The sequence below is a fragment of the Oryza sativa genome, chromosome 5, assembly GCF_034140825.1.
Source record: "Oryza sativa Japonica Group chromosome 5, ASM3414082v1".
Taxonomy (NCBI): Eukaryota; Viridiplantae; Streptophyta; class Magnoliopsida; order Poales; family Poaceae; genus Oryza; species Oryza sativa.
Window position 1 is genome coordinate 24,783,382 of NC_089039.1, and position 66,899 is coordinate 24,850,280.

Consider the following 66,899-nt stretch of genomic DNA (forward strand, 5'->3'; position numbering starts at 1 on the left):
CCAAACCTTTTTCTGCATTTCTTTGGTGCCGGCTCGGTGTATTCCCCTGCAGAGTGATTTAGGGGGCGTAAACTTAACCTTTGACCATGCGAGCTACGGTTGAATCTGTCCTTTTTGTTGCAACAATATGTAAAATTAAATTTGACCTTGTATTTTGTTAAGTGATATGTATCACATATAATCTATCTTGTTATTTTTCTAAAAGAAAAGTTATAACCGTTTGAGTGACATGAAAATAACAGTGAGGCTGCAGAACCTCCTTTTTAATTTCCTGGCTTGTGTTACGCAGTAGCTATCAGTATAGGCGGCAACACTTTGGGCCGTAAAGCTACGGGTTGGGCATTTGGGCTCAGAAATGTTCAGGATGCAGTTAGGCCTAGATGGGCCTGTGATCACAACGCCCAAACCATCATCAAACCACCGTGAAAGAGAAAAAAAAAAAGCAGATTCCAAGAAAACTATAGGATATGTGAATATCGATTTTGCTATCCATCTCCCGTGTGATTTTTTTGCTGGCATTTGACACTTTTTTGGCCTCCATGCAGCTTGCGATGCGAGCGGCAATTTGCAAGGTCGACGTTCCATGCAGCTCGCCGGCCGGCTGGCACGTCGGCCTGTGTTACCTAGCTACCCCGCGCGCGCGTGATGATGGAGAAGCACGGTGCCAAGGTGGCCTCTGATTGAGCTGGCCGCCGGCAGTACGGCCACTCTCATCGTTGTCGTCGTCGTGAAATATATAGTTACAGCAGTATATAACTAAAATTACATTTGTAAATTCAGTTGATATAGCATGTAAGTGCACTGTAATTTTGATAAAAATAATGTGTAAGCAAATATATATTTGTTAGTTTCTTTAAAATATAAAATTACAATCATATATAACTAAAATTACATTTGTAAATTCAGTTGATATGGCATCTAAGTGCACAGTAATTTTGATAAAAATAATGTGTAAGTAAATATATATTTTTTATTTTCTTTAAAATATAAAATTACAGTCATATATAACTAAAATTACATTTGTAAATTCAGTTGATATGGCATGTAAGTGCCCTGTAATTTTGATAAAAATGATGTGTAAGTAAATATATATTTGTTATTTTCTTTAAAATATAAAATTACAGTCCTATATAACTAAAATTACATTTGTAAATTCAGTTGATAAGACACGTAAGTGCACTATAATTTTGATAAAAATAATGTGTAAGTAAATATGTATTTGTTATATTCTTTTGTAGTCCGTTGGATGTAAATTTAAGAGTAGAAAAAATCTGGGTGATTTTTTTTTTTTGTTAGAAATCACCCGACAAATGGATAGACAGTCCCGTGAATATAGATTATATGATGGTATAATATCGATGGGAGTGCACAATCAACTTAACAAGTTTATACAAGCACAGTACGTAGAATCAAACCCACAACCAAATCCAACCAAATCTTTGTGTAACGAATCGGTAAAGATTAATTCCGGCATATGAACACGGATCAAATCAGCACAGGCAGCCAATGCGAATGATCTCTGTAACAATTCTGTATATGATTCAGGCGGAGGAGGCGCCCTTGAGCTTCTTGGCGATGCCAGCGAAGTACTTGCCCTGGTGGAAGGCGTGCTCCAGCTCCGCCTCCGACGGCCACCTCGACCCGTCGCCGGCGAACGTGCCGGCGCCGTACGGGCTGCCGCCGTGCACCGCCGCCATGTCGAACATCTTGGCGCCGAACGTGTAGCCGACCGGGACGAACACCATGCCGTGGTGCGCCAGCTGCGTCACCGCCGTGAGCGGCGTCGTCTCCTGGCCGCCGCCCTGGGTGCCGGTGCTGAAGAAGACGCCCGCGGGCTTGCCGGCGAGGCTCTGCTCGCGCCACAGGCCGCCGGTGGCGTCGAAGAACGCCTTCATCTGCGCCGCCATCATGCCGAACCTCGTCGGGAACCCGAACAGGACGCCGTCGGCCTCCGCGAGCTCCTGCGGCGCGATCACCGGCGCGTCGCTCCTCGGCGGCGCGCCCATCTTGCCCAGCACCTCCTCTGAGAGGGTTTCAGGGACCTTCTCACACAGTAAGCAAGAGATGTAGATTGTGATTATTTTCTTTTTTTTTTTTTGGGTACGGATCGGAGCAAACATCAAGAAGAACATACCATCGTTACCATCTCCACAGTTTTAAAATGTATAACGTTGTTAACTTCTGGACATGATATTTAATCATTCATTTTATTAAAAAAAATTAAGTATAATTTATTTTGTTGTAACTTATTTTATTATTAAAGTTACTTTAAGCATAATTTATATTTTCACATTAGGATTTCGAAAATACCAGGTCATATTTGCAATAAATTTTTTAATAAAACGAATAATCAAATATCAAATTAAAAGTCAACAGCATCGTACATTTAAAAATATATACAGTAGCATAATAGTTCTTGGCTGATCCTTTTTTTTTTTTGAAATAAGAGGTAGTTCTTGGATGATCAATTTTTCAGGAAAAAAAATTGAATGATTCTGAATCCTGACGACCATAACAGTGATGGATTACATTGCGATATCGTCGTCAGCTGAGCATTGTTCAGTACAAAAATGAAGTTTGACACTTGAGAGTTGAAACTGACCTGCCATATTTTAACTTCCACGCCTTCGACAGATGAAGCACCTTTCTTGATCTCCTCAGCTAGTTTGGCGACATGACCATACATAGAGTAATACCTGTTGAAAATTCATTAGTTTTAGAATGCTTTTGTATTGTCACTAGAAAAGCACTAACACAAATAATCAGGGAAATAATTACAACATGGTCTAAATTGTATTAGGCAGAAATGAACAAAGGATAAAAGCTATCTCCACAGATATTCAACTACTTCAGTTGTGAACTTAGCATATGCATGTCAGCAGGTTCATCAGTGAAGTGGTAAGTGACTTTGCTGCAACCAATCAGGTGAAAACAGAATAACCAAATGTAGGCTTGCATCAGAAAAAGAATAATCATATGCATCAATAAGTAAGCTTGATAATGAGGTTAAAATTTTGCTAAATGATTTGATGTCAAGTGCTAAATGGGTGTAAAGGTGTGTTAAAATTGCCAAAGTGCTCCCCATCTTTTATTTAAAGGCTTCTAGATGGTCACTTTTCGGTAGTTGGACAATACCATTCTGCCAGCAAAATTTAGATAATATATGTTAGAATATATGTTAGACAACTGTAGGGTGGTTATCTCTCTTCTTAAGCTTAGATGTGACTTAAACGATAAAGATGTGACGTCCATTGTCAGATAAATTTGTTTGCCAATAGCAGGTTCATTGCTCAAAATACTGAACAGTCAAGATATTCTTGAGGACACTAGCAATTTGTGCTGTTCAAGAGTGACATCCTATCAACTAACATCCATGAAAAATTATCATTCTTTCAAGAATCAAGACCAACCGTATTTTTTTTCTCAAACATAAATTAGCCAAGTAAACATTTGATAAATTACCTGTTCATGCTGTCTGGATATTGATAACACATTTGTTAGTCTTATGCAACGAATTAGCTTGTTCAGAACAAACATCATTATAAGAAAAGTAAAGGTCCATGTCGTTGGTGTGACACTGGAAGCAACAATAGCTAGCAAACATGCATGTCCAATACATGACACAGTGAAGCTGTAGTGGGAAATCCACATTAACAAAAGGCACCAGTAGAAATCATAGTTTCCAGAAAGAAAGTTTAATCAACTAAAACATACTTTATTTTTTAAAACAAAAACCTACAGATTAATTTTGGCAGGATAAAATGGAAGAACTACAATTTACTGGTAAGCTGTAACTTCAGGCCGTTTTCAGTTTTCACCACAGTTTTCGCTTCATTTGCAAGTTTCATACTCTTCTCAAAATTAGAACAAATTGCTTTAAATTGTATTACTCTAAAACTTACAAGTTTTCATTGCCAAATGGCCAAATTGCTCTTTCCTTAGCAATTTAAGCAGTAAGCACCATGTGTAACCATCACTAGTCTGTCCTTAATACCCGGAGGGGACAGGGGAGTTGGTGAAGATGCCCTATATTCGTATTATTCTCTTTCCAAACGCAACTGAACATGTGACGGTAGCCTAAGCAACTGCAATTTGAACTTAAACCTACTCGTAACTGTAAACACCATGAAATTGTACAAAACTATTGCAAAACTACTTGCAAAGTTGCCGATGTAGGAAAGGTTTCAGGTAAATTGAACAGCGACACAACTAGTGCAGGATCAGCTGCCACCACTGTCTGGGTTGGCCCCATCGCAGCATCAGTTTCATCAAGAACTAAACCCACTACCTTGATTGATCCCAACTAACAATTAATCATGCAAAGGTTCTCTTTTGCGTGTCCAAATCATCCCCCACTTCTGGTCCTAGAAACAGACGCGGTGATCAAAGCTAAAAACATTTCCAGATCGCAACAAAATTAACACTGGAATAGTGGAATGGTTTCTCTGAAATGTCTGAACTGTTCTTGCCAGGTTACAAGCTACCTCATTTTCCTAAAGACCTTAACAAAAATTCAGAACCGCGTGTGACAACAAGTAATATCAAGAACTGAACTTTTTTAGGACGCAGAAACAAGAACAGGGCAGGGTGCAAATGTAACAGGAGATAAATAAAAATATATCAGTTCGAAGAACTGAAAGCGGGGTGCAAGGTGTGTGGATGCTTACACGACGTAGACCTTGACCGCCATTGGAGACGAGGTGGTGGAGCTCGAGCTCGGTCGGTCCACGGATCTTAGATCTGGGAGGAGGAAGAACACGGTGGGAGTTTGTTTACTGAGCACGAGGAGGGCAAATCGAGCAGGAGAGGACGAGAGTATTTATAGACCCGGGCTTGCATTGCAGGCTTCAACTTCGGTTTGACTTTGACCTGACAAGGCCCAAGGGTGGTAGCCAAGCTAGCTGGTTCGCCACGTGGCGCTCATCCGGGCCTCCTTGATTTTATTCTCCGGCCAAGAATCAACGGCCCAGATTTATCCAACACATCGCTGCTGCTTCTGGGCTCTCGGTTGCTTCAGAAATTCAGAATTCGGAGATAGAATAATCGAAGCGTTTGTCAGCGATGAGAATCACGTACACTGAACAAATATTCTGTACAACTGCTTTGGTAGTTGGCACTTGGCAGAAGATCTCGATTAAGATTATGAACTCTTTCTTTTCAAAAAAAAAAAAGATTATGAACTCTGATTTGCTTCCATCTCGTTGTCGCCACCAACTCTGATTGGCACTGGTGTTGCCTTGGATGCCGCCAGAAGGATTTCATCCTCTCCAAGGATGAATTAGCTGCATTTCCAGATTCCAAGTTTCCAACCACCAAGCAATAGCAACTAGTCTGTATGATAGAAAAATTTCGTCAGAAATTAATTAGGGCAATAGATGATCAGTTTATAGGTAAAGCTGAGCGTCTCCCCTCTCCCTCGCCTTCTTGCATCTGTTTAGAAGAAAATGTCGTCAGGAATTCAGTATCCTACTATCATCAGATTGGTGAATATCTCACCATTTTATTTACCTTAATGACTGTGCAACTTCAGACAACAACATTATGTTCTGAAATGTCACCTTTTGATCTGGAGATGAACTACCTGGCAACACAGATTAGACAAGATTTTTTTATCTTTTGTTTTGTGGGGAAGACAAGATTTTTATCTGCAAGGCTCTCTGCATCATTGTAGGATGGATCAGGCGTGCACACAGACCGGAAAGCTCATTTCCTTTCACCTGCGAGACAGCCAGAGCACACACATAATCCCCATTCACCAAACGTAATCTTCGTTGTAAAGCAAGCAGATTAATGATGGTGTGCTCGAGGCAACGATGAACTCGTAGTACGTGCCTCTGACGGATTGGCGCCATGCTCTGTGTACATGTTACTTGTCGAACACTTGACACTGTCTGTCTGATTGACTGACTGTCGGTTCTGAAAAAAATGACTTTAAACCGAACAAAAAATTTGGTTTCTTTCAAGCTGGGTTGTCTCACAATCATGCGTGCTAGCTCCAAGAAAATGATACGGTATGATCGATCTAGGGGGTGTTTGGGAACAAGGGACTAAAGTTTAGTCCCTCTCTCAAAACCATAAGTCTTTAAGGGAAGCACTTATATATTTATGAGATGGACTAAAGTTTAGTCCCTCCTTCCCAAACACCCCCCCTAATAGCTAGCCAGCTCGTGACATTGTCATCTCAATCCAGCTGCAACTGCATGTAGTACTGTAGTAATCATGGCTTCTACTGTACAACTTCCACAGCTCTGATGTCTGAACTTGCACTACATGCATCCATGATTCACTCGCCCATGTCAGGGCAGAGTAGAAACAAGAAAACATGTCACTGTGCAACCAGCAAGCTGAATTTCAAGCAGCAGCAGATTCTGATTTCCAATCGGTCAGAAAAAGAAGCCCAGTCCAGTAAGGAATAAGTTCATCTGAGGTCCCTTAATTTTACACCAAATCCAATTTTCGTCCTTGAACCCCAAAACCAGATACAACCGGTCCCCGAACTGTCAAAACCGGTGCAAACAAGGTCCCTCAGCGGTTTTGAAAGCGGTTTTGGCTGACGTTGCGCCTAAATGGCTGGTTTGACTAGGTTCTCCGTCCCACGTGGCATTGACGTGGCGATGATGTGGCAATTATATCTGGGAAAAATAATAAAAAACATGGGCCCACATGTCAGCCAAAAATAATAATCTAAAAATGGCGGGGCCCACATGTCAGCCAAAAATAATAATCTAAAAATGGCGGGGCCCACATGTCATCTGGTTGTCGCTGTCGAGCTTGTCGATGTCCTCGACGACTTCTTTTGGCTTCAGTAATGCCACACGCGTGCTGCCATTAATAACATCAAATTCAGATTCAGCTACAATGCGATTATGCTGAAATAAGCAGGCAAGCACAGGTGTTTGATCGATCACTCACCTTGGAACGAGCAGTAAGCACAGTTGTTAAGCGTGTTCACGACCTTCTTCCTGGAGTACTTGTGGGCTGAACCGCCGCCGCTGCCGCTGCTGCCGGCGCCCTCCGACTCCGAAGGCTTCTTGTTCTCGTTGACGCCGGCGCCGGTGCTGGCCTTGGCGGCATTCTCCAGACGGGGTACGACCTTCTTGGCCGGCTTCGGAGCTGGTTCCTTCCTGACCGGGATCTGCACGACAATTTGATAGCAAAATCAAAATTGGGGATCAAATCAAACACTCTGAATTCGCAAGAAGAACACGAGGAACGGAAGGGGTGTCTCACCCGTACCTTGTTCGCCCCAACGGCGTTCTCCTGAGCTTTCTTTAGAAGCTGGGCGCCGAAGCTCCTGGTGATGGGGCGATTGATCCCCTCCGGCAGCTGGATCTTGCTGTTGCAAGAAGAATACGAGGTTTCAGAGAGGGAAACGGGAGGAAGAACGAATCGGGAAAGGTTCGCGATGATGATGTCGTGCTGCTCCTTACCCGTCGACCACATGGGCGTTCAGGACGTTGCCGATATCACCGAGGGCTTGCCTGTTTCTCGAACCAGGTCGGCCGGCGGCGGCGGTAGCGGCCTTCTGCTTCCCCGTTGCGACAGCAGCACCTGCCCATTCGCCGGAGCAGAAAATTAGCAACAGGGGTTGCGTTTACACGGGGACAAATCGAAACAAGCAGATCAAGAAAACCGAATCAAACAGGAAGGGCAGCGTCAAAATCTCTTCTTTGATGCATGAATCGGGCAAGAAAGGCTCAGAAACTCGGCGGCGACCTCCTCCTCCTCCGGCCACCTCCGCCGCCCGCGCCCTGCCGCCGCCGCCTCTCCGCCCGCCCCTCCGCTCCTCGTGGATCCCTTCGCCCACGGCCTGCCGCAGCCGCCGCTCCGCCGGCATGCTTCGGCCGCCGTCGTCGTCGGCATGCAGCGGCGTGCTGAGGAAGAAGAGGGAGAGCCGAGTGGGGAGAGGGAGATGACATGTGGGGCCCACGTGGGCCCCACCATATTTATTTTTTGTGTAGCTTGCATGTGGGCCCCACCATTTTTATATTATTTTTTGTGTGGCTGACATGTGGACCCATGATTTTTATTGTTTTTTCGAGATATTATTGCCACGTCAATACCATGTGGGACGGAGACCTAGTCAAACCAGCCACATAGGCGCCACATCAGTCAAAACCGCCTTCAAAACCGCTAAGGGACCTCGTTTGCACCGGTTTCGACAGTTCGGAGACCGGTTGTATCTGGTTTTGGGGTTCAGAGACGAAAATCGGATTTGGTGTAAAATTAAGGGACCTCAGATGAACTTATTCCGTCCAGTAACCCACATAAAATTGCATGTAGCCCAAGCCCATGCGATGCATCCGACTCCTGCTACTTGGGCTGAGCGGGCCGTGGCCAGAAATGCGGCCCAATTTCGTTGGGACCGACAAGGCGACGCCCCGCACTGCATCGTATAACGGATTAACGGCAATATCCTCGTGCCCTCACAGCGAACGCGTCACTCGCGCGCACCGCGACGAATCGACCATATGGCCATCCATCAGCTCAGCTTCGTGCTCCTCCTCATGCTGCTCGCGCCGGCGACGTCGCGTGCCCGCGACAGCATCGCGCCGGGCGAGCCGCTCGCGGGCCACGACACGCTCGTCTCTGCCGGCGCCGGCGACGGCGGCGGCTTCGCGCTCGGGTTCTTCACCCCGCCGGGATCCAACGACACCTACGTCGGGGTGTGGTACGCGCGGGTGTCCCCCCGCACCGTCGTCTGGGTCGCCAACCGCGCCGACCCCGTCCCGGGCCCCGTCGACGGCAACGCCGGCGCCACGTTGTCCGTGTCCCGCGCCTGCGAGCTCGCCGTCGCCGACGCCAACTCCACCGTCGTGTGGTCGGTCACGCCGGCGACGACAGGGCCCTGCACGGCGAGGATACGGGACGACGGCAACCTGGTCGTCACCGACGAGCGCGGCCGGGTGGCGTGGCAGGGGTTCGACCACCCCACCGACACGCTGCTCCCCGGGATGAGGATTGGGGTGGACTTCGCCGCCGGCAACAACATGACGCTGACGGCGTGGAAGAGCCCCTCCGACCCGTCGCCGAGCTCTGTGGTCGTGGCCATGGACACCTCCGGCGATCCGGAGGTGTTCCTCTGGAACGGGCCGAACAAGGTGTGGCGCTCCGGCCCCTGGGACGGCATGCAGTTCACCGGCGTCCCGGACACCATCACCTACAAGAACTTCAGCTTCAGCTTCGTGAACAGCGCCCGGGAGGTCACCTACAGCTTCCAGGTGCCCGACGCGAGCATCATGTCGCGGCTGGTGCTGAACAGCAGCGGCGGCGGGCTGGTGCAGCGGTGGACGTGGGTGGAGGCGGCGGGGGCGTGGAACCTGTACTGGTACGCGCCCAAGGACCAGTGCGACGCCGTGTCGCCGTGCGGCGCCAACGGGGTGTGCGACACCAACAGCCTCCCCGTGTGCTCCTGCCTCCGCGGGTTCGCGCCGCGGTCGCCGGCGGCGTGGGCGCTGCGGGACGGCCGCGACGGGTGCGCGCGGGAGACGCCGCTCGGTTGCGCCAACGGCACCGACGGGTTCGCCGTGGTGCGGCACGCCAAGGCGCCCGACACGACCGCCGCGACGGTGGACTACGACGCCGGCCTCCAGCTGTGCCGGCGGAGGTGCCTGGGCAACTGCTCGTGCACGGCGTACGCCAACGCCAACCTCAGCGCGCCGCCCGGGCGCCGCGGCTGCGTCATGTGGACCGGCGAGCTGGAAGACCTTCGAGTGTACCCGGCCTTCGGCCAGGACCTCTACGTCCGCCTCGCCGCCGCCGATCTCGGTATGTTTCACTTCACCGTCTGATACAGTTGTTTTTCTGGTCCTTCCTGCAATTATTTCTCGATCCATGATTGCACACTGGTTAGTGAGTTTTTTTTTTTTGGTGATGTCATAGGACGTTTTACCTCATGAGATGTTTAAAGTTACTCCTAATACCATAGGAATAGTTACACAAATTATGACAAACTATAACAAAAACGGGTATAATCTGAATTTATTATCCGACATGTTTCAAGTTTAAAATTTTAACCCGAACACACACAGAGAGAGAGAGAGAGAGAGAGAGAGACTAGGTACACAATGCAGTATGCACTAATCACAAGTGAATTAGTCCTTTTTTCCCCACGCCATGTAGATTGAGTTTAGCTATGAATTTCCTTTTTGCCATTTAGTATCTGTAGATTACTACTAGATTGTCATGATCAAAGTAGCAAAGGAACCAAGGTAGACCGCTTTTTATTGCGGAAAAGCAGTCAGATGTATGCATTCATATGTTTCTAAGTCAGTACTAGTTCAGTCAGTGAGAGGGCACTATTTCTTCTGCTCAAGTTAGCTGTGAACTTTACTGTAGCATTCAAGTCGAACTTGCTTCACGTAACTTGTTTTTAAAAAAAATAAAGAAAAAGAAAACTACTTCATGGATAAACTGGACCTTACCTAACCTGTGCCTTTGTAGCCTGTAAGTCCCATCTCCACGAAGTAGAAAACATTCCTGTATTGTGCCTTTCAGTTTCAGATGCTCTGCCGGTCTGCCCAACCCACATACTCCTATGATCCTATCCCTCTATTTATCTGATGCTGTACTGCAATCCAATGAAAGCGAGATTAGAAAAAAAAAGGTTACCTGACAATGTATGAATAGATTCATTTCCAAGTAACCCCAGAATTATTGGGAAGACTTTTTGTGCCCGTCCAATCATTCATCCACAGTTCATAGCTGTTATAGCTGCACATGATAAACCGGTACCTTACCCGGCAACTTAGCGTGTTTCACTTCGCTTCGGCCCTGCTTCTGCATAGCTCCAGTCCTAATCTTATCTGCCTGACGGCACTGCTAAGCAAAATGGACACGACTGTTTTCTTCCCTTACCTGAGACATGAACACGTTATTTTCGTGTTGCATCAGTACAAGTCGCCATCGCTGATAAGTAAGGTCCATGTTACCATCTAGTCCAAATTTTAGCCTGCAGACAGAATCACAGAATAGAATGAGTAATACTACGTAGTTAGCAATGACTCAGGCATGCATGAATCAATATGAGTTTATTGCATGTGTTGTGTTTTTGACATGTGGTTAATGTGCATGAGCCATGAGGTCCAACCCTACGATGTTGCATCCACAAAATTCAACTGGAAGCCTGGAAGCGACCAAAAAGTTTGTTAGTTTCACATGTTAGGTGGTCAAAATGAATATGCGTTACATTGGTAAATGGGAAAACATACCAATTTGCCTTCTAATGGAGCTCAGCAGATGATGTTAGATAGCCTACCTCAATAACATGAGTAAAACTTACGGAACAGTAGCACCATATCCATATATATGTTCCATTTTCAAAGGATCATCAAGCCAAAAGCAAGTAAACAAAATCAGCGTACCCTGACTTGCTGGTGCCTGGTGCCATCACAAATTTGTGTTGTCACCTTCATGGCTAGCAACACGCGACTGAACTATCTGCAGTGAATCGATGTGCACTGCAACTCCAGGCTATTGCTGATGGGGTTAAGGTGGCACCCCCTTTCCAGCACTGCAACATGATCTAAACGCTTTAAACAAGGTAAAATCCCATGTTTCCTTCATCGTCCAGATATTTTGGTTGGACAAGAGACAAGATGGAGAAATTCCATCCTCTTTACGCTGCAATATTATTGAAGGCGTGCATGGACCCTCTGCGTTGCATGTTTGTGTTCAGAGTTTCCACGGAACAGGACCACCGATGGTACCAAGGCATCCAGTTAACACAAGTTAATGTGATATGCAATAATGCAATTCATTTGGTGCATTAGAACATTATTATTCAATCTGTGGGGAGAATGTTCAGCATGAACTAGGGAGCTCCCACGAACCATCTCCTGCAAAATATCACACATCATGTTTTACATCCAGAATTTCTTCATTAGATAGCACTACAAAAGGTAGTACTAAAATGGACCAACCTAGAAAATGGATGCCTGAGTTTACCTGATGCATTTGACCATGCTTGCAGGTAGACTTCTGAAGTGAAAATCCAATATAAATTTACGATTCTAAGGCCAATGGTTTGCAATCTTTCTGATATGTTTTCTTGGCAATACTCATTATTTGGCAACCTTCTGAGTTTATACATCATCAGAAGGAATGCTCATGTACAAAAAACTAGACAAGAAAGTTGTAGGTACAGACAATCATGCAGAACTAATAGTTGTTATTCTTGCACAGATTCAACAAGCAAGTCTAAGAAGAAGACGCACATTATAATTGCAGTAGTTGTCAGCATCTGTGCGCTGGCAATTATTTTAGCCCTTACTGGGATGTACATTTGGAGAACAAAGAAGACAAAAGCAAGGCGACAAGGTAACACCTCTGATCCTAAACATATATAGACAAAAATTACCTCTTAAATCCAAATGTAAAAAAGGGGACAAAAATCGATCTTTGTTTGCTTGTGTTTCTTAACTTTGATAAATTTTCAAATAGGACCAAGTAACTGGAGTGGTGGTTTACACAGTAGAGAGCTCCACAGTGAAGGAAATAGCCATGGGGATGACCTGGATCTGCCTCTATTTGATTTGGAGACAATAGCATCAGCCACAAATGGTTTCTCAGCAGACAACAAACTTGGAGAAGGTGGCTTTGGGCCAGTATACAAGGTATGCACAGATATCTAACTAATTCATATATCAGAAGTTGATTACCATAATCAAGGTTCATCTAAGATTTCACAAACAGTTCCTTGACTCAAACACATCATGATAGCTAATGTTAGCAACGGAAGCATCGGTAAATCAAAATTTTATGTCTTGCAGGACACAAGTAATAGTTGAAATAACCAGCAAAGATGGCATTCTAACTTTTCACATACTATGAAATGTCAGTACACACCTGATTGAAAGTACTTGACTTCAAAATTACAGGGTACACTAGAGGATGGGCAAGAAATAGCAGTTAAAACACTTTCAAAGACGTCAGTACAGGGTCTTGATGAGTTCAGGAATGAGGTTATGTTGATAGCTAAACTCCAGCATCGAAATCTTGTTCAACTTATTGGCTACAGCGTTTGTGGACAAGAAAAGATGCTTCTATACGAATTTATGGAAAACAAAAGCCTGGACTGTTTCCTGTTTGGTATGCCTTTAACCTTTGTGAGCATGAAAAATTCCATATCTATCAAGGAACAAACAGAAATCTTCCTATGTTCTCAGACAAATCCAAGAGCAAGCTACTTGACTGGCAAACAAGATACCACATAATCGAGGGGATTGCCCGAGGTTTGCTGTATCTTCACCAGGACTCAAGATATAGAATCATCCACAGAGACCTGAAGACAAGCAACATTCTTCTGGATAAGGAGATGACTCCTAAAATTTCAGACTTTGGTATGGCAAGAATGTTTGGCAGTGACGACACGGAAATAAATACAGTTAGAGTGGTTGGCACATAGTAAGGACCGAATAACAAACACGTTTTAATACACAATTTATTAATCTCCTAGTGTTGACTTTGTCATTTAATCTCCTAAAATTGACTATCTTTTCATGGTTTTCTACAGCGGCTATATGGCCCCCGAGTACGCAATGGATGGAGTATTTTCAGTGAAATCAGATGTATTCAGTTTCGGCGTCATAGTGCTAGAAATCATTTCTGGTAAAAGGAACAGGGGTGTCTACAGCTACTCCAGCCACCTAAACCTTCTAGCACGTGTAAGCATGAATCTGACTCATTTACTCTACGACAATTGATGTTGATTTGATTAATTGAAACCACAACCAAGAAAATATCTCTGAACCTTTTTTTGCCGACTAAATCCTCTAAGCTTTTACCAGGCATGGAGCTCATGGAGTGAAGGGAACAGCCTCGATCTCGTCGACAAAACACTGAACGGCTCATTCAACCAAGAGGAAGTGCTAAAATGCCTCAAAGTGGGGCTCCTATGTGTCCAGGAGAACCCGGACGACCGTCCTCTCATGTCCCAGGTGCTCCTGATGCTGGCCAGCGCCGATGCCACCTCATTGCCAGATCCCAGGAAGCCTGGGTTCGTCGCAAGAAGAGCTGCAACGGAGGACACGTCGTCGAGCAGACCAGACTGCAGCTTCGTGGACAGCATGACCATCACCATGATCGAGGGCAGGTAGGAATATAGGATCGGAGTCGGAGCGCGACATTGTACTGAAGATTACTAGAACGCCTTTGCCTTTGCATTTTACTAGGTATTCTGTGTAGAATCATATATAGTCTTGTGATTGATTAACCCTAGCACTGAGTTGCGAATTCAATCCCACCCAAATAACCAGAAATCGAGATGCTACAACCATGGTAAGGACCAAGGATGGGTAATGGGTTTAAAATGCAGAGGAAAAAAAAATCAATGGGGGAGATCACCTTGCAGGCGGCGCCGAGAGCCTTCTCCGAAACGTCACGACGCATCCCTCCCACCCTCCTCCTCCTCCATCGCCGGCTCCTCGACCACGGCGACCACCACCGACCACCTCCGCTTCCCATGCGTCCGCATCGTCGGCCCCCTCGCTGCCAAACCCAAACCCCCCACCAAAGTACCAAACCAAATTCAACCAACCGGAGCACCGTGGGGAATCACTGAACGGTGCGCCGCACACCAGGCCGCCGCCGCCGCCGACGGCGAGCGAACTAGCCGGCGGCGCGGTGGCGATACTCCGCGTCGCCGTCGCCGTCGCCGTCGCAGCCGTTAGGGACGGGCCGTGTGCCGCACTGAGGGCCCATCATGCTGCAGGCTTCAGCGTCAGCAAGGCCCATTACGCCGCACCTCCCGCACGTCGACGAGGCCCGTTTCATTCGATACCTGGAAGAGGCCCAAATTCGTAGTAGAATATGTCACGTTCCATTCTACTCCCTCCCTTTCACAATGTAAGTCGCTTTAGCATTTCTCATATTCATATAGTCTAGATTCATTAACATCTATATGAATGTGGAAAATGTTAGAATGACTTACATTATGAAACGGAGGGAATATATTTTTATAATAGAACAGATTGAGTAGTTGACATGATTATATATTTTGTTTTATATGATGTCAATGCAACGAATGGATATAAAACATATAATTATGTTTGATTGTACTAGCTCGACTAGTCAGCTGTTCAAGATATGCTAAGATAGGATGCTGGGATAATTTATTAGAAGTCCATTGGAATTTCCTCTTTGACTCAAGCATTTCTTAATCAGAGTTTCTTATGTCATCTGATCGTTCAAGCTACAACTGATAAAACATCAGAAAATGAACAAAACAGTAAAAAATAAACTTATAGGGAAAATTTTCCACATGTGTTATTAATGATTTAAAAGTTAGTGTTAAAAAAATACACTACGATATATAAGAAAAACAATAAATTCTAAAAATAAAATTTAGTTGTGGGCTTGTAGCTGATAAAACAAGAAGTAGACTACGGAGAGGATAAAGCTAGATCACTCTACTGTAAAGCCTATTGAAACAATAGAAACAAGTGACATAAATATGTGCAATCGATCCATAGAAACAAGTGACAGTAGAAAATATATCTTATGCACAGATCCTTTATGATCAGTCGATTATAGACATCTATGCTTTTTTAATAAAATGAACAAATCTCTGCTGCTCTTGATAATCTTGGTGTGATCACTTTAGGTACGAATTTTATCTTAGATGATGTTATAAATGATTTAAAGAGTATAAAGGAAAAGAGGTTAAGTGAATATGTTAGTTCTTCTGTTAATCAGGTACATACTTCAAATGTTGATAGTGAGATATTAGATGATCAGGTGGATGATAATTCTCTACTTCAACATTTGTGTGGTGAATTAATGGAGGAGGTGATGGATTTTAGTCATGTGGATGATAATTATTCTCAGACCACTTTAAATCTTTAGATACCTCTCCTAATAGTAAGAAAAAGACTAAAAGAGGAAAGAAAAAAAGAATATTTTTAAATGAAAGGGTTGTTCTGGAATTGTGATGGGTTTAAGGACCCGAAAAAACATAAGTTTATTTCTGATTTAACAAAGGAACATCACCTTGATTTTATTGCTTTGTCAGAGACTATTAAGAAAGATTTTAGTCCAGTTGTTCTTAAAAATCTGTGTGCTGGCAAAGAATTTTTGTGGCATTGCAAGCCTCCTAGAGGTAGGTCCGGTGGTTTGCTTTTGGGCATCAATTTAATTAATGTTGATATTGGTTTGATTGATGAGGGAGATTTCTACATTAAGTTTCATTTATGTAATAAAGTCGATAAGTTTAAGTGGGCTTTAGTTCTGGTGTATGGGCTAGCACAAAGTGAATTTAAGGATCAATTCCTTGCTGAATTAGTTAATATGTTGTTAACAGTGAAATTTGGTAAGCCTGGAGTAGTCATCGGCTTAGAGTCAGCATCGGCTTCGAAGTCCTTAGATTAGCCGATGAGAGTTGTCAAGTCGTCAGTTGTCGGATTCTTGCTATATTCGGTTAAGGAAATTGATATACTAAAGGAAGCTTATCCAGAAGAGACCGAGTTCAAAGAGAATGCGGCATGGCAAGTTATCTATTAATTAGGAATAGTTTGTTAGTTTCCTTTTATCTCTAGGAAGGTGTGTTCAGTATCCTATAAGGACTTTATCTTTTTCTTTTATCTTTAGGAAAGTTTCTTTCTTGTCCGACAAGGACTTGTATCAACCCATGGGTATAAATATGTACACTCGGGGTCTATGTAATATATCCTCACGATCAATACAATTCGGCGCATCGCCACCTTTTTTACTTCTACTTTTGTTTTTACGTTCCAGTGGGACTTGGCACCCGACGCGGGGCTGCATCGTCTTCGATCTCTGGCGAAGGGATAAGTCCAATGTTCCGCCGGCCTGGGTAATTGTATCGTTTACGTCGGCGTCGTTCAAGGCTGCATCAGTACATTCGACCTCTTGAATTGCTCTGGTTTGGATGATATATTTGCCTACCTATTTATCATATGTCTCTGTTAATCTAGTCTTAGCATGTCAATTTAGCTCTATCGGCTGCTTCTCGTATTAGGGTTTTTGCCGGTATCAGCTAAATCGCGTTGCAAGATTAGATATCTACCACCCTGAAAACTTAGTCAACGGCTTGATTGTCTAGATATTATATTTCTTTTCATACTTAGTGCTGCATCAGTTAAGTTTGATCTACTAAGTCGTGCTTAGAACCATAATCTCTAGCCTGCTCCTTGATTGCTAATAAGGGTATCATCGGGGTTTCAGCCGGTGAGTTATCTGGACGTTGCATCGGCTCATAAGGATTGCATATACATATAAATTGGATTTAACCGATGACAACAAAGGCTTCACAGTTTAATCTAATCTTGTGGATTTCATGACATCGGACCTCCAGCCGATGTGTGTTTTGACCTTCGGATCGATGCTTATTTATCATATCATTATTTGCTAATTGGTTTATACTGGATTATATTGTTATTTCATTACATGGTCATCAGCCGATTGCCTTTATATCATTATCTATATTGGATATATAGTCGATTGCTTAAACCCTATTGCTATCGGCTGGTATCGGCATCGGCTGTTATCGGCTATCGGCTGGAACTACTCCATCGGCTTGTCAGCCGATCGGCTGTTTTGATCTACTATTTGCATATCTTGTCAGTTGCAGGATCAAACTAACTGGCACGCCCGCATCTCATCAATCTTTGGACCTGCACAGGAGCTAAGCAGATCTCCCAGGCCGGTGTGTTCGATTTTTTCGTCAACATATGTGCAGTCATGAAACCTTACCAATTCTTATTGGTGGTGATTTTAATATTCTACGTAGCCCTGATGAAAAGAATAATGATAATTATGATGATAGATGGTCCTTCCTTTTTAATGCTATTATTGATGGGTTATGTCTCCAGGAGTTACAGATGTCTGGTTGGAAATTTACTTGGGCAAACAATTTAGTGAATCCAACATATGAGAAACTTGATAGGGTTTTAATGTCCACGGAGTGGGAACATAAATTTCCTTTATCTTCTGTGGTGGCTCTTAATAGAGATATTTCTGATCATACTCCTTTACTTTTAAATACAAACACTTCTTCTTTGAGTAATGCTCAACATAGTTTCAAGTTTGAACTTGGTTGGCTTTTATGTGATGGCTTTGTTGATATGGTAAAGGAGATATGGTCTAGTGTTGATGAAGGCAATTCTGCCATGGAGCAGTGGCAGGCAAAAATTCGTCGTTTAAGACAACATCTTAGGGGTTGGTCTAAACATACTAGTGGCTTGTACAAAAAAGAAAAAAAAGGGAGATTTTAGATAAGTTGGATTTGCTAGATAAAAAGGCAGAAACTATGCTTTTGAGTCAGGAGGAATTGGATTTTAGATGGTTTTGTAGAAATAGATTATCTACAATTCTGAGAGAAGAGGAAGTTAAATGGTATCAGAGGGCGAAATCTAAGGATATTTTAGAGGGTGATTCTAACACAAAATATTTTCATTTGGTTGCAAATGGAAAACATAGGAAGACTAGAATTTTTCAATTACATGATGGTGACCAATTAATAAATGGTGATGCGAATTTGAAATTGCATATTACCACTTATTATAAAGGTTTATTTGGGCCTCCTGATGATTCTACTCTTCAGTTTGATGAGAATAAATTTGCTGACATTCCTCAAGTTTCTCAGTTGGAGAATGAGGCTTTAACGTAGGTTTTTACTGAAAAAGAGATTAAGGAGGCGATCTTCCAAATGGAACATAACAAAGCACTGGGTCCTGATGGATTTCCTGCTGAATTTTATCAAGTTTTCTGGAATGTCATAAAATGTGACTTATTAGATCTTTTTAAAGAATTTCATAATGGTACTTTGCCTTTATACTCTCTTAATTTTGGTACGATCATTCTTTTACCTAAGTGTGTTGAGGCCATGAAAATCTAGCAATATAGGCCTATTTGCTTACTTAATGTTAGTTTTAAGATCTTTACCAAAGTTGCTACAAATAGAGTCATGACTGTTGCCCAAAAGGTAATTAGTCCTACTCAAACTGCTTTCATTCCTGGGAGAAATATTATGGAAGGTGTGGTTATTTTGCATGAAACTTTGCATGAGTTACATCGTAAAAACAAAAATGGTGTGAGTGGATTGCCTCTTTTATTCAAGGTGGTCATGTTGGTATTAAAGTTAATGATCAAACTGGTAATAATTTTCAAACGCATAAAGGTCTTAGACAAGGGGATCCTCTATCTCCAATTCTCTTTAATTTAGTTGCTGATATGCTAGCTTTACTAATTAAAAGAGCTAAAGATAATGGATCTCTTCATGGGGTGGTTCCTCACCTAGTGGATGATGGTTTGTCTATTTTGCAATATACAGATGATACCATCATTTTTCTGGAGCATGATTTACAACAAGCAAAGAATTTTTATCTTTGAGAAATTATCTAGCTTGAAAATTAATTTTCACAAAAGTGAGTTATTTTGCTTTGGTCAGGCAAAGGAGTGTTATGAGCAATATTCTAATATCTTTGGTTGTAAGTTAGGGTCTTTTCCAGTTAAATATCTCGGTATTCCAATGCATTTTAGAAAGCTTTGTAATAATGATTGGAAAGTTATCGAACAAAGAATAGAGAAAAAACTTAGCAGCTGGAAAGGAAAACATATGTCTGTTGGGGGTAGACTGGTTTTGATTAATTCTGTCCTTTCAAGTTTAGCTATGTTTATGATATCTTTATTTGAGATTCCAAAAGGGGTTCTTCAAAAGATTGATTATTATAGATCTCGTTTCTTTTGGCAAGAAGATGACCATAAGAAAAAGTATAGACTTACTAGATAGGATATTATTTGCCAACCCAAAGAACAGGGGGTTTGGGGGTTCATAATTTAGAGATTCAAAATAGATGTCTTTTGAGTAAATGGTTCTTCAAATTAATAAATGAAAATGGTGTTTGGCAAAACCTATTGAAGAGAAAGTATCTTTATAATAAGTCTATAACCCAAGTTGATAGGAAACAAGGTGACTCCCATTTTTGGTCAGGACTCATGAAAGTCAAAAACACTTTCTTAACTATGGGTTCTTGGATTGTGAATAATGGGGAACAAATAAGATTTTGGGAAGATAGATGGCTAGGAAATATGGCCTTTAGAGAAAAGCATCCATCTTTATATGCTATTGTCAGAAGGAGAAGTTCTTCTATTGCTAGTGTGATAGCTTCTGTTCCGCTCAATGTTTCTTTTACGAGAGCTTTAGTTGGTCAGAATTTAACACTTTGGCATGAATTGTGTGCATCTATTGTTCATATTCAATTGAATAATACTTCTGATTGTTTTAGATGGAACTATCATCAGAATGGCCAAATCTCAGTTAGATCAATGTACTTAGCTTTAATTAATAATGGTTACATTGACAGAAATTAAGTTAATTTGGAAACTCAAGATGTCGCTTAAGATCAAGATCTTTATGTGGTATTTGCTTAAGGGAGTTGTGTTAACCAAGGATAATTTAGCTAGACGGAATTGGAATGGTAATTTAAGATGTTGCTTTTGTACGAAAAATGAGTCTATGCAACATTTGTTCATTGATTGTCATTTTGTAAAGTTTATTTGGAGAGCAGTTCAGTTTTCTTTTGGTTTATATATTCCTACTAGCATATCTCATATTTTTGATGATTGGCTTCAGGGAGTCGTAAACAAAAAGAGCAAACTGATACTTGTTAGAGCTTCTGCCTTGTGTTGTGCTCTGTGGCTGAGTAGGAATGATAGGGTTTTTGACAAATCACCTACTGTTACTTATATACAGGTCATTTTCAAGGCAACATATTGGCTTCGTTTGTGGGCACAATTATAAAAGTGTGATGAAGATGCAGATTTCTTAATTGTTGCATGTCGTAAGCTTGAAACGACGGTTATGCAATTGTTTGCCAATCATGGATGGAGATTTACCAATAGACTGGAATAATGTTATTTTGTCTAGTTTGGTTGGTGTGTTTGCTTCTATTTGGACTTCACTCTTACAGAGTGCTAGTTTGTAATAATTGGCTGTAGCTCTTTTGAGTAAAGATCGGGATGCTATTTCATTCTATTATCTAAAAAAATAAAAGTACCGCACATGAAATAACCATATACAATCAGTTTATCTTTACTATTGTAAAAATAGCTAGAGTCATTCCCATTTTATTATCTTTTCTACCACGTGCAGCGTGTCGTAACCACCGGATTCAGTCATTTATCCTTAATCATCTCCCAACCCATCCGTAATTATATGGACAACCTATTACAACGTGCAGGCATGTTAATAGTTTTAAAAAGAGAAAAATTAACACTAGGCATATCTATATTGTTATTATGAAAAATGAATGTAGCATTGGAAAAAGGAGGGCATACTATAACGGCGACATCCTTATGTAGTTATTGTCAGGGTTATGGATACCACATACCTAATAAGTAGTTGATTAAATCTCGGCAGGACCCACCACATACCATATTTTATACGGAAACAACTTTCGGATATAGGAAGAGTTCCGCATAAGGAAGGATGGATAGAGTTCTACATGGAAACGATAAGGACTACTCGGATCGTACCCATATTGGTTTCCCTAGTTCTACTTGGACAAGGGAACACCTATGGGTATAAATACAAGGCCCCCTAGGAGGAGAGGGGACACGGAATAATAGATCAACATACAAGCCAACATACACCAAGACAAGACGCCGGATATCGATTTCAGAGATATAAGCATGGCTAGTCCCCTACGGTGTCTACGGATACTGTCAGGAGAGACATAGCACTGTCTTTGATCTCGCCGGATGCGGATTCGAGGAGGAAGGCTAGCCTGTTGTCGACTACGAGTCAGCACTTCAAACCGCCAAGTCGGCAACAGTTAGATAGGCTACCCCACATATTGTACTGGTGTGATTATGGTGAATAAAGAGCAACACCGGCTTCGGCCAACAGGATATAGGGCTATTACCTGTAAGATAAGAGGCCCGAACCTATATAAAAATCCTCGTCCCCGTCTCTTTTACCCAAGTCTCGCATATATCCTGCTACTAACGATCCCCATACTATGCAAATACCGGAATCGCGACATCAAACATCAACAGTTATATATGTATTTTTCTTTGCGAATCATAGTACATTTATATACACGCATGCACATTTATCTCTACGAGCGTACATATATTATCATAGACACCTTTAAAAGATTGGATTGGTATATTTTAACATTGATTACCTCGTACACCTCATCTGTCGACATCTTAGTTATTCACCACTAAAATAATAATTAGTCATGACGAGAGCATATGTGCCAAAAATATTTTCTCGACGAACCATGTAACGAAGTTATTCAAGTATTAATATTCAATCAAGAGTTATACTAATATATTCCAAATTTAGAATTACTATATATGAGAACTTATAATATTGTACCTATTTTATATTATAAGTCGTTTTGACTTTTTCGCTAATCAAATCTCTTTAGGTCTGATCAAGTTTATAAAACAATTTAGTAACATTTATAACACCAAATTAGTTTCACCAAATGTAACATTGAATATATTTTGATAATATGTCTGTTTTGTGTTGGAAAAAATATTATTATAATTTTCTATAAACTTAATTAAACTTAAAAGAGTTTGACTAAGAGCAGGTACAATAACGGGCTATTAGCCAGCTATAAATATATTTAATAGCCCAGCTATAAATATATTTTAATGAGATAAAAGATGAGAGAGAAAAGTAACGGGCTACAGATCTGTAGCTAGCTGTAGCACGAACTTCGAGACGCAATGTGTATATGACAAGTGGGACCATATGTTAATAGTATAGTAAACAACTATTGTATGAATTGGCTATTAGATCGGCTATAGATAAATTGGAGCCGGTAATAGGCTCCAAAAGAATCAAAACGTAATATGAATAGTAGTATTCTAAATCATTGCAAGTTGCAAACGCGTTGCTATTCGCCTCGAATACATAAGCCACAAAATTTAGAGCCCTAGAAAATTTTGTCTCGCTTCAAACCTCCCCTAAAAAAAGGCGTCCCCCGCCGCTGCGCCGCTCTCTCCCTTCTTCCCCGCAGCAAAAGTAGTTCTTCGCGGAGAAGCGGGAGAATCCCCGGCCGGTGATCCCAATCTGGAGCGGGAGGGCAGGTTCGAGCTCGCCGCCTCCCCCCCTCCCCTCCCCTCCCTCTCTCGGTCGATTACTCCGCCGCACCGTTTGCCCTTGTTCTTGTTTTGGGTGGAAGAATTTTGCGGGGGTCAGATGGGATTTTGGTTTTGTGTACGCTGGTGGTTCGTTCTTGGTTCTTGCCAGAGAAGATTTGCGTGGTTGCATATTGCGATGACGACACGTGGTCTGTGTTACCCCCGCTTAATAACCCTGTCGGTTTCTCTGTTCATCTTGGCGAATTTGGTCGTTGATTTGATGATGATAACCGTTTTGCGTGATATCATGTGTGAAGATGCAGTTATGTTTCTCCGTTTGCGGTGGGAGGTTTCGCGATCTCTTTCTGTTGGCTGTGATAAATCCCCGCGGTGTCAGTGGAAGGTTTTTGCGATCTCTTTGTTGGTTGCGATAAATCCCGCGGTGTCAGGTTGGAATTTGGGTGCCCTTGGTTGCGTTAGTCTTTCCTGTTCATGATGCCGATCGAATTGGTTCAGGATACGTGTGATATTATACTCCATCGATCGAGTTCGTTGTTTCCAGTTTCTACCGCATAACAAAACCCAGGACATTTTCGTTTGAATCGTTGAACAGCAGTCCGATTGTGAATTTTCTTTTCTCTTTACAATGAAATTTCACAAAGTATCTGCACTCTGCTATCGCTGTTCTTTTGCAAGGGCTATCACAGGACACTGTACTCTGTTCATTTTCATGTTTCTGCCTGGATTATGTGTCAAATCAACCGCATGACTAATTCAGCATATATCACTGTATTGATATGTACTTCTCTAGACAGCTGTGACATTGTTGTTTTAAATCTTTTGCAGCGCTGGTTATATAGCACTGTTGTGTTGGATCTGTCAGGTCTGACAGATAATTTTTTTTTCTTCCACTCTGGCTGTTACACAAAAGCTGCTGGTGTGCACCTCTAGGCTGGCTGTTCAATTTTCTTCTGGAGGAAACCCATATTGCATTTGCTGGTCATACTGTCTGCTGGGGTTTTCCTTTGATTATGGTTAACTCTGGTAGATCAGAACGAAACATACAGATACACTAACCAGTATCTTGCAATTGCTCACTGAAGTTGAAAATGGTTCGGTTCTCTTGCTTCTCTTATTCGTCCCGCCATCACCGATCAAAGGTACACAAATTCGTCCACTACTGTTTGTGTTATTCTGCATCTTATGCTGCCACCAGCACTTACATTTTGCTGCATATCCAAATTTTGACTATTTTTTCCTCTCAGAAGTTGGTTGCTTCTTCAGTTGAAGACAGATGGGCATATCCAAATTTAACTCAGAAGGTAGATGGAAAAAATTGTAGTAATTCTAACGTTGAGCAGCTCAGAAGCCCTCCTTTCGAGGATTGCTGCAGATCAGAAGATTTCAGTTTTTGCACTGAGAATGAGTCAGGGAAGATTAAGAAAAGTCAATCTCTTGGAGACATGCTTGAAATGGAGAAGCTTTATGATTTTGATAAGACCAACAATAAAGGGGAAGATTGTGCAATTGATGGTTCCCATGACGAGAAAACCTGTACGGGAGAATGCACCCGCAAAAAGAAGGAAAACCGTACCAGTTGTTGTGGTGATTTTACTGACCCACATCAACATGAGTGTCAGTCCTCCCTTGGCAATTCTGAACATCTCATCGAAAAGCAATGTGATTGTGAGGATATTGTGTCAACTTATTGTCTTGTCAACTCTGAAGAGCAGTCATTTTTGCCTGAGCCTCAGCCTTTGTTGAGCAGATCACAGTCTGTGAACCTTGATGTGCACATTCCCACCGTCATTGAAGATAGTATTGATTCTGCACAACTTGGGTTACGTTCTAGATCATTTGGGAACTTAAGTTCACTGGATGGAGCACCCTACACTGAAGAAGCTAGAGTTTCACCAAGTCACTGCAAAGATGCCTCAGAAGACTTTGTTCAATCCAATGCACAATCCCAGTGTCATTGTAGAGATGAACATATCAACAATAGTTCAACTGATGAAATTTCACAGTGTTGTGTGGAATCAGGAAATGACTGCCATCATTCAGATTTTACATCAACTGCAGCAGTGACACCGGTTAGAAACAGTAACTCGTTTGATGATCCTCCTAGTCTATCACATGATGCAGGCAATACTGAAGAGATATTTCAACAAATTGATAAAAGAGAAGTTGCCACATCAGTGAAGAATTGTGAACCTGAACCTTGTTACCAGAATTGTTGCACGTCGTCGCGAAAAGAATTCAATGTTAGGAGAATTGAGAACTGGATCAGCCAAATTCCTGATTCAAATGACATAGCTCCATATGAACAGGGGGAATGTTCAAGTTCTGCGCATTTAATGAATTCCAAACAAGTCGATACTATCAGAAAGCTCAATGCTAAATCTCCTCTTGGCATGGAAACTGCTTACAACTACATCGCAATGCTGAAACCATCATCTTCCATAGCACAATTGTCTAATCTTGGCTTGGTTGCAATACCAATTCTCAGTGCATTCAGTGATTTGCGGCTGCTGAACTTGGCAGGGAACTCAATAAGTATGTTTCTCTCTAGTAGTGTGCTTTGATTTTTATGTCAAGTTCCTCCTACCCATTGGTTTTTCTATTTGATCCCTCATTGAATTTTTAACCTTTCTAAACCAGAATTACTTGTTCTTCTTTCAGTAAGGATAACTTCAGGAGCACTTCCGAAAGGACTCCGCATGTTAAATCTGTCAAGAAATAACATATCAACCATTGAAGGCCTAAAAGAGTTGACACTACTTCGTGTCCTGGACTTGAGTTACAACAGAATAACTAAAATTGGCCATGGTAATCTTCTCATACATGTTTTCAGTTTCAAGCCTTTTTACATGTACTATTATTTTCGTTTTTACAAGAGCATATGTACTAGTCTTATGGCACAATGTTTACTTCTGCTGATTATACTAGGCTGTAACAATCTAGAGCAACAGCCTCATTTGATATATTCTCCCCTCTGTCTTAAAAATAAACCAACCTCGTATTAGGATACGACATATCCTAATACAACGAATGACATAGAGTATGTCCAGATTTATAGTATTAGGATATATCACATCTTAATATTAAGTTGGTTTATTTTAGGACTGTGGGAGTATACTAACTAGGTTATTGGTTTCTGTTTCATTTCTCATATACTCTGCAGGCTTGGCCTCCTGTCCTTTCCTGAAGGAGCTGTACATCGGCGGCAACAAGATCAGCGAGGTGGAAGGCCTGCACCGCCTCAAGCTGAAGGTGCTCGACCTGCACGGCAACAGCCTCTCATCCTCGAAATGCCTCGACCAGCTCGCCAACTGCGGCACCCTGCAGTCGATCACCCTGGAGGGCAACCCGGCGCAGAGGAACGTCGGCGACGAGCAGCTCAAGAGGCACGTGCTGCGCCTCCTGCCGCACCTCGTGTACTACAACAAGCAGGCAGTGCGGTCACGCCGGTGCTCCAAGCCCCAGGGCGGCGGCGGCCGCCATGGCCGGGCCGTCGACCTTGGTGGCGGTGGTGGCGGTGGCGGTGGCCGGAGCAAGAGGCTGGAGCTGAGGCTTCCCCGGAGGTCGGCGTGCGCCTCCGTTGCGCTGAAATCGTCAGGGTGTCACCACCATGTCAGGGCAGGAGCAGCAGCTGCAGCTCATGGCTCGGTGAGGACGTCGAGGCAGAGCCGGAATAATGCGCCTCCTATGGCTCCCACCATTCGTGGAGCTGATCGTTCTTCAGAGGGAGAGAGGAGGCTGCCTGGTACAGAGATCTCCGGTCAGATTTTTCGGATTCGAAGCGCGGATGACCTATGAATTTTTCTCAATTTTGCTGCATCACCACAAAATTTTCGTTTCATTTGTGAGTTCGAGAACTTTTTATCTTGTTTTGATTCTTTTTTTTTCATTCATGAAATTGTTAGCATGAATGAAAATAGTAGCCATAGTTGTGGCATGAACTATTTGCTGCATTTTTTTTTTTTTGGCAGTGATACGAAAGAATTGCTAGATGGTAGTAGTATAATGGAATTTGCAGCATGATGATACGTTCTATTCAGAAACACATAATGTAATCTATTTTGATATAACCAAAAGCTGTTGCTTGCTGTGCAAAATGGAGTTTTGTCTGAAGCGTGAAAACTTCACAGAAAACAGTTCAATTGCACACATGGGTACTTGAGTCTTTTTTTTTAACGAATCGGCATAGACTGTGTCCATTTCATTGAATATAGTGGAAGAAAAAACCGTACAAAGCTAAAACTTTGGAAATTTACATAGGGAAAGGAGAAAAAAAAAAGGGATTATCTTAGTTAGCCTTTTTGCGCCGGCTAGGGTATAGGTCTTGGCCTCCTCCTTTATCTTTACGCAGAGCGATAGTGTTGAGAGTTCAGTGTGTTGGAAAATTCTTTGATTTCTCTCTTTTCAGACCTCCCATGTCACTAGCAACAAGAAGGTGCGAATTTCTTTTCTCGGTGTCCGGTGTCCCTTGGTGTGTTGCTATTGCAGTCCACCAATATTGGAGCGACGTAGGTTGAGTCCAATGTAACTTGAGTCTTGTTTGGAACGTGAAAAACCGAAAACAGTTTTAACTCTGCTGAAAATTGAAATAAACCCCGGATTCCCAAATGTAAAATGGGGGGAGCAGGGGAATGGCTGGGACCAACGACGGATTACGCAAATCAAGCCAAGAAAGCGTAAAGTGACAAAAAGCGCAGAGCAATACGTGTCCCAGGCTCCCAGCGCCACCACCACCACCACTAGTCTACTACTACCACTGTAGTCAAGGAGAAGAGAGAAAACGCACTCCCGTGTCCCAGCCTTCCACTGCAAACCGCAGCATTCAAAGCCAAAAACCCTCGCCTTCTCCCCCTTTGCCCAGATCGAGCGAATCCAATCCACCCCCGAATCGAATCCGCGATGGCGACCCACCCGGCCTCCCCGGTCGCCGGCGGCGAGAAGGCCACGCCGCCCTCCACGCCGCCGCCGGTGCGCCTGGCGGGGGGTGCGGCGGCGGCGATCCAGCCCAACTCGCCGCGGTTCTTCTTCTCCTCGCTGGCGGCGGCGTCCGCGTCCGCCTCCTCCCCGCACCGCCGCATCGCCATCGCCGTCGACCTCTCCGACGAGTCCGCCTTCGCCGTCAAGTGGTCCGTGCAGAACTACCTCCGCCCGGGCGACGCCGTCGTGCTCCTCCACGTCCGCCCCACCTCCGTGCTCTACGGCGCCGACTGGGGCTCCATCCCCGTCTCCGTCGACGACGACGACTCCGCCCCCGACGCCGCCCAGCACGCCAACGCCCACGCCGCCACGCGCGACGAGCCCGAGGAGGCCAAGAAGAAGCGGGAGGAGGACTTCGACGCCTTCACCTCCACCAAGGCGCAGGACCTGGCGCAGCCGCTCGTCGCCGCGCAGATCCCCTTCAAGATCCACATAGTCAAGGACCACGACATGAAGGAGCGCCTCTGCCTCGAGGCCGAGCGCCTCGGCCTGTCCGCCATGATCATGGGCAGCCGCGGCTTCGGCGCCTCGCGCAGGGCGGGCAAAGGGAGGCTCGGGAGCGTCAGCGACTACTGCGTGCACCACTGCGTCTGCCCCGTCGTGGTCGTGCGCTACCCTGATGATGGTGCGGCGGCTGGCGGTGGGGAGGCCGTGGGGGATGAGCTCCGCACGGTGCCTGAGGATGAACCCGTCTACCATGAAGCTCCCGAGGGTCAGAAAGGTCTGGCTATGTTCTTGCTTGATCTTGTTCTTACTGTTTGCATTCATTGATTTGAGTGATTTGCCATGATGTTGGTAAGGGAATGGGTTGCAATTGGTTGGGTATTGATGGCAAGGGTACACATATGAGGACAAGAATTGCTACTAGCAAACTGCTGCATTGCATGACTAACTGAATTTCCCGCGCAGCTTGTGTGGAACTAGATTATCCATTTGAAAGTAGAATTGTTTTTGATATGCAATTCTTCCTTCTATTATATAAAGGCAATTGTATTTTGTATAGGAGTACATCTGTAAAACAGTAACGTTTACAGCCATTCTACCACATTGCAATCCAACATGATTAACGGCATAGATTTTCTCCTTTTTTTTCTCTCTCTAAATGATGTGATAGATTCAGTTGGGAATACCGAATACTTACCTTTCTAGTGTTATTAGCAACCTAAGTATGTGACACTTGCTAGACAGCTGTCCTCCCTGTTTTTCTCATTTGGACTGATAGCTATCCTACAAATGCATAATTAATGTGTGTATTGGGGTAAAACATAACCCAATAGAAATGCCAGAGCACGAAAGAAGGTGCCCCTAGAACCGTGAGCTAACAGTTGTATTAACAACAGTATGCAAAGCTATGTTGGACATAGTTGTGCCATTCTGTATTGAGTCTGTTTGGAGGTAATGCTATGTTCATTACACGCATAACAATTCTATATGAGCAGAGTGGATGAGAAGGTCCACTTGCGTTATAGGACAGAACATTTAATTATTTCATTAAGGAATTTGACACCTTAACTTTCAAGGGCACAAGTGTTTTGTTTATGAGTATAGTGAGAGTAGATGATCACTGCAAGTAATAACTAAATTAGGAACAAAATTATGTAGATCAAGAAAGTTTTGCTTGCTCGGCATTGTGCAATCATAAAAATTATAAGTCCTACAGGTGTATCGAAGAAAGGCACATTACTAGTACCCATTGTTCCTGTTCAGTTTTATCCCTTAGAAGACCATGCCAGGAAATGATTTTTTTTTTTGGAGAGCATGTATAAGAGTAGGAATCAGGTCTTGCTTCAGTTACCTTTATTTAAAATGTTTTGGATTAATTAGCTGGCTTATTTTACTTATAAAATTTAAGATCCTAACATGTTGTTTTATCCTTTTATAAGGTAAGTCTAATCATGGCTAAGTACAATATACCTAACACACATACTGAAAAGCCATGCAGGTATGTATAGAAAATTCTTCAGACTGGTCTGTCAGCCTAAATCAGCAATCGCTGTATTGTGTTAAAAAAAGGAGCATTTGGAAATACTTTTTATGTGCGGTCTTGCAAGTTGCAACTGTTGAGATAAATATGACTGCAAGTCTTGGCTTAGATTTATATTTGGTACATATGCAAAAGGCCTGTACCCTTGTATTGAGAAAAAAATACACTACATCGCACAGCTAGCTTTTTAGGACGTGATTCAGTTTCTTTTTTTTTTCTGTCATGTTGGTTGTGATTTGTGAATTTCCAAGGCTTTAACGCCACCATTTTGGAAACCAAACAAAAAAAAATTACAGTATCATATGACTTGCAGTCTTATTTGACTCCCTCAGCTGCTGTCTTTCAGAAGATTAGTTTTGATGCTTGATAGGCCAAATAGGTTTTGGTTGCTTTTTCAGTAAGCATTGATGAGACCTATACTGTATTCTTTGGGGCCATACACACCTAGAGTGTTCGTCTTCTTTGGGGCTAAAATCTTTGAGCTGAACATAACTTTCTTTGCTGTCATGTTCTGCATAATACCATACTGGGGCTTGCATTTTTAGTTTGTTCGGCACATTAAAATGCTAACTGGTCTGTATCATTGAGGTCTTGCTCTCCCTCATTCTCTATTGTAGTGTATCAAAGTTGTCCCTCCCATGACCTGAATTTTCTTCTTTGTTACAGAAAATTGAGGTGAAAAGAGACGCATCCAGATCACAAGGAGAGCGTGCGACTTGCTAATGCCGATCCCTGTGTAACTGTGTGGTCGCTTCTATGTTCTGCTCCGCGATGCATTTCGAGCATGTATCAGACTTGTAGATCGTTGCCCTTTGCTGCCATTTGCTTCCTGAGAGATATTTATTATGTTGTCCGGAGGAGAATAATCTATTTCTGAAAGAATTGTAGCTGTTGTATGGGCGTTTCATGTTGGCTCCATGGGACATGATCCCCCCTGTTGTGTCCAATGGCATTCTTGGCCAATGTGGCCCTGCTGTATTTTGCTGGTCCTGTTCTGATCATTGAGACCGCTTGGGTGGATGTTTCATGTTTTGGTCATGCTTGTGGCAAGAGATAATGAGGCATCAAGTCCTAAGCAGACGTAAGTGCGCACCAAGTCGACGGAGAGACATTGGAAGGGCAGCAGAGAAAGGAGCTTTGAGAAGGGTAGCCCTGGCGAGCATCGGAATATCGGATACTCTCTCTTCCTCTGTTCCGAAATAAACCGATCTGATGCTGCAGCTAGCCTGTTAAAGGCAACGATTACTGCTCAGGCAGTGTTGGGAAAGGGAAATGATTTTCCACCTATCTTTAGATCCTAACCACTCATTCTCTCTCTTTCATTTAATCCCAACTCTTCGTTCATTTCCTAATCCTAATCTCACCCCCCCCCCCCAATTTCCTATTATCCAAACACACCCTCAGATGTCATGGTTAACAAGATTACCAAGCGGTTTCGTATTCTGAAACCACGAGATAAACCGATCAAGTTATTTCATTTTTCAAAAAAAAATCAAATTTCAAATTTTTGACAAAATTGTCTTGATTTTGCAAAAACTGATCAGTTTGTCATGAAACTGCTATGGAACATAGAGCTGTATGTTGACTGGTCACATTTATAAACCTAGGGGATGAAAATAAATATAAGGGCAAAGCCAAAAAAAAAAGCTCCAACAAAAGTTCAAGATAGTTAAAAATGACGAAACATCAATTTATGATTGTCATATAAGATTAATTATTAAGGAGTAGTGAGGAGAGAAGAAAAAGAAGTAAAAACTATCTCCCTCGACAAAATAACACTAATATGGTTGGCCCACTAGCCTACGATGAAAGAGGGGGAGAGCGGATACGGTTGGCCAAGTAGTGCAGACGCAGGTTAGTACTTTAGAAGCAAACATTTTTCGATCATTCCAAGGAAATCATCTTTTTCAAGAGAAATGCACCGCGAGATATCATTTTTTCAAGCAGGTTACGTTATGAGTAACAAACTTTTTCAAGGAAAAAGAAGCAAGGTTGCTAATCTTCGTAGAACGGTTGTCTTCAATTAGATTCATCAACATTTGATCACTCCAGCCATATTGGATGACTAATTTCTTGTGCACATACAATGGAATGACTCATTAACGCTGGATTAATTAAGTATTAGCTTTTCTTTCAAAATGGTTTAATATGAATTTTGTAAAGCAGTTTTCTTATGAATTTCTTTTTGCAAAACACGCGCGTACGAAAAAGAGAAAAGTGAAGTTGGGAAAGTTCAGATTCGAACATAACCTAAAAGGTTGCAAGTCTTCCCATCCTCCCATGGATGAAGATGACAGCGGCCGCCGTGTTCCACCTACTTGCGATCGATTGTGGAATCACCAGCGAGCAATGACAACAATCTGATGGCTCTCGGAAGGACTGACATCTGGGTCCTTCAACTCTTTTTTTTCCCTCTCATTGGATCACCATGTAGGACTAAGTGTTACTTAGGCGAAAACCCTTGAGTTGGACAGAGGGAGTGAAGTGTACAGTTTAAAATCAAGCAGGGATGAATAATATTATTCATTATGAAACTTAAGTGGTGTTTTTTTTTAGTTTGGATAAATGTCATAGTTGAGGAAAGTAATATAAACTTTTTCTTTTTTTAAGGAGGGTGCTTCACTTCTGATTACTAGTAGCTCAAACCAAAAACAGAAGACCAAAACTTGAACGGAAAGGAAAACATGAACCTAGCTAGTGATAAACCCAAGCCGAAAAATAAGGTTTTACTTTTTTTTTCTTGTCTCAGTACTAGGATTCACAATCTGGACAAATTTCGGTCTTGATCTGGCTTTAATGTCCATTGGCCTCGTTTGAAATTCGTCAAGAAAATCAATCAAAATGTGTCTAATTTTGTTTGAGATCACCGAAAATTCAACATCTCGCTACGCTAGGCCTAGAATTTCACAAGCCAATCAAGATTGTAATTTGTAAACCTTGGTCAATACTTGGCAAAACAGCGAGAGCACCTCTTTGTTCTTGAAAGTACAAAATGTATACTCCATTCGGCCAAACAATATTTAACATTTAGTAACAAGATGTATACTCCATTCGGCCAAACAATATTTAACATTTCGAATGAGACGCGATCAAAATTTTAAAGTTTTAAAAGTATGACCAAATAAAATCCTAAACGTCAAATATTTATTGCCCAATAGAGTACATCTTTAACCCTACAAATTATAACTCTTGAATAGCTCGAGCGATTCTTTCCGCCATGCTTCAGTACAATACAATAGATAACAAGTATTTTACGGGAGTAGCTATATTTATGGCGCCATATTTTTCACCAAAAAATAGTCACCATGTATTTACAATGTAAGTGTCTAAATTACATATGTAATTTTAGTGTATTTACAATGTAAGTTTCAAAATTACATATGTAAGTTTAATGTAATTACAATGTAAGTGCAAGACAACGTCTATATTTTGCATTGTAGACATTACATATATTTATATACTATACAGATACATATGAGTAGAACCATCAAAAGCTTAAACTAATGAAGCATGTTAAGTTTTAATTAATCGTGTAATGACAACCGAGAGATGCTAAGGACCTGAGTGGACTGAACAACATCTGACGGTTAGAAATTCGACTGTAATCAGCCATAAAATATGGCGACATCATTTTAGCAAATCCGGTATTTTACTCTCAACACAGAAGTTATTATACGTTGATATAGTGCTAAAAAATGACTTTTAAGTAGTAAAAACAATATTTGGCACAGCAAACAACTTGACATATATATTGTCTGACAAACTCGAGCCTTCAAACAAGCTTGCCCAAAATTACTTATACCATGCATCTAGTGACAAACAACTCTTGACAGAAACGGAAATTAATTAATCAACCGAACCTGATTTAAGCATGGATCGAGAGGCATCATAGTGTTTAATTTCATCCATCTCTGGCTGCGAAAATTAAGCATTTATAACCTGATTGATCGAACTAGGAGAAGAATCTAAAACCCTACGTACGCACGCGCACGCCATTGATGGCTACAGCCTCAGGGACAAGTCCAATGGCACGGCGCCGCAGCCACCACCGGCCGACGAGGAGAACGGCGCCGCGGCGAACTCCGACTCGTCGGCGTGGGTGGTGCTCGTCGGGAAGAACTCGATCTCCCTCACCTCCTTCTCCGCCGCCGCCGCCGCCTCGTCGTTCTTCCTCTCCCTACCCAAGAACACCCCATGCCCCTTCTCCTGCGTCCATCGCGAAGAACAAGAAAATTTGGTGAGCTTGTACGTGACACGTGCTTTGTAAAAATGGACACCAGCCTGTGTGTGTACCTTGCGAGCGGTGGCCATGGCGGCGGCGAGATCGTAGATGGAGTAGTCCGGCGTGTTGGTGGTGGTGGTGGCGGCGCCTCGTGCTCCTCCTCTCTCCGCCAAGGCCATCACCATTGTCTGTCGTCGAGCAGAAATGCGAGGAGGAAGAGGAGATTAGATTTGTGATAGTGTGGTGCGGTGCGATTTGCAAGAACTGATTCTGGAAGGTTCGAGAAGGTTAGCGTGGTTTACCTTGGAGCAGAGGTCGCAGCGGTGGGTGGCTGGGAGGCAGGAGGAGGAGGAAGAAGAAGACGCCGGGCGCCAGATGGTGTTGCTTTGGCTTGAAGGGTGCTCTGGCGCGAGCGGCAGCAGCTGGCCGGCGCCGGCGAAGCCACCCATGCACCGATCCCTCAAGAATTGCAGCTCCGGCGGCGCCACGTTGTGGCCGGCGGCGGCCGACGAGGACGAGTGGAGGTGGCAGAAGGGAGCAGCCGCCGGTGGCGGAGGAAGGGGAGGAAGTGCCGGGCGGACCAGCAGCGGCGCGTAGTGGCCGCCCCCGCCGGCGACGTCGGCGTCGAGGGCGGGGAGAGGCAGGTGGTGGTGGTGGCGGTGGATGGCGGCGGCGGCGTCCCCCATGGCGGCCACGGCGGCGTTGAGGTCGCGGAACGGGTCCCCGCCGCAGCGGAGGCGCTCGAGCTCCGCCACGCCGAGGCCACGCTGCGGCGCCCTCTTGCTCCCTCCTCCCCCCACCTGCTGCTGCTGCTGCTTCGCCGGTGAGGAGGAAGAAGCCTGCCGCCGCAGCCTCGGCCTCGCCACGGCCGCCGCGAGCTCCGGCGAGAGCTGCGTCGCCTCCGCCGCCGCTGTCTCCTCCTCAGCGCGGAGACCTCCGACGTCGTGGTCAGAGACGGCGGCGGCGGCGGCCGAGGAGGAGGAGGAGGAGGTGGCGTTCGTGGCCCATAGGAAGAAGGGCGTGGTCGCCATGGCGGAAGAAGCCGAGAGGTTAGTGTACTCGAAGGGAGGCTGTCTCCTGTGGGTGTACTGCATTTTATAGCGTCCCAGGACTGACAAGTGGGGCCCACCCCATGTCAGGTGGGACCCGATGTCTTCCCTCCATGACCTTGGCCGTTTCTGTCGCCTAGCACTCCACCAAACTCAATCACAGCCGTCCGTTTTATTTGTTGTTGATATTGGTATGTTCTGGATTGTTGAGCTCTCTTGGCCGGCCCTCTAAATCACTAAATTTCACGCTAAAACCACTTAAACCTTTATCTACAAAAATCATCAGACTTTGTTTTTTTAAAAAATATGATTTTTAAAGCAATTTTCGTATATAACCTTTTTTTAAAAAAAAACATGGGCTTGTTCAGCTGACAGGGCTGCGGCTGCGCATAATATGCATCGCGTCTGTAGGGTTGCCACAGAAATGGCTACCGAACACATCTCATATTGTTTATTAGCTTGGAAAGCATGTGTGTGAAATATGCGGTGAGTTAGGAACTTAAATAAAAGAACAAATAACTTAGCTCAAGCGATGATGCTAGCTCAAGCGATTTTAGATGCTCCTACTTTTGAGACTTTTGACCTGAACCGAGCAGGTGACGCTGCACACTGTGGTGCATCATGTGTAGATCACGAGAAAGGAGCAGGAGGAGGCTCACTCACATCAATTCTTGATGATTCGATGAGACATCATGAAATGGCACAGAATCACAGATGCATCGATCTCACTTTGATGTGATGGATTGCATTGCATCATTGTATGAAGCTTGCCTGTAGATTATATGATGGCATATACTCCCTCCGTCCCAAAAAAAAAAGATAAACTCTGGTTTCCGTGTCTAACGTTTGACCGTCCGTCTTATTTGAAAAAAAATATGAATTTAACAGTAATGAAAATACTAATTACAAAAAAAATTTATATATGACGGACAGTCAAACGTTGGCACGGAAACTTAGGGTTTGTCTTTTTTTGGGACAGAGGGAGTAGATTTCAGCTCTATTTTTTTCCTCTTTTCTTTCTTTTGCAATTGAAAACTGATTCTTTCTTCCTGTTCACAAAATAAATGAGAAATGGAAGAGATTTACTAGTATAGCATTAATTTGTGGCCTGTCAGAGAGAGTAGACCAACAGTTCATTGAAGAGGGGAGGATCTGTTTCAGTGGGTGCTTGATGCTTTGTTCCTACAAGGAGCCATACACACACTGTACTTCATGGTCTGCACATTTGGATCCTACCTTGCAGAGAATGATTGGCTCTACAAACATTGAAGTGTAGCCCTACTTTGCATGTGTGTGTGTGTGTGTGTGAGAGAGAGAGAGAGAGAGAGAGAGAGAGGCAGAGACAGAGAGGGAGATGCCATGGGCCATGGCTCACAGCACTGCAGCAGTATAGGCCTCTTTTCTTCGGTAGTACAAAGATGCCTCCAACTCTCCCAAGACTTGCTTGCTTTTTTTCTCTGTGGGGCAGACAACAGGGAGACACACAAGATATGCCTCGTCTTCTTCAGATCAATACTGAAGATTCAGGTTGCACAATGCTACTACTCCTACTCCTACATCCACACCAAATCTCCCTTCCCCTTCTCTTGTTCACCTCGTGCATACATGCCTTTTAGGGTTCCAATATACCACTACAGATTCAACATCCCATAATTCAAACCTTCAGGAGCACTACTTCAACTTTTCAAGAAACTAAAAAGTATTCCAATCTCACTGAAAAAAGGTCACCAAAAGGGAGATGGTATAGCTCAAAGCTCTCAACTGAAGCCTGCATTTGTCCCAGCTACTACTAGCAAAAGCAGATGTGTAGGAGTAGGAGCAGGCAGCCACCAACAGAGGCACCAGAGATGGTTAAAAGCACTGGGTGCCAAGCCATTGGTGAGAACTGCCACTGCCACTGGCAGTGGCACTGCTTTGCATGCAGCCAAGCCAGCACAGCCTGATCCACTGCCACAGATTTGCCAGCCACTCCCCTGCCGCCATCAGTGATCGGTTGCAGGTTTGCAACCTCCCTGGAGGACCACACATTGCACCCAGGCACCACTACTACTACAAGTACACAGAATCTGGAAAGCCCAAGGATACATTGGCATTGTATGAATCCTATTAAGTAGCCCTACAGAATCTTGCTATTTAGGAGTATTAAACGTAGATTACCGACAAAACCGATTCTATAACCCCTAGGCTATTTTGCGAGACAAATCTAATGATGTATATTAATCCATGATTAACGACTGATTACTGTAGCAAATCATGGATTAATATACCTCGTTAGATTCGTCTCACAAAATAGCCTAGGGATCATGGAATAGGTTCTGTCAGTAATATATGTTTAATACTCCTAAATAGCAAGATTTCAGAGGGCTATTTAATAGCCCTCCGGATCCAAACAAGGTCATTGTGATCACAAAATAGACCGATCAGAAGAGGAGATTAGTGCAAAGACCAATCCAAGGACGGCGAGCTGCAGGTGCAGGAGGCCAAGCCAGGATCGGCGTGGGCTTTGGGGAAGATCGGATGTATCTGAACTGGGATTCGCGCGTCGTCCATCGCATTGATGGTCTCGATCGATCAGGCGTCTCTTCTTCTCTCCTGCTCTGAAGAAGGGGAAAAAAAAGGGCAGGTGCAGGAGTAGCGTGGTTGTGTTGTGTGTGCATACTGTATGCTTTAGCTTGGTCCCCTGCTACTACGTGTGGTGTACTGGGTAAGGCTGCGAGAGGTTGCAGGAGAGAAAAATAAGAGATGAGGAGGGGAAAGGGAGGTTGCTTTTTTGTTCCTGTAGCGATCGATCGAAAGGAAGGAGGCGTCGTTGATTGCGGTGCGTTTCTCGGTTCATCGATGCAATACCGCTACTACTACTACTTCAATTATTATGTCAGGTGAGAGGATTGTGTAATTGGGTGAGGATCGTGGAGGCATATAATGGCACATGTTGTTCAAGATATAACATCATGCAGAGGGATCACCGGAAATTAGACGCAGCTACGTACGTTGTGCGCCATGTATGTGTGAGAGAGAGGTGAGCTGCATGCCGCTGTGCTACCTACTACTACTGCATAGGAGTAATATGGTGGTTGATGTTTACGTGCATCCACATGCCTGACGACTGCCGGGAGGAAGAGAGGAAATTAACACACTATTTACTCACCAGGCCTAGAGGTATAGTCAGACTGGCCAGGCGCACTGCAGTGAGAGAGATCCCCAACAAATCTTTCCCGAAACAACGACATCGATCAACCGCTGTCTCGCCTCGATCACGTACGTACACTCAGTCACAGGTCACAGCAGGCACGCGGTCGCAGCCACCTATACTATGGCCACCGCCAAGGTGATCGAGCCGGGTTCGCGGTCAGCTAACGCCGCGCGCGGTCCATGTTCTGTGCCGAGAGAATTTACTGCTCCTACTATTTATTATCATCATCGCAAAATACACACGCTCAAATATCACTCTATTAAATTTCCATTCTCATTTAGGCCATCACCAATGCGTATTCCTAGCCCGTCGCCCCGCCCTCCTCCGTCCGCTCGCCGTTAGCCTTTCCGCCAGAGCCGGCTCCCCACGACGCCATGCGACCTCTGCCTGGGCGACGCGTCTCCTCCTTTTCGGCCAGGGGACGGACTTGAGCCACGCACTGCAGCGTCTTAAGCGACGGGTTCTCCACCTCCATATTCTCCTTCCACCCCTCTCCCCTCTCTCTCGTCCGTCCCCATCAAGGTCAAGCCGGAGGAGCAGGAGGCGCGGCAGCTGCCGCGGTGGAGGCACGGCAGCGATGCCGGAGATTGGGAGGGACGGGGAAAGAGGATGGAGGTGGGGCGAAGAGGGAGAGAGAAGCGGCGCACCCGGATCTGCGCCTCCGGCCACCGGAGGACAACGACGAAGGCTTCCGCCTCCGCCCCGTGCGCTGCTCGCCGTCGGCCGCCTCCACCCATCGGAGGACGACGACGACGACGACTGCCGCCTCCGCCCCATGCGCCGCTCGCCGTCGAGGCCTGGATGCCGTGGCCGCCGAGGCAGAGCGCTTATTGACGATGAGCAGGGCAGACCGGCAGTGGCGTCGCGCGTGCGGTGAAGAAGGCGCCGATGCCATCACCGTCGGCGGCGGCGAGCGCGACGAAGAAGGCGACGGCGCCACGTCGATGCGGCCACCGCCGGCGCCGCCACCGTCTCCTAGTCGATACGACACGGCCGGCGCCGCTCCATCCACCGGGGGGGGGAGATTCGGCCACGGCGGTGCCGGATCTTCAGCCTCCGAGGTCGCCGCCGCCGCCACTCGTAGTCAACCACTGCGCTCCCGTGCGTCGCTCATAGCCGGCGACGGGCGGAGGGAGCGGGGCATAGCCGGTGGCGGGCGAGGGAGGGAGAGAGTGCGCCGGAGAGAGCGAGAAAGAGGGAAGGTCGCGTGCACCGGTGGGGAGAGAGATGGAAGAGAGGGGTAGAATAGGGAAGAGATGAAGAGGAGAGAGAGAGAGGGTTTTTTTTGGGTTGGGACACTCATTGGACTCTTACATTGTAGAGGTGAGTGCCTCTAGAATACCCTCAGTTAGTGAAGGCACTCTAGGAGTTGCGCTGATTGTAGATGCCCTTACCATCCGGGTTCACTCGTTAGCCTCATTCATCGCGCAACCATATCTCACTTGCCTGAGTGGGAAAAGAGACTAACATGTGACCCTAGATAACAAATAAGAGTGAAAATTTGGAAGAGTGATATTTAGACAATTAGTTATGTGTATTTTAGGAGGATGATTTTTTTAGTAGGGAATAGATAACATCCTGACCTTTAGGAGGATGATAGATTGTAAATTCTCCCAATGAACCCCAGACTCTAGAGACGACGATATGCGCCGGCGCCGCCGTCGCCGTCGTCTCAGCCTTCGTCAGGTGTGACAGATCTGATCAGATCGTTGGTGGGGTCGCAAGAGCACAGATGCCGTACGCGACAACGACGCGCGTGGTTGGCCGTGATATCTCCTCATATTCAGGCTTGGAGAAGACCACACACACATCAAATGTTTCTCGGTTAATAATCACCCGTACTACTACTGTGTCTGTGGCTCATGCATGCATGTCCAATTCGAATGAATACCGATCGATCGCGACGTGATATATCTTTGGCCTACAGAAGAACAAGAACAAGCTATATATGCCGTACGGAATTTCTGCCGGTGGAAGAGTCGTCCATGCCATCGACACGATGGTGATGCATGTGTGCTCGAGCTCACGGTAGCCACCAGATGAATTGGGAACGATCTGCTGGAAGTTGCCACGAAGTTTCCTCCCTCTCCTACCAGTGTCTCTCTGCTTGCTTCTTCATGAATCGTGAACTTCCATTCTGTTTTTCCTTTTGACGGCTAGCACAAGTGCATATTCAGAAGCTTAAGGAGATACAAGGATGACGCATATACTTGTATTTTTGTTATTTTGTTGAAAGCTTTTAAGGTTTAATTTTAAAAATTAGCGCTCCCAAAACTCATTTCCAAAATTTGAACTTTTAGCCATGCCATCTTAATTGCCTAGTGTGACGAAACAACGCTGCAACGTTAGCTAGACCAGCGAGGCACGAAACAACGCTGCCATGACAGTCAGATCGGCATGGTTAAAAGGTTCAGTTTTGAAAATAACTTTTAGGAGAGTTTATTTTTAAAGTTAAAAATTGAAAAGGTTAAATAATAATGATAAAAAGAGTTCAGCATACTTATTGTTTTACGCGCACCATTCCCTCATCTCTATAAACTTTCCTAATTTTAATACACGCTTGGTAGAGGAGACTAGCTATAAGGCTATGAACACCAATGTTGGACGAATTCATTAACAAAAATTGTAAAAATCATCGTGGGCAAATGTTGTGCTTTAAAAGAAAGCTTTGATGTTCTTCCTTGCAACCATATTATTAGCTATGATTTTAGAATAGTAATGTCCCTGTCCTTTGCAATCATTTCTGATACAATTATCCGAAGATAATTTTCTTGCATATCATGTTTGGCACCTAATCCAAATTTTGTTCTCCAAATAAAATATAGAACGGGATCGATAAGATCTTCCATGCATGCATTACACAATAAGTAATGTTTATTATGAAGGGGGTTGCTATTTAGCGCATGTTCGTTCCAAAAAAATATTTTTTTCCAAAAAACTTCCATCCATATAACTTCTACCCAAAATACTTTCATACGCAAAACATACATCCAAAGAACTTTCATCGAAGGAACTTTTATATGAAAACATTCATATGAAATAGTGTGCACTAGGAACGCACATGCGCCAGATAGCAATAATATATCATGAACGCGTTAGAAATCATCTTAAAGCATCCTAAAGTTAAATTATGTTTGATTTACAAAATTGAGAGCACAACGATTGTGTGGTAGTATTAGGGCTTGTTAATTTAAGCAAGTCTAAAATTCTTCTGTTCCAAACAACTATACATCTACAATTTCCTTTATTTTTCAGTCCTCTATTTTATATAGGATTTGTTATTTCTTTTTTAAAAGTAATGCATAGAAATCCAGTCTCTATATCCCTTACATGAATACTCATATTAGCTTCGATCTTCTACTACCTTATGAGTGATGCCACGCAAAAAAAAAAAAACGCACTGAGTCGATCTTGACGCGCAGTTCCAACTCCTACACCCCTCATGCACGATCGATCCACATCTAATAGACTCCTTCCCCACGCTACCCTTACTGTCGGCCAAATCCAATCGATCCTGATCTTGGACCCTAGTGCCTTTGCTGACTGACTCTGTCCAGTGAAAATAATGAAGAAAAAGCCCCACGAACACTATTTGTTCTATGAACGAATATGGACATAGATACCCCATATCTAAGCGGCACTTAGGCCCTAGATGATGTGTCATGCCCCAGCCGTTGCCGACATTAACAACTAACCTATCGTCATCCTACAGATTTTGTTGCTCACTAAAGACACTTTGTTCACCATAATGATACTGGATCTGGCCATTAGGTCAGGTCCAGCAACTGGCTACCACAACAACACTAACAAGCCCGTCATCTTTGGTTCTTGTTATAGCCACCTCGCTCACCTGAAGGACACTAGATTTGGCTATTAGGTTGAATCCACCCTCACCGGATGTCTTCAGAACCACCTCCGATCCAAGAACACCTTTGATCCTCTATAGCAGGAAAATGAGACCATCGTTGTCGCCTCGAGCCACCACCTTTGCGGAGCTGCCACAACAAAATCCCCTTCCTATGCCGGAGAGCAGCCGGATCTAGTCCGGACCATTCAGCACCGTCCTGGGCATCAAGCCGCCATTGCCACGCTGCAATCCTCCATCACTGTCGCAACCTTCATGCTGTCATTTCCTTTTTTTTATATGTATGTTTATTTCTATATGTCAATATGTGTTTTGTTTTCGCTCAATCCAAACATCGCTTCAATATAGCCATCAATGAAGCGAGAGCATTAAACTGACATCCACTCGTGTTCATTGATCATTCAACTAAGAGCAAGTTTAATATAATAGCCAACTACTAGCTATAAATCATCTATAGCCAATGTAATAGTCAATTCATACAATAGTTGTTTACTATACTATTAGTATCTGGTTCTACCTGTCATATACACAGTACGTCTTGGAGTCTGTGCTGCAGTTGGCTACAGATCTGTAGCCCGCTGCTCTTCTCTCTTTTCTTTTATCTCTTTAAAATATATTTATAGCTAGCTTATAGCCTGCTATTGTATCTGCTCTAAGATAGCTTTCTCCGAGTACAAGGGAACTTATCTGATTTCTCAAGATCGCCTGATCTTCACCCGTGAGTACTTGATCATGGATGATTAGGGCACTTGTGCGTGTGTTGAGATGATTTTTGTTACGACACGTTGAGAATTGAGTTGTTAGACAATGCCCTTAAGAGAAATATAGGGGTTGTTTGGTTGATGGTTAAGTTTATCACCTCTCACTTTGCCACAAGTGTGTTATGCCACACAAAGTGAGGCTAGTAATTTGTTGGCCACAAGTGTGGCTAAGTTTGGTAAGAATTTGAGTTTATGACGCGTAGGCCCAATGATTTGTAAGGTGGGACATGACATAAGTGTGACAACCAACCAAACACTATACTAACGAATTGTGGCATATCTAAGATTTGGCATGGCAACCTTTAGGAGCCAACCAAACAGCCCCATAGTACCAAACATGGTTGATCATGTAGACCGATGTGAAAATTCAGTGAGAAAAAGATCAAGTGAGACACATGGCAAATCTGCAATGCAGCACACGCTGACACGCATGTCTCTGTCTCACATGTACGTACAAAACGAGACCCTTTTTTATGTACGGTCACTGAGTCTGAGTGCACGAGAGGCACCAATTGCTGTTGTACAACGAAGCTATCCATCTACCTGGCGAGAGCCGTTCGCTTCCACATGCTCGTGCCCCTCCGGTGGTGCTCGATCGACGGGCTCGCCGCCGCCGTAGCTGCACGCCGCCGCGCGCCATGTCAGGCGAGCTCTCCACGCGCGCGTCGACCTCCTCGTCGAGCAGCTCCCCTCCCGGCGACGCGCGGGGGCCGGAACATGGAGGGACGCCGCGTGGCGAGGTGTCGTCCAAGCGCCGTCTGGTGCTGCGGCGGCGGCAGCGGTGGCGGCGTCTCGGCGGCGGCGCCGCGGCGTCGTGGGCGGCGGCGGACCCGCGGGCGAGGTGGGTCAGGGAGTGGAACCGCGCGTACCTGCTGGCCTGCGCGGCGGGGCTCATGGTGGACCCGCTGTTCCTGTACGCCGTGTCGCTGAGCGGGCCGCTCATGTGCGTCTTCCTCGACGGCTGGCTCGCCGCCGCGGTCACCGCGCTCCGGTGCATGGTGGACGCCATGCACGCGTGGAACATCGTGACGCAGCTCCGCGTCTCGCGCGCCGGGCGGGAGCGGGCGTGCGCCGCCGGCCCCGACGAGGAGCAGCCTGAGGCTGAGGCCGCGGCGCCGGCGCCGGCGGCGGACGCGGACGCCGCCGCGAGCAACAAGCTCCGTGACCACGGGAGGTACAGGAAATGGTTGGTGCTGGATTTCTTCGTCATTCTCCCCGTGATGCAGGTGGGCAAATCGATCCATTTACAAGGCTCTCTTGCAAATATGTTCCTGTAGTTTTTATGGTGTTAATCATGTCTACTATTAGTCCAGTAATCAGTATCAGTATCAATTTTTTTTTCTAAAAAAAAATCGTCCGTTCAAATCCTATTTTCTAGTATGCCATTTTGCAGCAGAGGTGTAGAACTTTAACTTCTGCAGTATTTAATTTTGTTTTAGTTTGTAGGGATTTTTTTTTTGATATTAGTTTGTAGGGATTCACCTAAATGTAATTTATATTTGATCTTGCTCAACAGTCAACACGGGTAACGAATGGCTCACTCACTGTGCGTGTCTTTACGTGACAACTCGCCGTGTCCAAAATACCAGTACAGTACGCAGCTTGTAGCTATTAGCTAGCTTTGCAAATTATTGCAGTCATTTCACTAGACGGCTCTTAACTGATTAAGCTCAACGATCGCATGAGCTCTGTGCACAGCAACGTGCCCGGTCCGTCCATATCGATCGATCAGTCTCGATCTGTCGATGAACAGACGAACGAGCGAGCAGTGCAGGGTATAGGGAATTCATTCGTTCTGTTTCTGCTGGCAGCTTTGTCCCAATGCACATTATTCGTCTATCTGCTACAGCATGTGCCCTTCATGGATAGCTAGTTTATGCATTTATACTGTAGCTGCTGCTAGCTGCTCGTATTTGTTTGTATAATTGGGGATCGATGGGGCCAATGGCCATTGCTTTACGGCTCTTACGTCTAGTTTGTAGTATCTGAATTTAATTTGTGGTTGTGTTCGTTATGTGTTTTTTCGTGTCAATATTATATAGGCTCTCTCATCATGCAGTGATCAGGCTGTGTTCGGAAGGTGAGGCTGAGAACTTATCTCCCGCGCTCGTAAAACATAGCGATATATTTTTTTATTAGTGAAGTATTTATTTTTTTAGAAAAAGATTAATGTGAATTTTTAAAATAACTTTTGTATAGAAATTTTTTTATAGATAACACACCGTTTATAAACCGTTTGAAAAGCGTGCACGTGAAAAACGAGGTACGTGAGTTGGGAAAATTGGAGAAGAACTCAGCCTCAGCCCTCGTGTATGTGTGTGATGTATGCAGGTGGTGGTTTGGGTGGCGGCGCCGGCGATGATACGGGCGGGGTCGACGACGGCGGTGATGACGGTGATGCTGGTGGCGTTCATGTTGGAGTACCTGCCAAAGATCTACCACTCCGTCGTCTTCCTCCGCCGGATGCAGAACCAGTCCGGCCACATCTTCGGCACCATCTGGTGGGGCATCGCCCTCAACCTCATAGCCTACTTCGTCGCCGCTCACGTCAGTAATAACTTACACTAACTAATCAGCACTGGATGCCATCATCAAGTGTCGTCAATGGCGTTTGTGTTTTTTTTTGTTCTTGCAATAGGCGGTGGGCGCGTGCTGGTACTTGCTGGGGGTCCAGAGGGCCACCAAGTGCCTGAAGGAGCAGTGCTTGCTTGCCGGGCTGCCGGCGTGCGCGTCGTCCACGGCGGCGGTGGCGTGCGTCGACCCGCTGTACTACGGCGCCGCCGTGGCGTCCGTCGGCGGCGACCGGCTCGCCTGGGGCGGGAACGCGACGGCCAGGAACGTGTGCCTCAGCAGCGGCGACAACTACCAGTATGGCGCGTACAAGTGGACCGTCATGCTCGTCTCCAACCCCAGCCGCCTCGAGAAGATGCTCCTCCCCATCTTCTGGGGCCTCATGACCCTCAGGTGAATCAAAGATCTAATAACTGTGTTCTTAGTTCTTAAATGCTCATCTGATCTTGTTATTTATAAGGGAAAGTGTTTTCATCTTTCGAGGTCATATCCTCTTGCATATCACTTAAATAGTTATTATTTTTTAAAACTTTTTTATAAGATAGATTAATATTAAATATATATCACTTCACAGAAATACAAGTATAAATTTGACATATGTAAATTGCAAAAAAAAAAACTGCGAATGCACATTAACTATTTTCATTTGAATTTAGCTTTATATGTTTGTGGAGTTATAGGCTCCCATCGGTTACCCATTTTGCCTAATAAGCTAAAATGGCTTATTAAAAAATAAAAATTAATTTATAAGTAAAACTTTTGTAGATTTGTACGTAGCGACTTAAAAGCCAACATTAACAAAAAAATTACGTTAAAAGCATATCAAAATCAACTTCAAAATCAAGTTCAAAAATTCAAATTTTGGCTTATTCTTTGACTGTTTAGGCCAAACGATGGGGCTGATATATTATGTATATATTTCATACAAATTCACATTGTCAATTTCCTTTTAATTTTTTCATGACTATTCAGGTGACATGAAAAAAAAACCGAAGGACGCCCTCTCGAGAAATGAAAATCCATCTCCCATTGATAAGTTTTTGCATGTTTGTTGCAGCACGTTTGGGAATCTGGAGAGCACGACGGAGTGGGTGGAGATCGTGTTCAACATAATGACGATCACGGGGGGCCTGATCCTGGTGACGATGCTGATCGGGAACATCAAGGTGTTCCTGAACGCGACGACGTCGAAGAAGCAGGCGATGCAGACGCGGCTGCGCGGGCTGGAGTGGTGGATGGAGCACAAGGGGGTGCCGCACGGGTTCCGGCAGCGGGTGCGGCAGTTCGAGCGGCAGCGGTGGGCGGCGACGCGCGGGGTGGACGAGTGCCAGATCGTCCGCGACCTCCCCGAGGGCCTCCGCCGCGACATCAAGTACCACCTCTGCCTCGACCTCGTCCGCCAGGTCCCCCTCTTCCACCACATGGACGACCTCGTCCTCGAGAACATCTGCGACCGCGTCAAGTCCCTCATCTTCCCCAAGGGCGAGATCGTGAGTACTCTGCTCACACACTTAGGCCTTTTGGAAGCCAAGTCATTGTTGGCGGGAACGGAAAAATGCGTTACAACACGTTATATGTATGTGATCTAAATAGTTATATAAAAGTTTTATATAATTTGATAAGATAGATTATGATAATATAAGACGCTATACAACCACATAAATTTAGGTTCGATTTATACATAAAAAGATAAAAATAATAAATTTTATATACAGTACTATTCACTATCTGATTTTATTATTTTCTCTTTCTGTAGTTATAGATCAAATTTATGTCATCTCATTAATGTTACTATTTTCTTTTCAACTTTTTAAATAACTATTAAGGTTGCATACAAATAATGGGTGTCATGATAGTTAGGTGTAGAAAAAACCATGTCCATTGCTAGAAGCTGAGGTGTGGTTGGTTGGTTTTGTGCAGATTGTGAGAGAAGGGGACCCGGTGCAGAGGATGCTGTTCATAGTGAGGGGGCACCTGCAGTGCAGCCAGGTGATGAGGAACGGGGCGACGAGCTGGTGCACGCTGGGGCCGGGGAACTTCAGCGGGGACGAGCTGCTGTCGTGGTGCATGAGGCGGCCGTTCATGGAGCGGCTGCCGGCGTCGTCGTCGACGCTGGTGACGGCGGAGAGCACGGAGGCGTTCGGGCTGGAGGCCGGCGACGTCAAGTACGTGACGCAGCACTTCCGGTACACCTTCACCAGCGACAAGGTGCGGCGCAGCGCGCGGTACTACTCCCACGGGTGGCGGACGTGGGCGGCCGTCGCCGTGCAGCTCGCGTGGCGGCGGTACAAGCACCGCAAGACGCTCGCCTCGCTCTCCTTCATCCGCCCGCGCAGGCCGCTCTCGCGGTGCTCGTCCCTCGGGGAGGAGAAGCTCAGGCTCTACACCGCCATCCTCACCTCCCCCAAGCCCAACCAGGACGACGACTTCTAAATGACTCCTGTTGCATCAGATCAGCTGCCTGTACACGGATTCAAGAATGGGGAAGCGTTGGGATCTTGTATTTAGGGGTGAAAACGGGCGGGTATTTTCCGCACCCGCCTGACCCGACGGTTGCGGGAATGATACGATAGTGGAAAATATATTGTATGAGTTCTATTTGAATCCGTGAATAAATATGAGTTAGAATATAGGATGAGTTATTTCTATCATGTGTTCCGTATTATATAACACCCGTACGTTGCAACGGTATACATTGTTATATACCTCTCATTTGGTTTTGAACCGAATGCTCATTCCTTCCTTCATTTCTAGCTCCAGTCCCAACCTAGTCCGCTACCTTCCTTTGTTCGGCTTGCCTCTCTTCGGCTCAGCCCACGAGTGGAACTGTAGACCTAGCTCGCACAATTCTGTGCCCATATTTCGGCTCAGCCCATAAGTGGAGCTGTAGGCCCAGCTCGCACAGTTCCGTGCCCGTATCGATCGACGTCATAGCGGTAAGCCAACCAAATACATATCTTTCAATTATGTTCACATCGGGCATTGTTAACAGTCCTGCAGATCCAACTTTTTTCATAACAGCTATCTAGAGAGGATTCAAATTTCTAACAAGTTTAAAATATTTATCTGGGGAACTAGCAATGGTCAGATCCCTTGGATTCTGAAATGATAATTGCATATAAATATATCATTTATATTCATCGCATTATGTAGATAGAGAAAACTAGACAAAGAGCAGACAATGCAAGTAAAATAATATGAAACATATATACCGTGGACATATTTGGATATTTCGTAGCACCAACGATGCCATGCCCCTATCTTACATTGCAAGCAAATGTTGGGATATAGGGGCTCATCTTTCATGCAAGTGAATTGTTCAAAAGAGATTAACATCGAACCCTCTATTTATATGTTCATAGCAGTATAAACATTAAATACATTTACTCGTAATTGTCAACACAATTAATAACAACAGTGAAACTGTAGAAATATGGGTAACTTATGGTTCGCTTCGTGTATTGTAGAAATATAGGTGTTAACGACCAAATTTGGTAGTCTGAGTATCAAAGTATATATCGATATAGGGATTACATATTGTTAATATCTACAGTCGATCGAGTAGATTTAGTTCTTTAATCACTTATTCATGATCGCCGATCAATCTACCTATGACATCGGCTCAAAGATAAATGATATGTCATCAGCATCTAGCCGATCGGCTATCGTTTATGGATTTAACCGCGGTTTCTTTGTTTTTGTTTCTTGTTGATTGCAGGATCAAATCAACTGGCACGCTCACACACCCAAAGGCAAGTTTTGGACCTGCACTGGAGTTAAGCAGATCTCCCAAGCCTTGTGTTTTTACATCAACAATAGATAATGGTTCGCTTCGTGCATTGTGCAATATTTAACTGTATGGATCCTATAGGAGTTCGCCTTACATGTAAATATATTTAATGAGAGTTCAATTTCCAAGTGCATGATGTATTTTGCCTTGCTAGCAGTTTTATGCAACGCGAATCTACTTTTTAGGTGTATAGTGTGTAGCATGAATTGTATTGGTCAGGTAGTTCGCCTTCTCGGTACCCAACGAAAAAATTGAACATTATTTAATCCAAATTTTAAGCGACAACACACAAGAATTTTAAATGCAACCAAAATTTTGAACGACAACTAATTAAAAATTCAAATACAACCAAATGGTATTCAAGTATAATTCGGTTAAACATGTTCCATATAATAAAGCTCTCCAAGATTTTTTTTACAACATCATTTCGTTGTTCATCCTAAAAATACACAATGAGTCTGATACAAGCATATTGGAACAGTTCACAATCCATTTATATCTTATACTTCTACTGATATCTTATCAATAAAACTTATAGTTTTGTATACCAATTCAGCCAAGCTGCCACATCTTGCTATACTACTGTAGAAACTACAGTGCCTTTGGTTGATGTATGCACCTTTGGATCGTATATACTTGCATCTCAAGCTGTGGAAAGTGCGGTGATGCTCCTATTGTCCCATACTGGAGACCAAAGTTTTTTTCCCATCTCCACCCTTCCGCCGTCTCCGCTGATTCATATCATGCGGCAGCACCTCGTCTCTGCCGATTCATCTTCTTTGTTTGATGTAAATAAATTGCGAAGCCAGTAGTATACAAAACAAATTTGTTCTACTTGATGGGTTTCTCCTCTGGAGTCTCCGTGCCCATTGTCATCTGACGTCATCGTAGTGTTGTAGGCTTGCCGCGACAAGTCCTATGGGTCTATACTCTATCGCCAGCCTCTAATGTTTATTTTCATATGATATCTACTGTAGTTGTGGAATTTCCTGATTTTTTCCTCTTTTATTCTCTTATTATGCTTTTGGAGATTTCAGCTGGATTTGGCATTGTTGTTCGTCGCATTGTTCCGCTCTCAAATCTGTCTCTACAGAGTGGCGAAGTTGGTGTCTCTTCATAATTTCCCCTAAGTCCTAAAGATGTAAGATCTCTAAACATGTATTCTAGGTTGCTAACCACTTTCTTTCTACATTCATTTTGGTTTTGATTACTTCCACGGCTACTCTATGATAGCAAAGTCCAGGCCATATATTCATACACTACATTTAAACAGTTGTGCTTTTTGATTTATTTGTAAGTGGAATGACCGTGCCTTTTGATTTTACTGCTTCAAGAATACAGAATGTTTGTTTCTACCTTCAAGGGGAAAATGTAAAAGTCTACAGGTGGAATCTTCATGTCTTTCTCTAACTTGATGCTTCTAATTAATCAAAGTTTGGTGGCACTTTATTAATGTTTTGCTCAACGATGTTTTCCTGTATAATGCTTATATGTGATGTGATAATATAACTCTTGACTATTCCCATTTTTTCAGTCCCGCTATGGTGGAAGTGCAACATAATCAGGATTAGTCAAATTAATGTTCCAAACGCTAAAAGGTGGGTGTCACCTAGAACACACTACATAGCCACATCTATTGTTTTAGTGTTGTGTCATTTCCTTTTCTGTTTGATTTGGTCGGACAATATTGAATCATGTCGGATCAATTTAGGCTCCAGTTTGCATGATTTCATACTGCTTTTTTTCAATAAAAATGTTACATTCACTGATTATGGATGTCATAATTACCTATAGCCAACCTATGATCCATAGATTATTTGAATGATTAGAATAATGTTCCTTTGGAATTGTTTAGTTTTCACATATATACTTAGTAAATATTTGTTTTCAACTTTCAACAGATCGTCATTTGGTCTCTATCACCCCTGTAAACTGTTGAACCTTGCAAGATTATTTGAAAGAAAAATCTTGAAAGTCATTTAGACTTTGCCATACATGCACATATATGCTTGTTCTTTTTTCTTATGTACTGATATGGACCTTAACCAAAACATATATCTCTTTATGTTTCCTGCTTACCACTTTTTGTTACAAATTATGGCTCTCTTCGTGTTTAAAAAAATTATGGCTCTCTTTACATGGAGGAATGCCCTTCCAATCAATATAAGCAAACCAATCGCTGAAGATGCATCGACCAATATATATTAGAGCACATCAATAAATATGACAGTTAATAGGTTCCGCTTTATTTTTATTTTTATTTTTACCTTTTGTTATAGAAATATACATTGTTATAGAAATATACATGTCTTCTATGTTACTCTCCTACTTAACTATCATATCTAATGTTTATTGATGATATCCAATAGAGATGTGATGCTTGCAATTGTCCACTCATATTAAGACAGTAATTTATGGTTTATTTTGTCAGTACATACCGGTGATGTAATTTTATACTTATGTAGCAACAGCCTAAGCTGCAACATTCTAAACTTCATTAGCACGATTGTATGAGTTACACTGAATTGTTATAATGTTTTATATTGTCTTATAGTTTTCCTGTATATTGGGTAGGAATTTTGTTTTGGTGTCAAACAATCAAATACTTTATTTGGAAAATCAATTGATATTACACTTTCTCCCACTACACTTTCTATTACAACTCCAAACTAGTCATCCTAATTTTGTTTTGGTGTCAAACAATCAAATACTCTATTTGGAAAATCAATTGATATTACACTTTCTCCTACTACACTTTCTATTACAACTCTAAACTAGTCATCCTACTACACCTTCTATTACAACTCTAAACCAGCTGGTTGATGTCTCACTAACTAGATACATCATCCTTCCATTGTATACACACTAATTCGTAAAGCTTAACACGCAAGTGTGTCACATCATCATCCACTGATAATTATTATTTAGAATATTTTAAATCACATACAAGTGTGCCACATCATCACCAACTAGTAATTATTATCTAGAGTATTTTAAATATCATGCAAACATGACATATAATTTATAATTTTGTTGTATTTTTAGAACTCAATATCAAGCAATGTCAAATCATTATCTCCACATCATTTTCACATTATTTAAACATATACATATATCATTTGTATAATATATAACATGCATTCATCCACATATCTTACAACAAAGCACGGGGTATCAACTAGTTATATAGGAAGATAGGATTGGAAACACAATTCAGGAAACATGTCCACTTGTTAGGATTTTAAAGGTGTGGGGTAAAAAGTTAAGCACATACCAACAAATCCATTGCCTATAATTTCAAGGAGTACATGAATATTAAGGACATATTTCTTTACCTGAGAATGGGTTCCATACTTTTGAGTCAGACCATAAAGGGTCAGTAATAGATTCAATATCAAGATGAACCTGTGATACAAAAGAGATACACAAGCCATCCGAATAAAAATGATGTACTGTAGGACATGTGTTATTTTCATACTTTATTTTGCACAAGCATGGACTGGACAAACTTCTACATCAAGAGAGACCTAGGAATAAATCAAAATAGTTTCTAGTTTCATGACGGTGCAATGTATATAACACGGAATGAAAATTGTGTGCACAAAACTAAGTACCTCTTCAATGTAAAGTCACATGGACACAATCGTCAGAACCTGCCCACTTACACAGCAGATTTGCTGATGTCTTAGTGGGATAAGGGGGAGGAGGGCGTAAAATTGGATTTTATCTCTTCCATCCTTAGGTGTTGTAGAATACTGATCTTGTTTGTCATGTCTTCCTTCCCCCTCCATTTCATCTTCTTGTGGTCAATTCTCTATTATCCAATTTGGATACCCAACACAATTGACATCATTGACATATTCTTCATATTCATCCAAATTCAGTGGGATTGAAAGGTTGCCAGTATGAAAACCTTCATCGTTTATCTTAAGACGGTACAAAATCTTTGTAACCTGAGTAACCTGGATAGCAGATCTCACACCACAGTCTTATCTACAATTACTTCTTTATATGGTTCCCACGTCTCAAATGTCTCCACAACACTTTCACCACGTGTGTTACTAGTTCTTCATCAAAGAAACTGGATAGTGTTTAAGTATGACTCGGTTAGACCTGTTACGTATAATAAAGCTCCAAGATTTTTTTTCTTTCACAATATCATTTCTTCATGCATCCTAGAAGTGCACGATGAGTCTGGTATAAGCATTTTGGAACAATTTACCATCCATTGCTATCCTATACTTCAAATGATTGTAGACCATATTGAATACACCACGTATCGCATTTGGTTCAGGTTTACCTGATTAGATAGCTTGTAAAACAAGGTAGCATTATCTTGGTAAAGCCATTGCCTACATAAATATAATTGTCAGCTTTCAACTTTAATTCTTTTTTACTGATAGGAAATTCTCCTACTACACCTTCTATTACAGCTCCATATATAAAACCAGTTGGTGGTGCTGCTAAGGTATGTCAATGCCCTAAGAAGATGCCCTGCTAGCTTTTAGGGGAGAACTATGGAATAAATTGATATGAAAGAAATAAAAAAAAATGGCAAAAAACAACCTATCAAACCAATCCTCGTACTGGCCCACAAAACCCAATAACCTATAGGCCAAACATCTCTACCCTAAAGGCATCATGCATGAAATGTCCACGGTCGCTGCATCATGAGAAAACCAAGTGAAAAAAGTGGCTTGCTGTCATCGATAGCGTACAACAAAGCTAGAGGTAGAGGAGGTGAGCAGAGGAAAGAAGCAAGAGGTAGAGGTGAACCAAGCCAAGCCGAGCAGAGGAAGGAAGCAATGGATGGAGCAACAAGGATGCCAGTGGGGAGGCGAGGGAGACATATCTTTCGCAACCAAAGCTGATGGTGACAGGAGTTGTGGATTAGAGAAGTCGCCGCCACTACTAGAGTTCCAGATGAGATGGAATCCTACTATAATCCCCCCTCTCCTCTTATTTCCTAACATGGGAGTGGGGTCACCGTACACTGGCTAGTAAGCCTCAGGACACCCTGGAGCTAGCAGAGCACCACGATGCGTTAGCAACGCCATAAAAACTATGACGCGATCTCAATACGTTTACAAGAGAATCTTCATATTTTTCATTCACAAGATACATAACATATGGACATTTTCATTCTGAAAAAAAAAACACATATACTTTATACTAGAAAAAATATGCGTGCATTGCAATGAAAAAAAAAGATTATCGAGCAATAACTTGATCATATTAAAATCTGCTTGTTCAGTGCTAACCCCTTCGTGCCTTTTTTGTGGGCCTCAAACAGGAGAGAGCCCACTTGAACTACATATATGAACCACCAATATTACTCCAATCCTATCATGACCCATATGGCAGCTTTAGGAATAAGATTTTGAAATAGTTTTCAGGCAATGTCTTCTCAACACAATTAACAGCCTGGGATCACCCCTCTTTCAAGCAAAATCCGACAAGCACTTGGAACACCTAGCGTCCAGCCAACTAATGAGAACAAATTTGTACTTTACAAAAGCTAAACACCTCAAATTGCTTCAACCATTTGAAACTAGCACCAAGTCAAGGGTTGCGTTCATGTGGTGAACCGGCGTGTTGCATTGCGAAGGTCTATGACTCCTGCAGCCGCTCGTGCCTGTCGTTGCCTGGCCTAGTTTAGTGTTGTGTTGCCTGCAAAATCACCGGCTCACAAAGAACGACTCAATAGATGCAGGCTTGGGAGCCCGGGCAACTACCTAAAGTAGTCGGGCAGTATCCGCCGCTATATATGTCGTCACATTTTTTATTAAAAAAATAATTGGTATGCATTTACATTGTAATTTCTTAAATTGCAAATAAAAATCCGGTAGAAATATGAGCTAGGAGGTACAAATGCTATGGTCGCACCCGACCTGATTTCATAACGATTTGTGTTCTCGTTGTCTAGTCTTGTTAAGATTAAAAGAAAAATGCTGGAAACCCTGAAGCACCGAAGTCGTTGTAGTATAGTGGTGAGTATTCCCGCCTGTCACGCGGGTGACCCGGGTTCGATCCCCGGCAACGGCGACAAATTTTACATTTTTTTTTCATTTTTGCGTGAACTCGCCCTCACCTCAACGCGGGCGCACCCGTTACGATACGATGGAAAGAAAATAGTTGAAAGTTTAGTTAAAATTGAAAGTTTGATTAAAATTAAAAGTTCGAAGAAAATAGTTGAAAGTTTATTTGTGTAGAAAAGTTTTAATGTGATGGAAAAATTGAAAGGTCGAAGAAAAAGAAACTAAACAAAGGGCTTTACTACTCCTAGGTCCGACCGACTCATGTAGGGGCACGCGCGCGTGGAGCCATGGGCGGCCGCCGATTTACCGACGCGTGCGAGAGAGGCCCACCCATCGTCATCGCGTGACTGCTCCCGCTGTCCCACTGCCTCGTGGGCCCCACCGCCTCCCCTCCACCGCCCATCCATCCATCCCACTATAAACCCCTTCTAGTACCCCCCCCCCCGCTAATCCGCTCGTTTTTTTGCTGCTGCTCCGGTGCTCCCCCACCCAAACCTCTCCTCGAGCCTCTCCCCGGCCGGATCGCCGCCGCCCGCCGACACTCGCCGGTAAGCGCCGCTAATCCGCTTCGGTGTAGTTCCCTTTTCCTGTTCCTCTCGCAGATCCAGCGCGGATATTTTTTTGTTTTCGTGCGAGGTTAGAGCTAATGAGGTGGATTATTATTAGCTGCGCCTTCGTTTCTTTGCTCTCTCTCCATTTGGGTGCGGTGATGAGTGGCATTTCTCCGTAGGATGAGTGAAGCGTTGGTGCTAGATCGTTTGGGTCGTTCGCACAGTGGTCGAATTGGAGGATGGTTTGAGCTTACTAGTAGCTCTGGGGTGGCGGGCCAGTCTTGATTGGTGAGCTTTGCGTGCAGATGCAGCTTGCTTTGCTACTAGTAGCTTTTCTTTTGCCACTTCTCACCGTACTGTCCGAGCTGCACTTCTGGATTTTTGTCACTGGCATTCCGCATTCCTTGGTTTGTTTGTGTGTGTTGTGCCAATAATGAAACGGGAAATGATAGCTTAAACCGTTTGTAGATGCTCTGCTAGGCTGCTACTATCACAGAATTGCTTGACTGAACTCAGTCTGTCAGTTAATAGCCTTTCCCGATTTGCTTACTGCCATAATTGAAGGCCATTCATCGTTTTCCATCATAGTAGTATCATGGCACAATGATAGGCCACCTTATGTTCCAGAATTCTAGCCATATGTGACAGTCTTTTAGTATACGTGTTTTCTGTTAGCTTTTGCTTATCTCTTGTTGTAGATTTTCGTATTTTGGTAACAAAACTTCTTTTTATATATAGATTTGCACGAGGCATGTAAAGATGCGTACTTTTGAGCTGATTGTTTAATGCTTACATTGATCTGTATCTGCTATGTGATGCTCTAGTTTCTCCCGAAACAGGTGGGGTTTGCATGGTCTCATCGGTGCTGAGCATGTGAATTTTAGGAAGTTGACAAGAGTTCACATTTAATTCGTACATGATGAATGGTTCAAATGGTTCCCAAGGGTATCATGTGAATGGAAAGCAAGTGCAAAGCGTTGTTCCTTCCATTCAGAACAATGGACCAAGACACCGGCCATTGACTCTAATGAGACGGTGCCGTGGCATGTTATGTTTGGTTATTATGCCGTTGACAGCATTTATGATGATGGTTTACCTATCCCCTGTAACTACTTTCCTCATACGGTTGTTCAGTGTGCATTACAGCAGAAAGTCGACATGCTTTCTGTTTGGGATGTGGTTAGCAATGTGGCCATTTTTGTTTGAGAAGATTAACAAGACCAAGTTTGTTTTCTCTGGCGAAACTGTGCCCCCAAAAGAGCGTGTCTTGTTATTTGCTAATCACAGAACCGAGGTTGATTGGATGTACTTGTGGGATCTTGCGTTGAGGAAAGGCCGTTTGCAGTGCATCAAGTATATCCTTAAGAAAAGCTTGATGAAGTTGCCTATTTTTAACTGGGCATTTCACATTATTGAATTTATTCCAGTAGAGCGGAAGTGGGAGGTTGATGAACCATTAATCCGAAGTAGACTTTCGGAATTAAAGAACCCTAAGGATCCCCTTTGGTTGGCAGTTTTCCCTGAAGGCACGGATTACACGTAAGGTGTCTTTCCATTCATTCAGTATATTATTACATGTTTGTATAACCCACCCTGTGATATGGGCACTCATTCTAGAGTTTTCTAATCAATTGTTGAAATATTATAGATTAGAACTTTTGGGTAACACAAATAGTCCAGAGTTCTTTGTACTTTTCGAAAAACAACTTTTGACTTTTTGACTATGGTGCATAAATGCTGATTGTTCAAATTGAATAATAGGATTCTGCATCCCTAGAAGTAACCATGCATTAGTTTTTTTTCATTTTCCCCTTCTTTATTTGTATTCTATTTGATGCTAATATCTCAGGGAGAAAAAGTGTATCAAGAGTCAAGAGTATGCAAAAGAGCACGGATTGCCTATTCTGAATAATGTCCTCCTTCCCAAGACAAAGGGTTTTCATTGCTGTCTACAAGAGTTGAGGGACTCCATGGATTCTGGTAAGTGGTAAACCCCATCCCTCCCTTCTTCATCTGTTCTTCAGTATTTTCACTTCATCACCTGATTTATTTGTTGATCATTTGCAAATACTATCTGCTAAAAGTATCATTTGCAGACAACTTAACCAAAGTCCTGATAATTTTTTGAAACATTGAAAGGCTTGCTTGATTATATTTTTTATACAGCTTTTGCTGTTGGGATTTCCTTTTTTGTTGCGTGACTTATAGTCGTAGCTGGTTAACTGATGCAGTTTGTGACATCACAATCGCATATAAGCATCGGCCACCGACTTTTATGGACAATGTTTATGGTATTGATCCTTCTGAAGTTCACATACATGTTAAAATCATTCAAGTCTCTGACATACCCACCTCAGAAGATGAAGTCGCCGATTGGCTGATCGAGAGATTTAAACTGAAGAACAAGCTTCTGTCTGATTTCTCGGCACTTGGCCATTTCCCCAACGAAGGAACTGAAGATGATCTGTCCACACTCAAGTGCATCGCGAATTTTGTAGCGGTAATCAGCACAACGACCGTCCTCACGTACCTGACCCTGTTCTCGTCTGTATGGTTCAAGATTTTCGTAGCATTTAGCTCTGCTTTCCTTACTTTTGCAACCTTATACTCCATACATCTGCCCCAGCTGATATGCTCCCCGGAAGCTGGTACCCATGCCAAGAAATCCTGAAAGTATTTGTGCAAGTGTAACCCTCAGCTGTGTATTAGCAGAAAGATATTACTACTCTGCTCAGAACCCAACTTGTGGGTTGTGGCATCATCGCCATGTATACCTGTATATCCAATGGGATTTGTCATTGGAAATGTTTCTAGCTCTATAGTTCAGTACTACGATTCTTTTATCCTGGCTGTTGGGGGGGGGGGCAATGTAGTGTTGCCGGATTGCCACATGAGTACGTGATTGTCAAGCTGGGGTATCAAGCATTAATAACCTGTGTTTCTGTAGCTAGTAACCGAAGTTGGGGTATCAAGCTGTAACTCTCTGAATACTAATTTGTTAGGTATGAGACTGCCAACGTCTAAAGCATCCAAATCGTTGTAGTATAGTGGTGAGTATTCCCGCCTGTCACGCGGGTGACCCGGGTTCGATCCCCGGCAACGGCGATGACAATTTTTTTTTTCTTTACGTCGAACGTTTAATGCTGAGAGTTTTTGTACCCGCGAGTATTTTGGGTACAAAGAATTACACTCTCCGTCCCAGAATATTATGATTTTTAGAGTTGGACACGGTTATTAAAAAAATAGGTAAAAGTAAATGGTGGAGGGTTGTGATTGGTTGCTGAGAGTTTTTGTCGCCGCGAGTATTTTGGGAACAAAGAATTACTCTCTCCATCCCAGAATATAAAAATTTTTAGAGTTGAACACGATTATTAAGAAAGTAGGTAAAAGTAAATGGTGGAGGGTTATGATTGGTTGAGTAGTTAAGGTGGTGAGTTGTGATTGATTGTGAAGAGAATGTTGGTGGAGAAGTTGTTATTGTGACAGATCTTGAGAGCTATTTTAGGATAGATGGAATAGCATTTATCTTTAAAAAAAAAAGTAAAGAAGAAGTAGTATTCTATCCGTTCCAAAATAATTCAATCTAACCTATCCTATAACAAACCTTTGTCCACCTAACATATGTTAGGTTGAGTTACCCACAAGTATTTTGGGACCAAAGAATTAGTATTCATCTTTAAAAAAAGAGAGAGGAAGTAGTATTCTATCCGTTCTAAAATAATTCAACCTAACCTATCCTATAACAAACCTTTGTCCACCTAATCTAAGTTAGGTTGAGTTCTCTGGATAAAGAAAGTATGTTCTAAACTTCTAATCTGGAAAAGCTTTTTTCCCCTGGAGTATTTTGGGAGCAAGGAAATTCTCCCTCCATCCCAAAATATAAGTCACTTCATAGTATGAATATGCACTACTCTTTTGTTTGTTTAAAAATATATGTATTTTTAGCACACTATCCTTCTACTGTAGCAATTGATCTAGACTGTTGATCACAAAAATGAATGGCTGAAAATGCATGCAGTAAGGTGCAGTCGCAATAACGACTGCAGCCGATCTCAATCCCCCCTCTTCCTACAGCGCACTAGGCGTTTGTATGCTCCGTACGTATGTGTAATCATTCGATCCCGTGCTTTGTTCTTAATCACCCTCGGAACCCTCTCTAATTATATAGGCCCGGCACGTTACAACGTAAAGACATCTTACAAGTTTACCAAATACTGTACTTACTACGGTTAAGCGAACTGTTCCCTTTTGGTCACATCAGTCACGAGCCCAAGCCCAACTATATGACGACCGACGACTGATCCAGACTCTTGCATCAGATCAGCCGCCTGTACATGCGGCTCCTGCATCATCGTGCTGTTAATCTTGTATTCTCGTGTCAGTCTTGTTAAATCCATAATGTGTGATAGAAACTTGGAAGCACCGAAGTCGTTGTAGTATAGTGGTGAGTATTCCCGCCTGTCACGCGGGTGACCCGGGTTCGATCCCCGGCAACGGCGATTACATACTTTTTTTCGTGCAGATCAGTAGACACAGGCAATTGTTAGTCTGTAGTAATAATTTCCCTTCAGTTACCACTCACCAGACACCATGGAGCTGGGAGAACTAATGAGTTTTCTTGTGCGTTTCAGTGACCTTTTTTCTCCCCTCCATTTCTTAAATGCATCTGGTCAATCCGGACAGGGACTCGATATGTCATGTTGATTGGCATTCATGGTGTGGTTCAGATTGTTTCTTCTTGGCATTGGCGGTATGGATTAGCATGACAAAATTTTGGTGCAGTGGTTTCGCCAATCAGAGCCAAACATGGATTGTTTGGGCTTGTTTGCTTTGTTGCCAATTTAAACCTTACCAAATTTTGACATGTCAAATTTCATTAAGTTTTGACATTGCTAATTTTAGTAGTGTTGGATATATTTAGTTTGATGCATTTCCAAATTTTTGTAGTGTTTCTGTGAGAGGAAAGTTCCGGAACTACCAAAATGACATTGGTAAGGTAATGCGTAGTTTGTTACCCTACCTAAATTTTGGTAAGTGGCATAAAAGTGAACAGGCCCTTTGTTCTTCAACTGATCTTTGATTGCTCATCCACATACAAAAGCAAAAAAAAAAAAGAAGTAAATATTCACATCTACCTTTTCTGTTGTTACTTTTACACAAGCAGAGGTAATTGCAATTTACAAGTTGCAACGAGAAGAAGGCGCTACATGTCGTCACTTATGGAATCAAGTGTCAGTTCGTCTTGATATCCTGGACCTAGCATATCAACAAATCTAGCGAACGGTTGGTACAACCATGACACTGCTACCAGATTTAATAGCCCTCTGAAAAATTGGCCATGAAGAGCTGCAAAACTGATGTCAACGAGGCAGAGATTCTTAGCACATTCCTGCAGAAGAATCACTCGGCATCCTTCACTTCAGCTTCGATGTCTACAACAGTTCCAGAAGGTGTCTTCTTCCCTGCATGAAGCAACACATAGTGCGATTGCTGATTAAATGCCATGATTGGTGGTTCTAAATAAAAACACATATCAGCAAATGAATCAATCAACAGAAACAGAGAAATGGCACCTAAGAATTCCACTGATGGTATACTATATATGTACATGATAGGAAATCGATTGTCTTGGATGCATTCTCTGATGATGCATAAGTTTGGATATCGTATTCAAGCATATCACATGTGGTAAAAATCAATTAAGAATACTGCAACTCTGCAGCCTCATACAACTTAAACCCATTCAAATTTGGTCAGCGCTAATCCGTTTGTATCTGACTATTCAACCCAACCAAATCTAGCATCGGGGATTCCCCTCTTCTACTCAATTAAAAAATGGGTAAAATATCCATGGTAGAGAAATATAGGATTTTCATCATATTTTCCCTGATTAGCTGAGGATATCTGAAATTCTCCACCTAAGTTCCATTTTTTTTTCATTATTTAAAAAATCACTAATTGTTTTTACTAATGTGTGTACATATATTTAAAGCCACGGGAAGAGGAAAAGAAGGTGATTGATGGACTGATGATTTACATACCCTCCGAACCACGTTTGAAGGACTCACTGAAGGCTTGAGCACCTGTGGTGGTCCTTCCAGATGAAAATCTAGCAGATTCTCTAACAAATTTGTTTCCCTGCACTGCACCATGTACAAGGACAAACCCGACAAAACCTCAATTTAGACGATTCCACATATATACCAAAAATGTTTGTTCTGTTCTGAGGAAAGTAAAAAATTCAAATATAATTATGTCCCAAAAAAAACATTCAGATATTATAAGACGTTTCATTTTCATTTGACTAATGGCAACATAAGTCCACAGAGAATAAATAATTCATGAAATCAGCAAAGCCTGTGTTTCTTTTTTTTTTCCCAATGGCGGAGAAGCAGCACATAGAAAGAAAAGTAATGGTTAAGAAGGTTTCAACCAGGTGTATTAACAGATGAGCATTTTTGAAAATATCCACAATTCAACATAAAGCAAGGTCTAAAGCTATTACTAGCAAAAATTAAAAGAAGCCTGCAAGAGCTTAAAAGACAGCAAAAAAAGCAATTAACTAATGGAGTGAACATGTCCTAGATTAATTTTGTTCTGCAAATTTCTAGCAGGACAGCAGCAAGCATGCATATCATAACTAAAGGTATTAGTCTCACGCAAATATCAGTAAACTGGAAATAGATAGCAGCAAGTTGCTTACCCGAGAAAGGTTGAGTACAATATGGACACAGTTGTGGACCATCCTTCAAAGATGACCTAAAAGACAATCAAGCTGATCAATTTTTTTTTGAAGTTATAATCACAAATCTATGTAATACAAGAAGTTTTGGGCTTTTTAGTTTTTTTTTCTGTGCTTACTTCAGTATCTGGAAGCTTTTTCCGCAGTTGGGGCACTGAAAGCAAAAGAAACACGATTGTGAATATTGACAAACTTGTGCAAACAAATCACAATGATTTTGCTTACAGCGTCGATACATATAGATACTATTAGCCCTTCATAGCAGATATGTTTGCTACCAGGTATCAATAGACATCTAATCTCATAATCTGTCCTTTATGAAGAGTTGAAGACTGAATTTACTATATATAACAAACTTATTTTCAGAAGGGGGGAATTACAGAAAACCTTTTTCACTGTAATAAATCAGTTGGTACTAACATATGAATAAATTACTGAATACTATTTTTTTTAGATAATGGAATGAAATAGCATCCCGACCTTTACTCAAAAGAGCTACAGCCAATTATTACAAACTAGCACTCTGTAAGAGTGAAGTCCAAATGAAAGCAAACACACCAACCAAAATTAAAAGGAAACCAAACTAGACAAAATTACTGAATACTATTTCTTTAGATAATTACTGGATACTAAATTTCAGAAGCCTTACATTGCTCTGAAGTATGTCTTGGCCTGCAAAGAAGAAAAATGCAGCGAGACCCAAAATAGGCAGCAGTATTGTGAGAAGCTGTTGTGACACAAGATAAGAGCTAAAGTTAAACTTTCAATCAAAGTACTGTGAAATTATAGACAGCAGAAAAGATAATGAGATTGAATATCTCTTTTCATGGTACATAAAGGTGAATTCTTAATCAAATGAGCTTATTAAGCACCAGGAGGTGAACTAAACAAGATTGCCAATTTCGGTTCTTACATTACTGAAGAATTCAAATTTCTCAACTATTTTTGGTGAAAATAAACTCTAGTGCTGTAGCAGCCTACTCATGGTGAAAACTGAAAAATGTAACCAATGAAATACAGACTGTGCAGTTTGCAAAGGGAAACAAACGGACCGGAAAATTTTCAGCTAAGAAGCTACTTCATCATGAACTGTAGAACCATATTATGATATTAAAATACATGCCCACACATCAACCGAGCAACCAGTAATATAGTTCATTCCTACTAAGTCCAAATTTTTTCATCTAAAGAAAGGAGTTTCTGAATATACCAGTCATCATCTACAACTTATTTCAGCAGCAAGAAGCTCGTACCCAGAGGGAGACGATGGCGTCCAGAACCCACCGGAGCTGGCCGGTGGTGGCGAGGAACGTCAAGAGGGCGGCGAAGGCAAGGTTCCCCACCACCCGGCCGGAGCCCCGCTGCCCGCCACCGCCGCCGCCGCCGCCAAAAAGTGGGCCTCTCCCGGCACTAGCCACGGCAAGGCGCCGCCTTCCCTCCATTCTCCGAGCCAAGGTCCCGACTTTCCCCAAGAACTCACCCCGGACCAGCGATTCCGCCGCGGAGAAGGCCCCATTCGAGAATCTTGGAGGCGCCCTCCTGGCTCTCGGGAGAAGTAGAGCGTACGAGCAGCAGCAGAGCGGGGGAGGAGTGAGGAGATGAGTAGGCGGCAGCAGCGAGGCCATGGAAGGGGAAGGTTCAGCAGGGAGAAGATTCTACCAGAAACATGTGGGTTCTCTACACTTCTTCGATGCTGAAACCTCGCAGGCAAAGCTGTTCTCGGATTGTGTTTCCCCGCTGGATTCTGATCTTTCTGGTTTCTACTGCTATTTTGTCATCCTTTTTTGTGGTGAAACTGTGCAGGGGTTTGTGGAGGTCACGGATGAGTTCCATCCACGAAGTGCTAGAGACAGGGATATCTCTGCAAATATTTTCCACATACGAACAAATCTGAAGTAGTAGGAATTTACGCAATGCTTACTTGATATTCCTTTCGTTCACTCGTTATTGGCATTGTTTAGATCCTTCGGACTATTAAATAGCCCTCCAAAATCTTGCTATTTAGGATTATTAAACGTATATTACCGATAAAACCGATTCCATAACCCCTAGATTATTTTGCGAGACGAATCTAATGATGTATATTAATCCATAATTAGCAGCTGATACTATAGCATTACTGTAGCAAATCATGGATTAATATACCTCGTTAGATTCATCTCGCAAAATAACCTAGGGATTATGGAATGAGTTTTGTCAGTAATCTACGTTTAATACTCTTAAATAGCAAGATTCCGCATGGCTATTTAATAGCCCTTCGGAATCAAACAGGGCCATTGTTTACACAGTAGTATAATCAGCAAAGTACTACTAAGGCTCAGTTCATTTTCATCTGAATTAAGATGCGGATCCTATATTGGTTTCTGCTAACATATTTTTTAAACGGCTAAACAATATGTTCGTATGAAAACTTTCTATATAGAAATTGCCTTAAAATATCATATAAATTCATATTTTAAGTTTGAAATAATTAAAACTCTATTAATTATGTGCTACTCCATCCATTCTAAAATATAAAGCACAATCACCCTTAATTTAAAGACCAAGAAATAATTATTATCACCTCCTAATTTATATCACCCTTATAAATAAAATGCATGCACCCAATAGAATTAGAGATCTTGAGGACAGAGGATTTAAAAAAATCATAATTTAATGGAGAAGAGGTACTAATTAATTGCATACGTGCATGCACGCATATATTATGGAATATCTGGAAAAAAGTAGTTGTGCCTTGTACTAAAACTCAACTATTAGAAAGTTTGCAACAAATCGGTTGGTACGGTGAGCATGTTCCCAACCAATCATATTTCTTCACTATTCAATTTCTCCACCTAGCTCTACTTCCCATCCAATTACAATATTTTTCTATCTAGGGATCAATTTGTTGTTGCAAGATTTTTTTTGCAAAAGATCTGACATTAAAGTTTTGCTATTGAAGTTTTGCTATTTTAGTGTTTAGATGTATGGTAAGTTTTGCCATTTTACCTGTAAAGACAAAGAGAGCACGGCTCCCAACGCGCTTTTTAGCAAATTTTGCTACTTTAGACTCCGAAATGATAAATGTCAAATTGTCAACTTTTGCTACTATTGTTTAGATCTGTTTTGATAAAAAGTACTCCAAAACAGTAAAACTTTTGCTATTTTGGAGAAACTAAACATGGTCTTAATTTTCCTTCATATTCTTAACAATTATGTCTAACCTTAAAAATTCTTACTCCCTCCATTCCATTTTAAGTGCAACCGTAAGTTTCCACGCCAAACTTTGATCGTCCGTCTTATTTGAAAATTTTTTATAATTAGTATTTTTATTGTTATGAGATGATCATAAAACATGAATAGTATTTTACTCGTGACTTATGTTTTTTATTTTTTTAAAAAAGTTTTCAAATAAGACGGACGATTAAAGTTGAGCACGGAAAACCATATCTGCATTTAAAATGGGACGGAGGAATTATATTCTAATACGGAGGTAATAACAATTTTGTAGCTAAGTCTTCTCCGAGTGATGGACCTGCAGACGGCTCGCGTGGCGATGGCGATATGGGAATCTCTGTCATCTCTTCTCTAGCTTGCACGCAGCACAAAAGCAGAGAGATAGTATGTGTGTGTGATGCATGTCCACGCGACTCCTGCGCGCTGCGCGTCGTGTGGATCGACGACGACGACAAAATGGACAGACGAGGAAGGAAAGAACCGAAGAAGATAACAAATGGCGATGCAGCAGCACAGCTACACGCGCAACGAGGCAGAGAGAAACGGCTCGTTGCAAACGTCAAGAGCTCTCAAAGAGAGCGAATTGAAGAGCGCATCAGCTTCTTCGTCTCCTTCCTCCCCCACTCCATTGCGGTGGTGCGAACTAGCGTCACTCGTCAGTGTCACCACCACCTTAATTGGCTTGGTCTCTCTCATCATCATCTCCTCCAGATCCATCCGTGATCCGTCGATTTATTTTTTGAAGGTTTCTTCAGGGCGGTTGGTTTCGAGGGAGGGAGGGAGGCAGCTCATCCGATCCGTTTCTCGCGGAAAGGAGCCGGCTTTTCGCCGCTCGCGTCGCGCCTGCCTCCGCGTCGTTTCCTG

At 43.1% G+C, this 66,899-nt stretch overlaps 10 protein-coding genes, 3 non-coding genes and 1 pseudogene across 20 annotated transcripts in view; 10 read left to right on the top strand and 4 right to left on the bottom strand.

Annotated features, from left to right (window-relative positions):
• Positions 1-1,317: 1,317 nt before the first annotated feature.
• LOC4339236 (NAD(P)H dehydrogenase (quinone) FQR1) lies at positions 1,318-4,792 on the bottom strand. Its single transcript, XM_026025819.2, has 3 exons — positions 4,668-4,792; positions 2,603-2,696; positions 1,318-2,042 (listed from the first exon to the last, which is right to left on the bottom strand). The coding sequence occupies exons 1-3, from the start codon at positions 4,688-4,690 to the stop codon at positions 1,542-1,544; spliced, it is 618 nt and encodes a 205-aa protein (XP_025881604.1). The 5' UTR covers positions 4,691-4,792; the 3' UTR covers positions 1,318-1,541.
• A 1,614-nt stretch (positions 4,793-6,406) lies between these two features.
• Positions 6,407-7,847, bottom strand: LOC9268872 (cyclin-B1-5-like). 4 transcript variants are annotated; one of them, XR_010741721.1, is made up of 6 exons: positions 7,717-7,847; positions 7,431-7,551; positions 7,237-7,336; positions 6,913-7,135; positions 6,746-6,822; positions 6,407-6,632 (listed from the first exon to the last, which is right to left on the bottom strand). XR_010741721.1 is itself a non-coding variant. In XM_066311083.1 (5 exons), exons 1-5 carry the CDS (start codon positions 7,835-7,837, stop codon positions 6,803-6,805), a joined length of 585 nt encoding a protein of 194 aa, XP_066167180.1. In that variant the 5' UTR covers positions 7,838-7,847; the 3' UTR covers positions 6,407-6,802. The 4 variants fall into 4 exon arrangements, 2 of the variants coding, with proteins under 2 accessions (XP_066167180.1, XP_015640692.1); XR_010741720.1 differs by having other exon boundaries at positions 7,231-7,336; XM_066311083.1 differs by having other exon boundaries at positions 6,407-6,822.
• Positions 7,848-8,471: 624 nt separating this feature from the next.
• On the top strand, positions 8,472-14,258 carry LOC4339237 (receptor-like serine/threonine-protein kinase SD1-8). 2 transcript variants are annotated; one of them, XM_015785204.3, is made up of 7 exons: positions 8,472-9,768; positions 12,184-12,318; positions 12,442-12,614; positions 12,879-13,089; positions 13,167-13,404; positions 13,514-13,664; positions 13,788-14,258. In XM_015785204.3, exons 1-7 carry the CDS (start codon positions 8,472-8,474, stop codon positions 14,094-14,096), a joined length of 2,514 nt encoding a protein of 837 aa, XP_015640690.1. In that variant the 3' UTR covers positions 14,097-14,258. The 2 variants fall into 2 exon arrangements, with proteins under 2 accessions (XP_015640690.1, XP_015640691.1); XM_015785205.2 differs by lacking the exons at positions 13,167-13,404; positions 13,514-13,664; positions 13,788-14,258 and having other exon boundaries at positions 12,771-12,909.
• A 5,788-nt stretch (positions 14,259-20,046) lies between these two features.
• LOC136356688 (uncharacterized) lies at positions 20,047-20,758 on the top strand (annotated as a pseudogene).
• Positions 20,759-22,922: 2,164 nt separating this feature from the next.
• On the top strand, positions 22,923-27,173 carry LOC4339238 (uncharacterized). Of its 2 annotated transcripts, none has more exons than XM_015782340.3 (5): positions 22,923-23,064; positions 23,905-24,218; positions 24,324-25,611; positions 25,738-25,884; positions 26,240-27,173. In XM_015782340.3, the coding sequence occupies exons 2-5, from the start codon at positions 24,168-24,170 to the stop codon at positions 26,872-26,874; spliced, it is 2,121 nt and encodes a 706-aa protein (XP_015637826.1). In that variant the 5' UTR covers positions 22,923-23,064; positions 23,905-24,167; the 3' UTR covers positions 26,875-27,173. The 2 variants fall into 2 exon arrangements, with proteins under 2 accessions (XP_015637826.1, XP_015637827.1); XM_015782341.3 differs by having other exon boundaries at positions 24,327-25,611.
• A 758-nt stretch (positions 27,174-27,931) lies between these two features.
• Positions 27,932-31,015, top strand: LOC4339239 (universal stress protein PHOS32). The gene is made up of 2 exons (XM_015781828.3): positions 27,932-28,774; positions 30,704-31,015. Exons 1-2 carry the CDS (start codon positions 27,976-27,978, stop codon positions 30,709-30,711), a joined length of 807 nt encoding a protein of 268 aa, XP_015637314.1. The 5' UTR covers positions 27,932-27,975; the 3' UTR covers positions 30,712-31,015.
• A 2,743-nt stretch (positions 31,016-33,758) lies between these two features.
• LOC107278385 (uncharacterized) lies at positions 33,759-35,323 on the bottom strand. The gene is made up of 3 exons (XM_015783619.3): positions 34,562-35,323; positions 34,331-34,447; positions 33,759-34,243 (listed from the first exon to the last, which is right to left on the bottom strand). Exons 1-3 carry the CDS (start codon positions 35,288-35,290, stop codon positions 34,040-34,042), a joined length of 1,050 nt encoding a protein of 349 aa, XP_015639105.3. The 5' UTR covers positions 35,291-35,323; the 3' UTR covers positions 33,759-34,039.
• An 8,155-nt stretch (positions 35,324-43,478) lies between these two features.
• Positions 43,479-48,328, top strand: LOC4339240 (cyclic nucleotide-gated ion channel 4). The gene is made up of 5 exons (XM_015782309.3): positions 43,479-44,353; positions 45,459-45,674; positions 45,766-46,091; positions 46,756-47,188; positions 47,619-48,328. The coding sequence occupies exons 1-5, from the start codon at positions 43,766-43,768 to the stop codon at positions 48,129-48,131; spliced, it is 2,076 nt and encodes a 691-aa protein (XP_015637795.1). The 5' UTR covers positions 43,479-43,765; the 3' UTR covers positions 48,132-48,328.
• Positions 48,329-55,461: 7,133 nt separating this feature from the next.
• Positions 55,462-55,533, top strand: TRNAD-GUC (transfer RNA aspartic acid (anticodon GUC)). Its single transcript has one exon. It is a non-coding gene; the product is annotated as a tRNA-Asp (tRNA).
• A 441-nt stretch (positions 55,534-55,974) lies between these two features.
• Positions 55,975-58,920, top strand: LOC4339242 (probable 1-acyl-sn-glycerol-3-phosphate acyltransferase 5). 3 transcript variants are annotated; one of them, XM_015782821.3, is made up of 4 exons: positions 55,975-56,074; positions 56,902-57,616; positions 57,927-58,057; positions 58,309-58,920. In XM_015782821.3, exons 2-4 carry the CDS (start codon positions 56,994-56,996, stop codon positions 58,746-58,748), a joined length of 1,194 nt encoding a protein of 397 aa, XP_015638307.1. In that variant the 5' UTR covers positions 55,975-56,074; positions 56,902-56,993; the 3' UTR covers positions 58,749-58,920. The 3 variants fall into 3 exon arrangements, with proteins under 3 accessions (XP_015638307.1, XP_015638306.1, XP_066167181.1); XM_015782820.2 differs by having other exon boundaries at positions 56,917-57,616; XM_066311084.1 differs by having other exon boundaries at positions 56,917-57,616; positions 58,435-58,920.
• Positions 58,921-59,110: 190 nt separating this feature from the next.
• TRNAD-GUC (transfer RNA aspartic acid (anticodon GUC)) lies at positions 59,111-59,182 on the top strand. The gene has a single exon. It is a non-coding gene; the product is annotated as a tRNA-Asp (tRNA).
• A 1,322-nt stretch (positions 59,183-60,504) lies between these two features.
• On the top strand, positions 60,505-60,576 carry TRNAD-GUC (transfer RNA aspartic acid (anticodon GUC)). Its single transcript has one exon. It is a non-coding gene; the product is annotated as a tRNA-Asp (tRNA).
• Positions 60,577-61,134: 558 nt separating this feature from the next.
• LOC4339245 (uncharacterized) lies at positions 61,135-64,574 on the bottom strand. The gene is made up of 6 exons (XM_015782420.3): positions 64,073-64,574; positions 63,469-63,546; positions 62,939-62,973; positions 62,781-62,836; positions 62,119-62,220; positions 61,135-61,539 (listed from the first exon to the last, which is right to left on the bottom strand). The coding sequence occupies exons 1-6, from the start codon at positions 64,442-64,444 to the stop codon at positions 61,478-61,480; spliced, it is 705 nt and encodes a 234-aa protein (XP_015637906.1). The 5' UTR covers positions 64,445-64,574; the 3' UTR covers positions 61,135-61,477.
• A 1,990-nt stretch (positions 64,575-66,564) lies between these two features.
• The window catches only part of LOC107277103 (protein ULTRAPETALA 2), a 2,188-nt gene continuing 1,853 nt past the window's right edge, over positions 66,565-66,899 (top strand). The window contains exons 1-2 of the mRNA XM_066310823.1: positions 66,565-66,694; positions 66,791-66,899. The exon at positions 66,791-66,899 is cut by the window's right edge and continues 112 nt beyond it. The gene's annotated coding sequence lies outside the window, so the exon portion shown is untranslated. The remainder of the gene's footprint in view (positions 66,695-66,790) is intronic.

Excerpts from the sequence above, each read along its gene's own strand:
- LOC4339236 (XM_026025819.2), bottom strand. The coding sequence starts at position 4,690 with ATGGCGGTCAAGGTCTACGTCGT. Across the intron at positions 2,697-4,667 it reads GCGGTCAAGGTCTACGTCGT|GTATTACTCTATGTATGGTC; the intron begins GTAAGCATCCAC and ends AATTTTCAACAG. Across the intron at positions 2,043-2,602 it reads TGGAAGTTAAAATATGGCAG|GTCCCTGAAACCCTCTCAGA; the intron begins GTCAGTTTCAAC and ends CTGTGTGAGAAG.
- LOC4339240 (XM_015782309.3), top strand. The coding sequence starts at position 43,766 with ATGTCAGGCGAGCTCTCCACGCGCGCGTCGACCTCCTCGTCGAGCAGC. Across the intron at positions 44,354-45,458 it reads TCATTCTCCCCGTGATGCAG|GTGGTGGTTTGGGTGGCGGC; the intron begins GTGGGCAAATCG and ends TGATGTATGCAG. Across the intron at positions 46,092-46,755 it reads TGGGGCCTCATGACCCTCAG|CACGTTTGGGAATCTGGAGA; the intron begins GTGAATCAAAGA and ends TGTTTGTTGCAG.
- LOC4339238 (XM_015782340.3), top strand. The coding sequence starts at position 24,168 with ATGGTTCGGTTCTCTTGCTTCTCTTATTCGTCCCGCCATCACCGATCA. Across the intron at positions 25,612-25,737 it reads CTTGGCAGGGAACTCAATAA|TAAGGATAACTTCAGGAGCA; the intron begins GTATGTTTCTCT and ends TTCTTCTTTCAG. Across the intron at positions 25,885-26,239 it reads AATAACTAAAATTGGCCATG|GCTTGGCCTCCTGTCCTTTC; the intron begins GTAATCTTCTCA and ends TATACTCTGCAG.
- LOC9268872 (XM_015785206.3), bottom strand. The coding sequence starts at position 7,837 with ATGCCGGCGGAGCGGCGGCTGCGGCAGGCCGTGGGCGAAGGGATCCAC. Across the intron at positions 7,552-7,716 it reads GGTGGCCGGAGGAGGAGGAG|GTGCTGCTGTCGCAACGGGG; the intron begins GTCGCCGCCGAG and ends GCGAATGGGCAG. Across the intron at positions 7,337-7,430 it reads AACGCCCATGTGGTCGACGG|CAAGATCCAGCTGCCGGAGG; the intron begins GTAAGGAGCAGC and ends TTCTTGCAACAG.
- LOC4339237 (XM_015785204.3), top strand. The coding sequence starts at position 8,472 with ATGGCCATCCATCAGCTCAGCTTCGTGCTCCTCCTCATGCTGCTCGCG. Across the intron at positions 9,769-12,183 it reads CCTCGCCGCCGCCGATCTCG|ATTCAACAAGCAAGTCTAAG; the intron begins GTATGTTTCACT and ends ATTCTTGCACAG. Across the intron at positions 12,615-12,878 it reads GCTTTGGGCCAGTATACAAG|GGTACACTAGAGGATGGGCA; the intron begins GTATGCACAGAT and ends TCAAAATTACAG.
- LOC107278385 (XM_015783619.3), bottom strand. The coding sequence starts at position 35,290 with ATGGCGACCACGCCCTTCTTCCTATGGGCCACGAACGCCACCTCCTCC. Across the intron at positions 34,448-34,561 it reads GCTGCGACCTCTGCTCCAAG|ACAATGGTGATGGCCTTGGC; the intron begins GTAAACCACGCT and ends GCTCGACGACAG. Across the intron at positions 34,244-34,330 it reads CCATGGCCACCGCTCGCAAG|GAGAAGGGGCATGGGGTGTT; the intron begins GTACACACACAG and ends CGATGGACGCAG.
- LOC4339242 (XM_015782821.3), top strand. The coding sequence starts at position 56,994 with ATGATGAATGGTTCAAATGGTTCCCAAGGGTATCATGTGAATGGAAAG. Across the intron at positions 57,617-57,926 it reads CCTGAAGGCACGGATTACAC|GGAGAAAAAGTGTATCAAGA; the intron begins GTAAGGTGTCTT and ends CTAATATCTCAG. Across the intron at positions 58,058-58,308 it reads GAGGGACTCCATGGATTCTG|TTTGTGACATCACAATCGCA; the intron begins GTAAGTGGTAAA and ends TAACTGATGCAG.
- LOC4339245 (XM_015782420.3), bottom strand. The coding sequence starts at position 64,444 with ATGGCCTCGCTGCTGCCGCCTACTCATCTCCTCACTCCTCCCCCGCTC. Across the intron at positions 62,837-62,938 it reads AAAAGCTTCCAGATACTGAA|GTCATCTTTGAAGGATGGTC; the intron begins GTAAGCACAGAA and ends ATTGTCTTTTAG. Across the intron at positions 61,540-62,118 it reads CTTCAAACGTGGTTCGGAGG|GGAAGAAGACACCTTCTGGA; the intron begins GTATGTAAATCA and ends TGCTTCATGCAG.
- LOC4339239 (XM_015781828.3), top strand. The coding sequence starts at position 27,976 with ATGGCGACCCACCCGGCCTCCCCGGTCGCCGGCGGCGAGAAGGCCACG.